This window comes from Dermochelys coriacea, chromosome 20, assembly GCF_009764565.3.
Source record: "Dermochelys coriacea isolate rDerCor1 chromosome 20, rDerCor1.pri.v4, whole genome shotgun sequence".
In the NCBI taxonomy this organism is placed as follows: Eukaryota; Metazoa; Chordata; order Testudines; family Dermochelyidae; genus Dermochelys; species Dermochelys coriacea.
This window is the reverse complement of record NC_050087.2, coordinates 8,210,318-8,281,797: the sequence shown is the minus strand read 5'-3', so window position 1 is coordinate 8,281,797 and position 71,480 is coordinate 8,210,318. Positions and strand designations below refer to the sequence as shown.

The following is a 71,480-nucleotide window of genomic DNA, read 5'->3' as shown; positions in this document are numbered from 1 at the left end:
GGTTGAGGCTCACAGCCACGCACCTGGGCCAGGGCTCGCAGCCACGCATCCCTGTCAGGGTTGGGGCTCACAGCCCAGCCGAGGAGTCAGGGTCGGGACTCACAGCCGCACGCCAGGGTCGGGGCTCACAGCCCGATACAGGGGTCGGGATCGGGACTCACAGCCACACACCGAGGTTGGGGCTCAAAGCTCAGCGCAGGGGTCGGGACTCACAGCCGTGTGCCCAGGTTGGGGTTCGTAGCCCCGCAGCTCCACACAGGGGTCGAGGCTCACAGCCATGCGTTGTGGTCGGGGATCACAGCCTGGCACAGGGGTCGGAGCATGCAACTTACAGCCACGCGCTGGGGTCGGGGCTCGTGACCCCCCCACATAACCGGGTTGTGACCCCCAGAGAGGTCACGACCCCCAGTTTGAGAACCAACGGTTTAATCTACCTGGATGTCAGTGAGGCATTTGATACAATTCCACATGGGAAATTATTAGTTCAAATGGAGAAGATGGGGTTTAATATGAGAATTGAAAGGTGGATAAGGAACTGGTCAAAAGGACCTGCAGAAAAGGACCTGGGGTTACAGCGGATGAGAAGCTGGATATGAGTCAGCAGTGTGCCCATGTTGCCAAAAAGGCTAACAGCATATTGGGCTGCATTAGTAGGAGCATTATCCGCAGATTGAGGGAAGTGATTATTCCCCTCTATTCAGCTCTGGTGAGGCCTCATCTGGAGTATTGCGTCCAGTTTTGGGCCCCCACTACAAAAAGGATGTGGACAAATTGGAGAGAGTCCAGCGGAGGGCAATGAAAATGATTAGGGAGCTGGGGCACATGACTTATGGGGAGAGGCTGAGGGAATTGTGGTTATTTAGTCTGCAGAAGAGAAGAGTGAGGGGGGATTTGATAGCACCCCCCCAACTTGTCTAGGATTTTATCGGTCCTAGGCATGGGGTAGGCATCGGACACGGTGATGGCATTGAACTTCCAATATCCACCCAGAACCGGATCGACCCGTCCTTGGGGACCAGCACCATGGCAGAGGCCCCGGGGCTGGAGAATGGCTGGATCACCCCTAAAACCAGTATGTCTCCAACCTCTCTCTTCAGGTCCTGGGCTGTTTTCCTAGTGACCCTGAATGGGGAACACCTGATGGGAAGGTTGGCTCCCGTCCCCACCCAGTGAACAGCCAGGTTAGCGAGCCCAGGCCAGTTGGAGAACAGCTGCTGGCATGAATGCAGCACCTCTCTGATCTCTGCCTGCTGGGCAGGGGTTAGCTGGTCTGAGAGGAGAATTGATTCCAGCGAGGGGTCAGTCCCCACCTCAGGGAGGAGTCCCACCAGGGGATCCTCTCCCTTCTCCTCCCACTGCCCACACCCAGCCAGCACCAACTTCTCCCTGTCCCAGTATGGCTTCATCATGTTGACATGGTGCACCCGGTGGCTGTGTGCCCGGTTGGACAATTCCACTACATATGTCACCTCATTTACCTGTCTGATGACCTTGAAGGGGCCGTCCCAGGCAGCTTGCAGCTTGTGCTTCCTCATGGGGATGAGAAGCATCCCCTGGTCCCTGGTAGCATAGAAACAGGCACATGCTGAGCGGTTGTACCAGACCTTCTGCTTCCTCTGTGCCCTGGCTAGGTTTCCCCTGGCCAAGCCCATGAGCTCCGCGAGCTTTTCCAGAAAGGTCAGTACATACTCCATCAGGGGAGGCCTTCCCTCCACACTCACCCCTCACTCTCCTCTTATACAACAACTCGAAAGGGGAAAACCCTGTGGATTCCTGGGGTGCTTCCCTGTACGTGAACAGCAGGTGGGGTAAATACTTGTCCCAGTCCTGTGGGTGCTGTCCCATAAAGGTTTTCAGCATCATCTTTAGGGTCCCATAGAACCTCTCCCCCAGCCCATTGGACTGAGAGTGACACGTCGAGGCCCAGGTGTGTCAGACCCCACACTTCTCCCACAAGCACTGGAGCAGGGTTGACATGAAGTTGGACCTCTGGTCTGAAGGACCTCCTTGGGGAACCCCACTCTGCTGAAAATGGTGAGCAGCGTGTCTGCCATGGTGTCTGCCTCAATAGAGGACATGGCCACTGCCTCGGGGTAGCACATAGTGAAATCTACCACCACCAGAATGTATTTCTTCCCCGACCGGGTCACCCTGCTGAGGGGCCCCACTATGTCCATGGCCCCCTTCTGGAAAGGCTCCTCTATGATGGGCAGAGGTCTCAGAGCTGCTTTACACTTATCCTGGGCCTTCCCCCCCTCTGGCCGGAGTCACAGGACCTGCAATACTGTTGGACGGCATCAAAGGCCGCGGGCCAGTAAAAGTTCTGCAGCAGCCTCTGCCAGGTGTGCCAGATCCCCTGATGCCCTGAAAGGGGAATATTGTGGGCCAAGTACAACAGTCTGTGGTGGTACCTCTGGGGGACCACCAATTGCCTCCTGGCTTTCTAAGGTTCAGTTGGCCCTGAACCAGCCCATTCCCGGTACAGCAATCCCTTCTCCCACAGGAATCTCTCCTGGTGGTCCTCCCCCTGGGATCCTGCACCACTGTGGCCTCAGCTTCTCTAAGGAGGGATCCTCCTGCAGCTCAATCTGGAATTCGACTGCTGGGTTTGAGGGTACAGCCCTGGTTGGAAGTGCCTCAGTTTCCCCATCCTGGGACAGAGGCTCTGGCCCAGCACTGTCAAGCCCTACTCTCGGTGCTTCGGTGTCCCCCCGCCCCCAGCATAGCCCTATTGACTGCGGCCCCCTGGACCTGCGGTGCCCCCTCTCGGGGGGCTTCTACCCAGTTGACACCCCGCGGGTTCTACTTAGCTGCCATTTCCTCCATCTTCAGGCACTGAGCCACCTTGTGTCCTTTTTGGCTGTAGTAATTACATTTCAGGTCCCTCAAGTCCCATGGGGGGTCAGCCCACCCTGGCCTTCAGCCATGAGTTGGGCTACCTGGAGTCCCACCCTGGAGAGGTCTCTGTGTGACTCCCCTTCTGAGTCCCTGATGTGGGTCTCCCTCCTGCCCCCTATCTGCTGTTCACAAACTCATCCACTAGTGTCCCTGCACTGCACAGATCTTTAGGCTTCCCCAGTCCACTAACCACATCTTAAGGTCTGGAGGGAAGATGTCATACAGCTGCCCCAACCCCACCAGGTTACACACCTCCTCTGCGGTAGTGGCCTCTGTGCCCTTCCCACACCTACGGAGATATTCCCCCAGCAGATTGGCGACCTCCTTGTAAGTGACTGGGGTCTTGCGTACACCCCGGAATTGTTTCCTGTACGCCTCGGGGGTCAGTTCAAACTTCAGCAGTAAAGCCTGTTTGAACAGGTCATAGTCCCCCATCTCAATACCATCCATTTGGCTGAATGGCTCGATGGCCTTGGGACCCAGCAGGGGGGTCAGACAGTGTCATAACCATACAGCTAAGGGTAGCCTAGAATTCCTCCTTACCTGGTGTTGGCCCATTCCCAGCTTCTGGCAAACAGAGGCTAGGTACACTTCAGAGCTTGGTTTTGCAACCCTGCTCATCCTGACTAATTCATGAACTTAATCTAGTTCTTTTTTAAACTTGTTATAGTCTTGGCCTTCACAACTTCCTCTGGCAAGGAGTTCCACAGGTTGACTGTGCATTGTGTGAAAAATACTTCCTTTTGTTTGTTTTAAACCTGTTGCCTACTAATTTCATTTGGTGATCTCTAGTTCTTGTGTTATAAGAAGCAGAAATAACACTTCCTTATTTACTTTCTCCACACTAGTCATGATTTTATAGACCTCAATCATATCCCCCCTTAGTCGTCTCTTTTCCAAGCTGAAAAGTCCCAGTCTTCTCTCTCCTTATAAGGAAGCTGTTCCATAACCCTAATAATTTTTGTTGCCCCTTTCTGTATCTTTTCCATTTCCAATATATCTTTTTGAGATGGGGTGACCACATCTGCACACAGTATTCAAGATATGGATGTACTGTGGATTTATATAGAGGCAATATGATATTAATTCTGTTACTGTTGCATTTGTTTAATCACTATACAGTGCCTAGCACAACAGATCTTTGTCCATGACTAGGGCTCCTGGGCACTATGCTAATACAAATAAATAATAACAATGATGATGCAAAATAGACCTGAACTCTCCCTCCTGTAGCTGGGCTGGCTCTGCAGAGTTAAGACGAGCAAAATGCAACAAATCCTCCCCCTTCTCATTTTTGTCACAACCGTCACAGCTCTGATTCCAATACACACACACAGAGCAGGCCAGCTAAGGAGATACCATTTTTAGCCAATCACGTTTCAGAGTAAAAGAACATCATGGTACTGAAGTGACATCTTCCAGAGGCCCCAGTATGGGCCGGGCAGCTTAGTCTAAGCAGGGCAGTCCATAGCTCATGAGCATACACCCCTCCCTACTTGACCACACTCCCAGCATACATAGGGTTGCCAGGCGTCTGGTTTTTGACCGGAACGCCCAGTTGAAAAGGGACCCTGAAAAGGGACCCGTTAGAAGTCCAGTTGGCGATGCTGCAGGGCTAAGGCAGGCTAGTCTCTACCTGTCCTGGCAGGTCCAGCTCCTAGGTGGGGGAGCCATGGGGCTCCGTGTGCTGCCCCCACTCTGAGCACCAGCTCCACACTCCCATTGGTTGGGAACTGCAGCAGTTGTTGGCAGTGCTTGCGGGTGAGAGCAGCGCACCGAGCCTCCTGGCCCCCAGCCTAGGAGCTGGACCTGCTACTGGCCATTTCCAGGTCCAGCGCAGAGCCAGGACAGGCAGGGAGCCTGCCTTAGCCCCGCTGACTGGGAGCTGCCTGCGGTAAGCATGTGCCCCAACCCCCTGCTCCAGCCCTGAGCCCCTCCCCCAAACCCAGAGCCCCCTCGTGCATCCCAAACCCCTCATCCCCAGCCCCACCCCAGAGCCTGCACCGCCAGCTGGAGTCCATACCCACTCCTGCACCCCAACCCCCTGCCTCAACCTACAGCCCCCTCCCACACTCTGAATTCCTTGGCCCCAGCCTGGAGCCCCCTCCTGCATCCCAAACCCCTCATCTGGCCCCAGCCCACAGACTTCAGCCCCAGCCCTCACTCTCTCCCACACCCCAACCCCTTGCCTGAACCCGCAGCCTCCTCCCACACTCTGAATCCCTCGGCCCCACTCCCCAGCCTGGAGCCCCCTCCTACAGCCCAAACCCCTCATCCCTAGCTCCACCCCAGAGCCCACACTCCAGCTGGAACCCTCACCTCCTCCCGCACTCCAACTCCCTGCCCCTGCCCAGAGCCCCCTCCTGCCTGAACCCCTCATTTCTGGCCCCACCCCAGAGTCTGTACCCCCCCGTTAGAGCCCTCACCTCCTCCCATAACCCAATCCCTTGCCCCAGCCCAGCAAAAGTGATTGAGGGTGGGGGAGAGCGAGCCACAGAGGGAGGGGAATGTAGTGGGTGGAGACAAGGGGCAGGGGCAGGGCTAGGGTGTTTGTTTTTGTGCAATTAGAAAGTTGGTAACCCTAAGCATACACAGCTCCCAGGCTCTCAAGCTGCACTCCCAGAGTGCACTGCTCCCCCGTCAGCTGCTGTCCCAGCATACACTGCTCCACCTCTTTACCCTGTTCCCAGCATGCACTGCTCCTGCCCCTCAGCTGCTGTCCCAGCATACACTGACCCACCTCTTACCCACGTTCCCAGCATGCACTGCTCCTGCCCCTCACCTGCTGTCCCAGCCTGCACCGCTCCACCTCTTACCCACGTTCCCAGCATGCACTGCTCCTGCCCCTCAGCTGCTGTCTCAGCCTGCACCAGTCCACCTCTTACCCACGTTCCCAGCATGCACTGCTCCTGCCCCTCAGCTGCTGTCTCAGCCTGCACCAGTCCACCTCTTACCCACGTTCCCAGCATGCACTGCTCCTGCCCCTCAGCTGCTGTCTCAGCCTGCACTGACCCACCTCTTACCCACGTTCCCAGCATGCACTGCTCCTGCCCCTCAGCTGCTGTCTCAGCCTGCACCAGTCCACCTCTTACCCACGTTCCCAGCATGCACTGCTCCTGCCCCTCAGCTGCTGTCTCAGCCTGCACTGACCCACCTCTTACCCACGTTCCCAGCATGCACTGCTCCTGCCCCTCACCTGCTGTCCCAGCCTGCACCGCTCCACCTCTTACCCACGTTCCCAGCATGCACTGCTCCTGCCCCTCAGCTGCTGTCTCAGCCTGCACCAGTCCACCTCTTACCCACGTTCCCAGCATGCACTGCTCCTGCCCCTCAGCTGCTGTCTCAGCCTGCACTGACCCACCTCTTACCCACGTTCCCAGCATGCACTGCTCCTGCCCCTCAGCTGCTGTCCCAGCCTGCACCACTCCACCTCTTACCCACCTTCCCAGCATGCACTGCTCCTGCCCCTCAGCTGCTGTCCCAGCCTGCACCACTCCACCTCTTACCCACCTTCCCAGCATGCACTGCTCCTGCCCCTCAGCTGCTGTCCCAGCATACACTGACCCACCTCTTACCCACGTTCCCAGCATGCACTGCTCCTGCCCCTCAGCTGCTGTCCCAGCATAGACTGACCCACCTCTTACCCACGTTCCCAGCATGCACTGCTCCTGCCCCTCAGCTGCTGTCTCAGCCTGTACCACTCCACCTCTTACCCACGTTCCCAGCATGCACTGCTCCTGCCCCTCACCTGCTGTCCCAGACTGCTCCACTCCACCTCTTACCCATCTTCCCAGCATGCACTGCTCCTGCCCCTCAGCTGCTGTCCCAGCATACACTGACCCACCTCTTACCCACCTTCCCAGCATGCACTGCTCCTGCCCCTCAGCTGCTGTCTCAGCCTACACTGACCCACCTCTTACCCACGTTCCCAGCATGCACTGCTCCTGCCCCTCATCTGCTGTCCCAGCCTGCACCAGTCCACCTCTTATCCACCTTCCCAGCATGCACTGCTCCTGCCCCTCAGCTGCTGTCTCAGCCTGCACCAGTCCACCTCTTACCCACGTTCCCAGCATGCACTGCTCCTGTCCCTCAGCTGCTGTCTCAGCCTGCACTGACCGACCTCTTACCCACGTTCCCAGCATGCACTGCTCCTGCCCCTCACCTGCTGTCCCAGCCTGCACTGACCCACCTCTTACCCACGTTCCCAGCATGCACTGCTCCTGCCCCTCACCTGCTGTCCCAGACTGCTCCACTCCACCTCTTACCCACGTTCCCAGCATGCACTGCTCCTGCCCCTCACCTGCTGTCCCAGACTGCTCCACTCCACCTCTTACCCACGTTCCCAGCATGCACTGCTCCTGCCCCTCAGTTGCTGTCCCAGCATACACTGACCCACCTCTTACCCACGTTCCCAGCATGCACTGCTCCTGCCCCTCAGCTGCTGTCTCAGCCTGCACCGCTCCACCTCTTACCCACGTTCCCAGCATGCACTGCTCCTGCCCCTCACCTGCTGTCCCAGCCTGCACCGCTCCACCTCTTACCCACGTTCCCAGCATGCACTGCTCCTGCCCCTCAGCTGCTGTCTCAGCCTGCACCAGTCCACCTCTTACCCACGTTCCCAGCATGCACTGCTCCTGTCCCTCAGCTGCTGTCTCAGCCTGCACTGACCGACCTCTTACCCACGTTCCCAGCATGCACTGCTCCTGCCCCTCACCTGCTGTCCCAGCCTGCACTAGTACACCTCTTACCCACGTTCCCAGCATGCACTGCTCCTGCCCCTCACCTGCTGTCCCAGCCTGCACTGACCCACCTCTTACCCACGTTCCCAGCATGCACTGCTCCTGCCCCTCACCTGCTGTCCCAGCATACACTGACCCACCTCTTACCCACGTTCCCAGCATGCACTGCTCCTGCCCCTCACCTGCTGTCCCAGCATACACTGACCCACCTCTTACCCACGTTCCCAGCATGCACTGCTCCTGCCCCTCATCTGCTGTCCCAGCCTGCACCAGTCCACCTCTTATCCACCTTCCCAGCATGCACTGCTCCTGCCCCTCAGCTGCTGTCCCAGCATACACTGACCCACCTCTTACCCACCTTCCCAGCATGCACTGCTCCTGCCCCTCAGCTGCTGTCTCAGCCTACACTGACCCATCTCTTACCCACGTTCCCAGCATGCACTGCTCCTGCCCCTCACCTGCTGTCCCAGCATACACTGACCCACCTCTTACCCACGTTCCCAGCATGCACTGCTCCTGCCCCTCACCTGCTGTCCCAGCATACACTGACCCACCTCTTACCCACGTTCCCAGCATGCACTGCTCCTGCCCCTCATCTGCTGTCCCAGCCTGCACCAGTCCACCTCTTATCCACCTTCCCAGCATGCACTGCTCCTGCCCCTCAGCTGCTGTCCCAGCATACACTGACCCACCTCTTACCCACCTTCCCAGCATGCACTGCTCCTGCCCCTCAGCTGCTGTCTCAGCCTACACTGACCCACCTCTTACCCACGTTCCCAGCATGCACTGCTCCTGCCCCTCACCTGCTGTCCCAGCATACACTGACCCACCTCTTACCCACGTTCCCAGCATGCACTGCTCCTGCCCCTCATCTGCTGTCCCAGCCTGCACCAGTCCACCTCTTATCCACCTTCCCAGCATGCACTGCTCCTGCCCCTCAGCTGCTGTCCCAGCATACACTGACCCACCTCTTACCCACCTTCCCAGCATGCACTGCTCCTGCCCCTCAGCTGCTGTCTCAGCCTACACTGACCCACCTCTTACCCACGTTCCCAGCATGCACTGCTCCTGCCCCTCAGCTGCTGTCTCAGCCTACACTGACCCACCTCTTACCCACGTTCCCAGCATGCACTGCTCCTGCCCCTCAGCTGCTGTCCCAGCATACACTGACCCACCTCTTACCCACCTTCCCAGCATGCACTGCTCCTGCCCCTCACCTGCTGTCCCAGCCTGCACCAGTCCACCTCTTATCCACCTTCCCAGCATGCACTGCTCCTGCCCCTCAGCTGCTGTCCCAGCATACACTGACCCACCTCTTACCCACGTTCCCAGCATGCACTGCTCCTGCCCCTCATCTGCTGTCCCAGCCTGCACCAGTCCACCTCTTATCCACCTTCCCAGCATGCACTGCTCCTGCCCCTCAGCTGCTGTCCCAGCATACACTGACCCACCTCTTACCCACCTTCCCAGCATGCACTGCTCCTGCCCCTCAGCTGCTGTCTCAGCCTACACTGACCCACCTCTTACCCACGTTCCCAGCATGCACTGCTCCTGCCCCTCAGCTGCTGTCTCAGCCTACACTGACCCACCTCTTACCCACGTTCCCAGCATGCACTGCTCCTGCCCCTCAGCTGCTGTCCCAGCATACACTGACCCACCTCTTACCCACCTTCCCAGCATGCACTGCTCCTGCCCCTCACCTGCTGTCCCAGCCTGCACCAGTCCACCTCTTATCCACCTTCCCAGCATGCACTGCTCTACCATCCCCTGCCACCACTGCGGTCCCAGCCTGCACCATGGCCCTTAGCCACACTCCCACTATTCGCCCCGCCCTCCCAACACGGCCCGCTCCAATCCAAGCCCCACCCTGGGGGGCGCTAACTGACCCCTGCGCCAAGTGCCCAGGCCCCTCCCGCTCTGCGCCGCCCCTTGCACGGGGCGGGCTGACTTGAGCAGCCTCGCTGTGGTGCCCAAGGGGGGGCTAGAGCCTCGCTCTGGTCTCACGCCGCGGTGGGGGGAGCCTCGCAGAGCCCGCTGCGGAGCCGCCTTCGCGCTAAGACCATGTGCTGGTTTGGCGCAAGGTCTGCTGGGTAACGGCTCGCACGGGGTTCCCCTCCCCCCCCCGGCCGGTACCCGACATTATACGGGCGCCACCAAGAATCAGCTTGTGTCCTGCGCATGCGCAGCGTAGATGTAAAGTCTCCCCCTTGCTGCAGTGCGGCTGATCTTTGACACTTAGTAGCTGTTCGGTGAGAAAAGTTCAACATGAAGCAGTTATGCCAACCGAACCAAAGTCAGGCCAAGAGAGGCCGCTGGGAAAGTCTCTGAAAGTAGAGTGACGAAATACAGAGAGTGAGAAAGAGGGGAGGCCTGCTGCATTCCCGCATTATCCTACCCGATGTTCTGAGAATGAGATGGAGACACGCTGTCTCCGCTCCCTGTTTTTGTTTCATGTATGTTTTTAACTCCTCATCTCTGGTTTGACAGCTGGATTGATAAGAAAGTCGGGGAGGCGTAACAACTTGCAAAAAGCTATATACAATAGGAGATAGGCATGCATGCATGCATAAAGGACTTTTAACTAGCAAAGGGGGGGGTTGGGCTATTTCATGAATAATTTGTGACGCGATGGACCTGTCTATAAGAAGCTATTAGTTTTGCCTAGGAGCAGGCTGGTTCTCTTTGGAGATGGGCTGCTCTTTATTGTTGTGTGCACTCTTCAATAAAGAACTTGTATTTGGACTTTGCTGGTGTTGCCTGTGGTCAGACAACGAACCCCGACAAATTTGGTGACTATGAAGGGACCCATCTGACTCTCCGGCGTAGGATCAGACTCTAAAAGCAACGCAGCACACATCCTCCGGCTTCAAGGAGCCTTGCCGATGATCCGATTCCTGCATTGGCGACAAAGTGTGTCCTCAAAAAGAAAAAGAGTACTTGTGGCACCTGTGAACCAGCTGAAGCTCGTAGAAATCCAGCAACGCCCACCTACCCATTGAGTAGGCTCCAGATCCAGGTCTTCAGGGTTCGAGTCCCTGGAGAGGTAAGTGATCACTTGATAATAAGGGTTGTGGGTTTGAGTCCCCTTTTTACCCAGGATGGGACAATTTGGCAGTAAATGCCCGGGGGATGCCCTGTTGTCTCTAATACTCAGAGATTGGAAGGGAATCTCTGGAACCACTGGTTTAACTAAATCCAAAATGAGAAATCTGTGTCAGGTTCAGTAGCCAGCCTTCACCACTCATTTGTCCCCGACTAAAGATTGGCCAGCCTGCGGAACTTTTTCCGCAGACAGGATGGATTCCTTAAAAGATATGTTGGTCAATTTTAGACTGGGACAAATGGATTATTTGTTTGTGTGGTATAACTATAAGCCTTAAGACAGGACTTCCAGGCAGAAAAGGAAGCACTGGCTAGGCAAGTACCAGTCCTTCAGAGACTTGTTAAAATTTAATCATTTGTGCTCAGCATATGCCATAACAGCAGTGTGTCTGCCATAAGAGGAAATTAAATAGTTAAACCACCAATTGGCCGTGTGTTCTGTCCAGGTGACGAGAGGGGGAGGACTTGGGTAGCCCTTGTGAGTGAGAATATTTAAGAGAAGAGACTAGGAGGGCTGGGGGCTAGTTAAGAAGCCCACCCTCCTTGTTAAATTGGTAGTGGGACAAAGCTGGTGCTCATGGAAGGGACAGTTCAGAAAGAAAAACAGGATCGGGCCCAAGTGGGCAGGCAACAGATAGAGAGATTGGAAAACAGGTTGGAAACTTTGAGGGCATAGTGAAAGGAAAGGAGTAAATAATTACAGGAATGGGAAACGTAAGTCCCGGAATAATACTTGGAATGGTAAAATCTGACTTGATTGGATATCGTTTTGGGAGATAAGCAAGTGATTTAAGAAAGGAAAGTGAGAAGTTAACTCTGTAGTTGCTGTAGGGAATTAAGCAGTTGAACTTTGTGAAATAATAGAAAGAAAAAGAATTCTTGGTTTCTTTGCAGCCATTTTGAGGAAAATGGACCTTTTTTCAAAGTAATGCAATTATACAGTGCTACTTAATTAATATTTTATTAGGCTCCAAGGGGCTACAATAGGAGGTGTCTTCCTTTTCAGGTCACTGTGTGTTTGACAGCAGGAGTTAAAAGTAAAAGGCAATCAAAAGTCTGGTAAAGTTTATTGTGCCCTTTTTAAAGTAAGAATCTTTAAGCTGTGGATCCAAAAGCAAGCTGGAAAGCATTTGTTTTAATGTTAATTACCTAACTGATAAGGTAGAAGTCACTGAAACCTGGGCTGCCTATGAAACAAATACAAGAAAATATGGATAATTGCTCTGTTTTGCCTACAATTATCAAGGGTATTTGTATGAAAAGGAAATATTTTAAGCAATGACTGACTGCCCAGAAGGGGTAGGTCTTTGTTCTTTTTGTCTTTCAGAAAATCAGAGAAAAGTGATGCCAGCTGAAAAGCAGTTCAATATATCATGAATTTACTGGCACAATAGGAATCATGTTCTGTGTTCTATGTTCTGTCTTGTGTTCGTCTTGTGGCCAGAATTGCTGTATTTAATTTTTCATAGGACAGTTTAGTTTAAAACTAAATAGAAGGGTTAAATCAAAATGCAGATACTTGTTTTATTCAACTTGGAATACAAAGTGTTTGGATAATATCAGGAAAATGTGATATACTAAAGTTTAATACATTTGCTTAAGAAAGAAAAAGAAATGTCATTGGCCAGATCTTTTAATTGAAAAAAATTGTTAAAATTCGCACACCAATAGTCTTTGGAAGCAAGGACATGAAAGGATAACCCACTCCCCATATTATACATGGTATCCTTCTGGCTACCTCAAATTTCTAGCCAGAGGGCTGGGGAGGGAGGAAAGCTATTGGGCACCAGAGGTTGTACCAAGTGGACTCCTCAAAAGTGGGTGTGCTTGTCCTGGCTTGTTGATCCAAAGCTCCGTAATAAAGTCATTTTACTAGAAGGGCGTATGTGGCATACATTGAACAATACGACTAAAGTGCTGTATAATGGGCAATGTATATGTGTTCATTTTTGAACAAAGGTGTATGAGTGGAAAGTGAAAGTTTCCTTTGCAGGTTAATAGAAGCCAAGAAGGGGAGAAAAAGAAGGGAGGACGAGTTAATTCAACGCTGTAGCTAGCAGGCTCGGTCCAAAGATAAGACTCGGCCTGCCCAAGGACACTACTCACAGCTAGGATTTGGCTGACAGCCAAGAAAGAGGGGGGCTTGAATGTGCCCAAGCAGCTGTGAGATCTGCAAAACACTGCCAGACATTAATGAAATGTGTTAGGTCTCTGTATTTACAGGTGAAAGAAGTCCTGCTCCAAGGATCCTGAGCAAACCTGCCATTTGTTAAAACCAGGTGACTGGGTCTACATAAAGGTCCATCAACAAAAGACTACTCTGGACCCATGCTGGAAAGGTTTTTATTAAGTCCTGCTAATTACCAACACCGCTGTGAAGTGCCAAGGACTGACTGCCTGGACCCATGCTTCTCACTGCAAAAAGACCCCTCCACCTCGAGATGACTTCACTTCGAGCCTGTCCCTCCTTCTGGGTTTTTTCTTTCCTCCTTTTGGACAGCAGGGGAAAGGACAAGGTGAAGTGCTAGTAACCTCTCCCTTGTCCACTGATGGAGCTAACCTGCATTGCACCGCTAGGGAACCTGATGTGGAAAAAGGTTCCCCAGAAGCAGACTGCTTCGGACTTCGAGGGAGCTACGCATGTTCACCCCACCATCAACCGGGTGAATCAGAAGCAGGTGACGTTCGTGTTCAAGACCAATGGACTGCCACCCTTTTGGGCAACCTGAAGCTCCGACTGCAGCTGAACAAACCTTGAGTTGGTGGTGTCCTATCCGAAAAGGATGGCCCCGGGATTTAGCCTGGGTTCTTGTGTTTGTAATCTGTTTATTTGTTATTTTTCTGTTTTGGTGGTACAAGGATGGGAGGGTAATAGCTTTTTGAATTTAACCCACGCCATAAAACAGGGTGTAAATCGAACGCAGTGTTGGATTTGTATTCATACCCCCACATATTTGGGTCAGGGAGTCCCGTTGGTAGGAGTACCTATCCCTCTTAATCGAACATTTCAAACTAAGTTATAGACAAACACTACATTCAACTGGAATGTTACGATCCAAAGATGGTCTATTGATATGGTGGCCCAGGGTCGTTATGCTCTAGGTGTGTCACGACGTAAGGGCAGGGAAAATACAATTTTTGTGGGAAATTTTGTGAGGTGTAAGGACATCACCCGGATCAGCTCTGGTGCAGCAGGCCCCTCCACCTACTCCAGGGCTCCGTGGCCAGTCCCTGAGGGGTCTGACTGGTATTGGTTATGCAATCACACAGCCTATAAGGTTCTCCCGGCAGGATGGTGTGATACATGTACCTTAGGGGCTATAGTACCCACCGTGACAGTACATCAGACCCTGGTCCAGGGAGAGATCCGCAATCTAGTGTGGAGAAGCCGACGAAGCATCCCTTTAAACCCTCTTTCTCAACAGCCTAAAGGCTTTCACTCCTTTGTGCGTTGGTTTCTGCCATGGCTAGGAGTAAGCGAGCTAGAGAAGGCAATAGTTAATATTCAGCGGCTCTGGAGTTAATGGCAAATGCTACTGCAGATGCCTTATCTGCCCTTCAAACCGAAGTAACTCAGCTATCCCAAACTACATTGCAAAATCGTTTAGCACTGGACTACCTCCTTGCAAACCAGGGTGGGGTTTGTGCTCTGGTTAATTCAAGCTGTTGTGTATTTGTAAATCAACACCATAGGGTGGAAACTGACATCACATCCTCATGCAGCAGGCAGCCCTATTTCACCACGTCAGTCTCGACAATACCAGTGCTGGATTCCAGGAAGCCTGGAGCTGGCTCACCTCATGGCTACCGGATGTGGGGATTTGGGTACGGCGTATTTTGTATTCAATTCTTTTTGCTGTTATTGCTTTCGTGTTTGTTTTTTTATGCCTACAATGTTGTGGTATGTGTTGTCGACAACTGCTAACCCTGCATCGTGGTTACTAAGCCCCAATATAGCTAACTGACGTGAAAAAGAAAAGGGGGGAGTTAGCATATGTAACTCGTGGTGGAGCAGTTGTTTAATTGGATTCCAGATATAGGTGGCTGGCTACATAACCTGCTTCGCAGTGCTGTTGTAATCATTTGTGGTTTAATAGTTTTGTATGTTTTATGTTAAGATGTAGCTGTTGGATGGGTACCAAGCTGTGCCCTACTAACCAGTGAATAGCCCTAAGTCACTACCCGCAGTGACCAGTATGTCCCAAGAGTTCCCCTATGGCACTCTGGGGACAAAGGGGGGACTGTTAGGTGAGAAAAGTTCAACATGAAGCAGTTATGCCAACCGAACCAAAGTCAGGCCAAGAAAGGCTGATGGGAAAGTCTCTGAAAGTAGAGTGACGAAATACTTGTTTGAGGTACAGAGAGTGAGAAAGAGGGGAGGCCTGCTGCATTCCTGCATTATCGTACCCGATGTTCTGAGAATGAGATGGAGACACGCTGTCTCCGCTCCCTGTTTTTGTTTCATGTATGTTTTTAACTCCTCATCTCTGGTTTGACAGCTGGATTGATAAGAAAGTCGGGGAGGCATAACAACTTGCAAAAAGCTATATACAATAGGAGATAGGTATGCATGCATGCATGCATAAAGAACTTTTAACTAGCAAAGGGGGGGGTGGGGTTGGGCTATTTCATGAATAATTTGTGACGCGATGGACCTGTCTATAAGAACCTATTAGTTTTGCCTAGGAGCAGGCTGGTTCTCTTTGGAGATGGGCTGCTCTTTATTGTTGTGTGCACTCTTCAATAAAGAACTTCTGCTTGGACCTTGTTGGTGTTGCCTGTCTCTCTGCAGTCAGACAACGAACCGCGCCGTCTGGGGTTCGAGTCCCCGACATAGCTGTGATAGATAAATTGAAATAACTTTAAAGTTATTTCCAGTGCCTGGAAGTTGAAGCTAGAAAAACGCAGAATGGAAATAAGGTTTATTTTTAACAGTGAGGATAATTAACCATTGGAAAAATTACCAACTGTTGTAGATTCTCCATCAAATTTTAGAAAGACATTCAATTTTGATTTCAAAAGATCTGCTCTAGGTCAAATGGGAATTAATTCATGGCAGTCCTATGCCTTGTGTTATACAGAAGGTCAGCCTAGATCAGTAGTTTTCAACTTTTTTTCATTTAGGACTCCTAAAAATTTTTGAATGGAGGTGCAGGACCCCTTTGGAAATCCTAGATATAGTCTGTGGACCCCCAGGGGTTTATCATACACATTCCCATCATGGATCCCTGAATAGATATGTGGACAGAGTTGGCAACGGGCTTTGTTGCAAGGATAGGTTCCTGGATTAGTGGTTCTGTTGTGTGGTGTGTGGTTGCTGGTGAGTATTTGCTTCAGATTGGGGGGCTGTCTGTAAGCAATCTGAAGCAAATACTCACCAGCAACCACACACCACACAACAGAACCACTAACCCAGGAACCTATCCTTGCAACAAAGCCCGTTGCCAACTCTGTCCACATATCTATTCAGGGGATACCATCATAGGGCCTAATCACATCAGCCACACTATCAGAGGCTCGTTCACCTGCGCATCTACCAATGTGATATATGCCATCATGTGCCAGCAATGCCCCTCTGCCATGTACATTGGCCAAACTGGACAGTCTCTACGTAAAAGAATGAATGGACACAAATCAGACGTCAAGAATTATAACATTCAAAAACCAGTTGGAGAACACTTCAATCTCTCTGGTCACTCGATCACAGACCTAAGAGTGGCTATACTTCAACAAAAAAGCTTCAAAAACAGACTCCAACGAGAGATTGCTGAATTGGAATTAATTTGCAAACTGGATACAATTAACTTAGGCTTGAATAGAGACTGGGAATGGATGAGTCATTACACGAAGTAAAACTATTTCCCCATGGTATTTCTCCCTCCCACCCCACCCCCCACTGTTCCTCTGATATTCTTAGGTTTCAGAGTAGCAGCCGTGTTAGTCTGTATTCGCAAAAAGAAAAGGAGTACTTGTGGCACCTTAGAGACTAACAAATTTATTAGAGCATAAGCTTTCGTGAGCTACAGCTCACTTCATCGGATGCATTTGGTGGAAAAAACAGAGGCTGATATTCTTGTTAACTGCTGGAAATAGCCTACCTTGCTTGTCACCATGAAAGGTTTTCCTCCTTTCCCCCCCCTGCTGTTGGTGATGGCTTATCTTAAGTGATCACTCTCCTTACAGTGTGTATGATAAACCCATTGTTTCATGTTCTCTGTGTGTGTGTGTGTATATAAATCTCTCCTCTGTTTTTTCCACCAAATGCATCCGATGAAGTGAGCTGTAGCTCACGAAAGCTTATGCTCTAATAAATTTGTTAGTCTCTAAGGTGCCACCGGTACTCCTTTTCTTTTTGCTAGATACTTGTGCAACACATAGGGAAAACTGAGGCGCGCACAGTATTCATACAAACACTAAGACACTTTCCACTTCGTCACAAGTAGCCATTTGTCCTAAGTACCTGTGTCAATCTTTCTCAATGGCCTGTCCCTCAGATCTCCCTGACACTGTTTAGAAAGGCTGCAAACTTTGGATTCACCAAGGGCAAGTCATGCCTGACTAACCTGATTCCTTTCCATGTTGAGATAACTGGCTCTGTGGATATGGGGAAAGCAGTGCATGTGATATATCTTGACTTTAGCAAAGTTTGATACGGTCTCCCACAGTATTCTTGCCAGCAAGTTAAAGTAGTATGGATTGGATGAATGGACTATAAGGTGGATAGAAAGATGGCTAGATTGTCGGGCTCAACGGGTAGTGATCAATGGCTCTAAGTCTAGTTGGCAGCCGGTATCAAGCAGAGTGCCCCTTGGGGCTGGTTTTGTTCAATATCTTTATTAATGATCTGGATGATGGGATTAATTGCACCCTCAGCAAGTTCGCAGATGACACTAAACTGGGGGGAGAAGTAGATACGCTGGAGGGTAGGGAAGGGTCCAGAGTGACCTAGACAAATTGGAGGATTGGGCCAAAAGAAATCTAATAAGGTTCAACAAGGACAAGTGCAGAGTTCTGCACTTAGGAAGGAAGAAAATCCCATGCACTGCTACAGACTGGGGACCGACTGGCTAAGCAACAGTTCTGCAGAAAAGGACCTAGGGATTATAGTGGATGAGAAGCTGGATATGAGTCAGCAGTGTGCCCTTGTTGCCAAAAAGGCCAATTGGGCTGTATTAGTAGGTGCATTGCCAGCAGATCGAGGGAAGTGGTTATTCCCCTCCATTTGGCACTGGTGAGGCCACACCTGGAGTGTTGCGTCCAGTTTTGGTCCCCCCACTACAGAAGGGACGTGGACAAATTAGAGAGAGTCCAGCGGAGGGCAACAAAAATTATTAAGGAGCTGGGGCACATGACTTACAAGGAGAGGCTGAGAGAACTGGGGTTATTTAGTCTGCAGAAGAGAAGGGTGAGGGGGGATTTGAAAACAGCCTTCAGCTACCTGAAGGGGGATTCCAAAGAGGATGGAGCTAGGCTGTTTTCAGTGGTGGCAGACGTAACAAGAAGCAATGGTCTCAAGTTGCAGTGGGGGAGGTCTAGATTGGATATTAGGAAACACTATTTCACTAGGAGGGTGGTGAAACACTGGGATGGGTTACCTAGGGAGATGATGGAAACTCCATCCTTAGAGGTTTTTAAGGCCCAGCTTGACAAAGCCTTGGCTTGGATGATTTAGTTGGTGTTGGTCTTGCTTTGAGCAGGGGGTTGGACTAGATGACCTCCTGAGGTCCCTTCCAACCCTGATATTCTATGATTCTAAGCTGGTCCCTGGTATCAAAAAGGTTCAAAAACACTGATTTATGTAATCAATCAGGCCCATCCCCCTTACTTCCAGCTATCTAGAAGACCTCCCACAGTCCGTTGGCCCATGTTCCTTTCTGTGCATGCCCTCTGTACACTGATACAAACATGGATAAATAGCATGGAAGGTGTGAGGGGAGACACATTTGTGATGGCAAGAAAGCTGCTGCACGGACACAAACTGAATCCTGAAGAAGAGGTCTATGTATACTTGAAAGCTTGTGTCTCTCGCTATCAGAAGTTGGTCCTCACCTACCTTGTCCTTTCTGTGCAACTGTTAAGTGATTAAGGTGACTCGTGCCTGTCTCTGGGTCATAGTATGGACTAGGAAGGAACATTTTCAAAAAGTGTCTGTGACTTAGGCCCTCACTATGTTCAGTGAGTGTTGGGCTCTTAAGCACCTGCCAACCTCTGCACTTTACAGGGCCAAGAGCACTGTAGTGCAAATTGCATCCTTAACTCCAGACATATTTGTTTTAGTTTGATTTTTTTCTTAATCCAGCAGAGATGGCCTTGGAGTATGAAGGTAAATGCAAAAGGATTTACTTCAGAATGCCGTGCTTCTGCCAGTCCTTAGCATGTCACTACTATACAACTAGCTAATTTGGTAGCTTCAAGGGTTTTTATAGTAATGTGTTTATTTCCAGCTCACTGTTCTGCATAAGTATAGTCATTAACATGTATTGGCCACTCTGCACCACTGATTGCACTTTCCTCATTTTTAATTTAATATTCCACTCCCCAAAAATCCAAAGTGAATTTGGTTGGGTACACACAATGAGTGCCAACTTAGCAATTTAATATTTTTGTCTTGGCTATTAAAAATTGATGGCTTAACCCCATTAGAGGGCAGCTCCAGTACCTTGTATGTTTCCACACTTGTTAATTGTGTTGATGATGAGCTTAGATCTTGTTTTACAGAATGTTTTCTTTTGTCTTTTTATTCCTTCTCTTCCAGTTGATGCTTTGGATCCAGAGAAGTTAATACAATGTCCATATGATAACTATCATCAAATCAGGGTCTGTCGGTTTCCATATCATCTTATAAAGTGCAGGAAGGTAGGATGGGATGTTAAGGTCTCTAATGCACTTGGGAAATCATAATTTTGTAAATGCTAATGCCTGCTGAGCTCAGTATGCTGTGCTGTCTTTTGCTAGAAGGCTGCATTCACTTGCTATTAGGCTGGAAGAAGCCATCTTTATTTCATATTTATCTCTCTCATCTATTTACCACTTAGTAAAAGCATCCAGTTCATATTTAGTAATGCACTTCAGATCAGTGCATTTACCCTGAAGAAAGGTGAAACAGGTTCTTCAGAATACCTAGATCAGTGATGGGATCCTATTCTCTTCCAACAGTTCACTCATGGGACCAGGGTATTTACTTCCCACTTCAGGCCATGGTGCAAATGCAACCAGTGTTATATAGATGCCTTCTGGCTGGCCAAAGCGAAAGTGATCTGAAGTTGCAGTTAATTCTTTACTTTGCAGTCAGAGCAGTACAGCTGCTAAGCCATCTTTTTTTATATTGCTAATAACTCTATTCAGTGTACATCTGTATGAAACTCTCTCTTCTCAGTCTTCTATCCTAGGCAAGAATGCTATATGTTTAACAGGAGAATCAGCGCCTTTCTTTTGTTCTCTCAGTCTAGTATCTTATTTTAACTTCTCCACTGCTAGTGTATATTGTACTGGTATAAGCACACTTATGCCGGTATAACTGCATCCACATGTTAAGATGATGTACTGGTATAATTGTATTAGTTAGGAATCACACCCCTAGCCAACATAGCTATAGTAATATAAAAGCCATGCAGAGCAAGCCTGAGCAGTGGGTTCTTCCTCTTTGTATTCTTGCTCTTCATTCAGTGAGGGACAATAGTGCTCTTTTATGTCCACACTAGTTTACCTATACTGGCAAAATGCTCCCAATATAGATGTGGCTCAGCTGGAACATTGAGTAACTTCCCTCCTTTTTCAGAAGGGTTAAATTAACTGCAAAGACTTAAGTTCTAGTGCAGGTAGAGACTTATCTTAGAATATCAGGGTTGGAAGGGACCTCAGGAGGTGATCTAGTCCAACTCCCTGCTCAAAGCAGGACCAATCCCCAACTAAATCATCCCAGCCGGGGCTTTGTCAAGCTGGGCCTTAAAAACCTTTAAGGAAGGAGATTCCACCACCTCCCTTGGGTAACCCATTCCAGTGCTTCACCATCCTCCTAGTGAAAAAGTTTTTCATAATATCCAACCTAAACCTCCCCCACTGCAACTTGAGACCATTACTCCTCGTTCTGTCATCTGGCACCACTGAGAACAGTCTAGATCCATCTTCTTTGGAACCCCCTTTCAGGTAGTTGAAAGCAGCTATCAAATCCCCCCTCCTTATTCTCTTCCGCAGACTAAACAATCCCAGTTCCCTCAGCCTCTCCTCATAAGTCATGTGTTCCAGTCCCCTAATCACTTTTGTTGCCCTCCGCAGGACGTTTTCCAATTTTTTCACATCCTTCTTGTAGTGTGGGGCCCAAAACTAGACACAGTACTCCAGATGAGGCCTCACCAATGTCGAGTGGAGGGGAATGATCACGTCCCTAGATCTGCTACAATGCCCCTACTTATACATTCTAAAATGCCATTGGCCTTCTTGGCAACAAGGACACACTGTTGACTCATATCCAGCTTCTCGTCCACTGTAACCCCTAAGTCCTTTTCTGCAGAACTGCTGCCTAGCAACTCGGTCCCTAGTCTGTAGCGGTGCATGGGATTCTTCCGTCCTAAGTGCAGGACTCTGCACATGTCCTTGTTGAACCTCATCAGATTTCTTTTGGCACAATCCTCCAACTTGTCTAGGTCCCTCTGTATCCTATCCCTATCCTCCAGCATATCTACCACTCCTCCCAGTTTAGTGTCATCTGCAAACTTGCTGAGGGTGCAATCCACTCCATCCTCCAGATCATTAATGAAAATACTGACCAAAACCAGCCCCAGGACCAACCCTTGGAGCACTCCACTTAATATGGGCTGCCAACTAGAGATGGAGCCATTGATCACTACCCGTTGAGCCCAACAATCTAGCCATCTTTCTATCCACCTTATAGTCCATTCATCCAGCCCATACTTCTTTAACTTGCTGGCAAGAATACTGTGGGACACCGTGTCAAAAGCTTTGCTGAAGTCAAGGAATAACATGTCCACTGCTTTCCCCTCATCCACAGAGCCAGTTATCTCATCATAGAAGGCATTTAGATTAGTCAGGCATGACTTGCCCTTGGTGAATCCATGCTGACTGTTCCTGATCACTTTCCTCTCCTCTAAGTGCTTCAGAATTGATTCCTTGAAGACCTGCTTCATGATTTTTCCAGGGATTGAGGTGAGGCTGACTGGCCTGTAGTTCCCTGGATCCTCCTTCTTTCCTTTTTTTAAAGATGGGCACTACATTAGCCTTTTTCCAATCATCCGGGACCTCCCCCGATCGCCATGAGTTTCCAAAGATAATGGCAAATGGCTCTGCAATCATATCTGCCAACTCGTTTAGCACTCTCGGATGCAGCGCATCCAGCCCCATGGACTTGTGCTTGTCCAGCTTTTCTAAATAGTCCCGAACCACTTCTTTTTCCACAGAGGGCTGGTCACCTCCTCCCCATGCTGTGCTGCCCAGTGCAGTAGTCTGGGAGCTGACCTTGTTCATGAAGACAGAGGCAAAAAAAGGACATTAGCTTTTTCCACATCCTCTGTCCCTTGGTTGCCTCCATCATTCAGTAAGGGGCCCACACTTTCCTTGGCTTTCTTCTTGTTCTCTAATTTGTCGCTTACTTAATTTAAAAATAAAGTGGCTGAATTATTTAGGGTTTCAAAGCACTTATTCCCCATGTAGGCTTTTTAGGGCAATTTCATCTGTGCATTGAACCATGCCAGTGATGACACTGCAACAGTTTCACTGTGCTTGTTCTGGGGCTGATCTTCAAGCAGATAAATTCAGGGTGTAGTTTAAATGTAAAAATAAACAAACATAGGCTGTATCATAAAGGATGCGTATGCTTTGTTGTTTTTCCACTGCTTTTGTGCTCAGGACCTGAACTAAGTTTGGCTTTCCTTGTTTTAATTTTTTCAACCTATTTCAGGATGCAGATTGCACAAACCCTTCACTAGTGATTAGAACACACAAGGGTTTGGGTGAATTTAGTGAGATAGCATGTGCTTTTTCTGTTTCTCTAGAGCCACCCTGAAATTGCAAAGCAGCTAGCCACATGCCCCTCATCAGATTCCCAGAGCTGAGATCAGCCATCATATATCAAGCTGTGATGACAAAAGCTGCATTGAGGAAGACATTGGTGAGAAAATATTAGACTCCTTTGGCTCTGTAAACTCACTTTGGGAACTCTTGGGCTAACAGAGTTCTAATGTAACTGTTCCTGTTAATGTTAGATTGTTTTAATGCTCTATTATTCCATAAGCAACCCTTTACCTGTACTGCTTTGTGATCCCGAAGCAGCAGGAGAACTTGAAGACTTGAGTTTCATTCATTCTGTGTCCATGCAAATTCTCCTAAGCATCTGAGAGGCAACTGGCTTGCATTACATGTGTTATCTGCCAGAGATTTTAGCATTCAAATGGGAACTGTGCATTGTGCCATAAACTGTGCGTGTTGAATGAGATCTAGTTGGGAATCTGGATGGCTTAGAGAGGAAAGATAGTGGCCATGAGAGAGGTGGGTCTCCAGTGCAGATCTGACATGATGGTGACCAAAAATCTTTATAGCCTGTCTAGTGGCATATGTGAAATAAATTGTCTCAGTCCAGTTCTTAATGGACAAGTTTCTTGATCATAACAATCCTCACTTCTGTTACATCCTACTTGACTATCTTAGCAGAAAAGCCATGACTAAGCCAGGGAGGCTGAATAACTTTCTCAACAGGAGTTGGGTTCCTCAAGTTCAGAGTGGGGCAAGTTGGGGAGGGGATTATGGAGAAGCTTCCCTACTACTGCCCATGCTGTCTGCTCTGTGATGAGGAGTTCACTATCCAGGTGTGTCAGCCCAGCACCTAAATCACTTGGTTATGTGGGTCGTGTTCCAATCCCCCCCCCCCCCACTGATATCTATATGGCTATCACTGCACTGGAAAAAGTACCTATTCTCTGGCAGAAGTAGAGCATTCTCTGGATGCATCCGATGAAGTGAGCTGTAGCTCACGAAAGCTTATGCTCTAATAAATTTGTTAGTCTCTAAGGTGCCACAAGTACTCCTTTTCTTTTTGCGAATCATTTTATTGTTTGTGTAATCACAGTGCAGGTTTGGAAAATGAAGCATAATGTGTCTGGTCATTATCTCTGTCTCACCCCTGAACACCCAAATCATTATACTGTGTCTAACTGTCTAATCAGAGGTCATCAATATATGGCCTTCTACAGCCTGTAACAGTGACCTAGAATTGTAGGACTGAAGGGACCTCAAGAGGTCATCTAGTCCAGTCCCATGCACTCATGGCAGGACTAAGTATTATCTAGACCAGTGGTTTTCAAACCGCGGGTCGTGACGCAGAACTGGGTTGCGGAATGAAAGGCACTGGGTCGTGGCGGCTCTCGTCAGCACTGCTGACTGAGCCATTAAAAGTACCGTCGGTGGTGCTGCCTAGCTAAGGCAGGCTAATTCCTAGCTGTTCCGACACCACACTGCGCCCTGGAAGCGGCCAGGAGCAGGTCCAGCTCCTAGGTGGGGGGTGAGCCCCGGGGCTCCATGCACTGCCCCCGCCCCGAGCACCAGCTCTGCACTCCCATTGGCCAGTTTCCGGCCACTGGGAGCTAGGTGGGACAATACCTGTGGGCGAGAGCCATGCGGAGCCACTTGCACGCGTCCGCCTAGGAGCCGGACCTGCTGCTGGCCACTTCCGGGGCGCAGCATGGTCCGTGGTGCCAGGAAAGGCAGGAAGCCTGCCTCTGCACCCCAGCTGCACCGCTGACCAGGAGCCTCCTGAGGTAACACCATGCCCCTGCCCCGAGCCCCCCAAACCCAGAGCCTCCTCCTGCACCCCAAACCCTTTATCCTCGGCCCCATCCCAGAGCCCTGACCCCCTCCCTCACTCCAACTCCTTCCCCCTGCCCAGAGCCCCCTCCCACACTCTGAACCCCTCATTCCTGGCCGCAGCCCTCACCCCTGCACCCCAACTCTCTGCCCTAGCCCTGAGCCCCGCCCACACCCCAGACTCCTCATCCCCAGCTCCTTTGGATCGCGGGCATCAAAAATTTTTTTCAACTGGGTCACCAGAAAAAAAGTTTGAAAACCACTGATCTAGACCATCCCTCACAGCTGTCTGTCTAACCTGCTCTTAAAAATCTCCAGTGATGGAGTTTCTGCAACCTCCCTAAGCAATTTATTCCAGTGTTCAACCACTTGGACAAAAGGAAAAACTCCCTGTCAAACCTAAACTGCCCTTGCTGAAATTTAAGCCCATTGTTTCTTGTCCTATTCTCAGTGGTTAAAGAGAACAGTTTTTCTCCCTTTTCCTTGTAGCAACCTTTTATCTACTTGGAAACAGTTATCATATCCCTTCTCAGTCTTCTCTTCTCCAGGCTAAACAAATGCAATTTTTTTCAATCTTCTCCCATAGGTTATGTTTTCTAGACCTTTAATCGGTTGTGTTGCTCTTCTCTGAACTTTCTTCAATTTGTCCACATCTTTCCTGAAATGTGGCACCAATCATTCAACACAATACTCCAGTTGACATTTAATCAGCATGGAGTAGAGCAGAAGAATTACTTCTCGTGTCTTGCTTACAACTCACCTGCTAATGCATCTCAGAATGATGTTGACTCATATTTAGCTTGTGATCCAGTATGACCCTCGGATCCTTTTCTTCAGTACTCCATCCTAGGCAGTCGTTTCCCATTTTGTATGTGTGCAACTGATAGTGGAGTACTCTGAATTTGTTCTTATTGAATTTCATCCTGCGATGGGTTCTCCCAGAGGTGCCACCTAGGACTGGGGTTCCACTGAGCCCTCTGACTCACCAGCCTGGGCTCCCTCTCAGCACTGTGCTGCTGTGACAGGCTATAGACTGCTCCTGGTCCTACACTCCCACCAGCATTCACTCAGGCAGGGACACACCCAGCTGCAGTTTCATGCAGGCTTTGGACAGCCACTGCATGATCCAGCAATAGAGAGGCTACAGCCAAAATAACCCCCAGTCGGGGACCCCAGAGCTGTACCATCCTGCCCTGATCAAAACCCCAACCAGTATGAATTTATTACCCAGTTCGTCATTCCCTCAATGTGGAGAGGACAATGCATACTTGTGTTAACCAGGCTGAGATTTTCCCCCAGATACTTTAGTCACAGGCATACCAGTTTAGACAAAGCAAAAAAGTTTATTAACTACAAAAGAGAGATTTTAAGTGATATAAAACAGACCAAAGCAGATTACCTAGTAAATAAACAGAACTTCAAACTATAAGCCTAAAATACTAGAAAGTTTGGATCTGAATTAGCAAATTCTCACCCTGGCTCATGATACAGTCAGGCTTGCAGATTCTTAAGGGACAAGCTGCATTTGTTTTGCAGCTTGGGATCTCCTACCCTGTTCCAAGACTTTTTCTTTTGGAGCTTCTCTCTGTTGAGTTGTGGGGAAGTGAAGAACAACCAGCGATGTCACTCCTTGCCTTATATAGCTTTTTCATATGGCAGGAGCCCTTTTTCAAACTTGGTTCCAGACCAGTTTGTGGAAAAATTCAGATACCCCAAATGGAGTCTAGAAGCGTGGTCTGGTCACACGCCCTTGCAGAGTCATAGCAGCCATAACTTACAGACTGGCCTTCCACAGGAAGGCTAAGCTATTCCACAGCCCATTGTCTTTGTTGATGAGCCATTAGCACTGTTTGGCTTCTTCATTGTTGTACCTGAAAGGCTGGCTGTGGGTGTTTTCCAGAGTAAGCCCATTTGAAATACAGATACCTAGTCAATATTCATAACTTCAGATACAAAAATGATACATGCATATAAATAGGATAATCATATTTGGCAAATCATAATTTTTCCAATGACGCCTTACGTGACCTATCTTGTACAAAACATCATAATTATGCCATAATCATCGTAATAATAATACTATGACGAATATGGAGTGTTGCACATCCTATTTACTTCAGACCATTTCTCCAGTTTGTCCAGATCATTTTGAATTTTAATCCTATCCTCTAAAGTACTTGTAACCCCTTGCAGCTTGGTATTGTCTGCAAACTTTAGAAATGTGCTCTCTATGCCATTATCTAAATTGCTGATGAAGATACGGACCCAGAACTGATCCCTGTGGGACCCCACTCCAATATGCCTTTCCAGCTTGACTGTGAACCACCTACTCTCTGGGAATGATTTTCCAACCAGTTATTCACCCACCTTATAGGAGCTCCATCTAGGTTGTAGTTCCCTAGTTTGTTTATGAGGAGGTCATGCGAGACTGTATCAAAAGCCTTATTAAACTTAAGATACACCACATCTACCATTATCCTCCCCCATCCACAAGGCTTGTTACACTGTCAAAGAAAGCTATTAGGTAGGTTTTGCCACGATTTGTTCTTGACAAATACTCAGTCAGCATCTTGAGTATTTTAGGATGTATTTCCTCAGGCCCTGCTGACTTGAAGACATCTAATTTGTCTCAGTAATTTGTCTTGTTCTTTCCCTATTTTAGCCTCTGATCCTATCTCATTTTCACTGGCATTCACTGTTAGACGTCTGCATGAAGTCTGCATGTATAGAGACGCTAGAGCATGTGTGCTGAGATGCCATTTACAGTTGAGGGCAGTGCAATACTGATAATCAAGCTTTAACTCTGATTTTTCTTGTTGTCTTTGGCTTATTTCTTTCTTGTCTGGATGACTGATTCTGGGGATTTTAGCCAAAAAGTAGATGGCATCAACATGTTGTATACTTTTCTCTAGCCTTTGTGAGGAAAAGTAACTGTTCTGATTGCATGAAGGGTTTGTTTAAATTAACATACTCTGTTGTCTTCAGTTTTAGAAAAATACTTGAATATTTATAGTAAAAGGTACTTGGCTAAAAGAAGTACACATGTGTAGGATAATTCGTATTTGATCTCTTTCAGCCCTGGGTCCAGCGTAGTAATGGAACAAAAGAGTAACCTAATGTCAGTCATGAGAGCACCCAAGTCCTTGCCATATAGCCTATCCTGGAAAGCAGTAAATACAAAGGCTGGGGTTTCCTCAAGCTGTTAAGCTGGGACCTACATGTTAGCGCAAAGTGGAACGGGATAACTTTTTTCTGTATTTTTATTCCATGTGTCAGCATTCTCCTACATAAACTGAAATGCTTTTATTACCACCATCAGCAAATGGAGATGGAGAGCTCTGTAACACAATCCTCCCTAGAAGCAGCTGCATTTCTGTAGTGGATGGAGTGTCTTCTGTATCCAGGTTTTATTTTGTGGTAGGCAGCATTATGTCAAAGTTTGTCAGGCTCCATGTATTGGCCGATTTACTATAGCATCTGACATCTAAATTATTCACTGCTATTGGTTGAACAAAAGTCGAGGCTTACAAACAGGTCTGAGTTTGGCACAGTGCAGCTCAACACAGTTGTAGCTCTTCGGGCATAGCTCCTACTGAAGTCAGTGGAAGCTGTACACGTGTGTAGCAGCTGTAGCATTTGGTTTGGTTTTGCAAAACTTGATTGAAATCTCATAGCTAGGGTGTGTCTATCCAGGGAAACCTACCAGTATTATTTCCAAGGGGATGTAATCTAAACTGAAAAGGCCCTTGTTGTTTGGAATAAGTGTTCACGTAGGAAGTCACCCACATAGTGGTGTGGTAATGTGTACTGAGGGAATTCTGCACTAAAAAATTAAACATTCTGCACACATTTTAAAATTCTGCATATTTGTCAAAATAACAATATAATCACACCAGTTTCAATTATTTTCGTATCTTATTTCAAAATACCTGTCAGCCAGTATGTCCGTAACAATACAAAAAGAAAAGGAGTACTTATGGCACCTTAGAGACTAACAAATTAATTAGAGCATAAGCTTTCGTTAGCTACAGCTCACTTCATCGGATGCATTTTCATGAGTAAGGAGAGTGATCACTTAAGATAAGCCATCACCAGCAGCAGGGGGGGGGGAAAGGAGGAAAACCTTTCATGGTGACAAGCAAGGTAGGCTATTTCCAGCAGTTAACAAGAATATCTGAGGAACAGTGGGGGGTGGGGTGGGGTGGGGGGGAGAAATAACATGGGGAAATAGTTTTACTTTGTGTAATGACTCATCCATTCCCAGTCTCTATTCAAGCCTAAATTAATTGTATCCAGTTTGCAAATTAATTCTAATTCAGCAGTCTCTGGTTGGAGTCTGTTTTTGAAGCTTTTTTGGTGAAGGATAGCCACTCTTAGGTCTGTGATCGAGTGACCAGAGAGATTGAAGTGTTCTCCAACTGGTTTTTGAATGTTATAATTCTTGACATCTGATTTGTGTCCATTCTTTTACGTAGAGACTGTCCAGTTTGACCAATGTACATGGCAGAGGGGCATTGCTGGCACATGATGGCATATATCACATTGGTAGATGCGCAGGTGAACGAGCCTCTGATAGTGTGGCTGATGTGATTAGGCCCTATGATGGTATCCCCTGAATAGATATGTGGACAGAGTTGGCAACGGGCTTTGTTGCAAGGATAGGTTCCTGGGTTAGTGGTTCTGTTGTGTGGTGTGTGGTTGCTGGTGAGTATTTGCTTCAGATTGGGGGGCTGTATGTAAGCAAGGACTGGCCTGTCTCCCAAGATCTGTGAGAGTGATGGGTCGTCCTTCAGGATAGGTTGTAGATCCTTGATGATGCTTTGGAGAGGTTTTAGTTGGGGGTTGAAGGTGATGGCTAGTGGCGTTCTGTTATTTTCTTTGTTGGGCCTGTCCTGTAGTAGGTGACTTCTGGGTACCCTTCTGGCTCTGTCAATCTGTTTCTTCACTTCAGCAGGTGGGTATTGTAGTTGTAGGAATGCATGATGGAGATCTTGTAGGTGTTTGTCTCTGTCTGAGGGGTTGGAGCAAATGCGGTTATATCGTAGAGCTTGGCTGTAGACAGTGGATCGTGTGGTATGATCTGGATGAAAGCTAGAGGCATGTAGGTAGGAATAGCGGTCAGTAGGTTTCCGATATAGGGTGGTGTTTATGTGACCATCGCTTATTAGCACCGTAGTGTCCAGGAAGTGGATCTCTTGTGTGGACTGGTCCAGGCTGAGGTTGATGGTGGGATGGAAATTGTTGAAATCCTGGTGGAATTCCTCAAGGGCTTCTTTTCCATGGGTCCAGATGATGAAGATGTCATCAATGTAGCGCAAGTAGAGTAGGGGCATTAGGAGACAAGAGCTGAGCAAACGTTGTTCTAAGTCAGCCATAAAAATGTTGGCATACTGTGGGGCCATGTGGTTACCCACCGCAGTGCTGCTGATTTGAAGGTATACATTGTTCCCAAATGTGAAATAGTTATGGGTGAGGACAAAGTCACAAAGTTCAGCCACCAGGTTAGCCGTGACATTATCGGGGATACTGTTCCTGACGGCTTGTAGTCCATTTTTGTGTGGAATGTTGGTGTAGAGGGCTTCTATATCCATAGTGGCTAGGATGGTGTTTTTAGGAAGATCACCAATGGACTGTAGTTTCCTCAGGAAGTCATTGGTGTCTCGAAGATAGCTGGGAGTGCTGGTAACATAGGACCTGAGGAGGGAGTCTACATAGCCAGACAATCCTGCTGTCAGGTTGCCAATGCCTGAGATGCAATATGCAAACAGATGGACATCATACCGAAAGGACTGAAGGTAAAAAATCCATTACAATCTACATACCACACAGACTATGCTGACAGCTTGTGCCACACACTCTCAAAGAAACTGCGGAACCACCTGATCAACATCCTCTACAGCAAACAGGGAAAGATTAAGAATGAGCTCTCAAAACTGGATACTCTCATAAAGAACCAACCTTCCACACAAACTTCCTCGTGGCTGGACTTTACAAAAACTAGACAAGCCATTTACAACACACACTTTGCTTCTCTACAAAAGAAAAAGGACACTAAGCTATCTAAACTACTACATGCCACAAGGGGCCACAACAGTGGTTCCCGTAACCCACCCAGCAATATTGTTAATCTATCCAACTATACTCTTAGCCCAGCAGAAGAATCTGTCCTATCTCGGGGCCTCTCCTTTTGCCCCTCCACCCCCACGAACATGATACAGTTCTGTGGTGACCTAGAATCCTATTTTCAACGTCTCCGACTCAAGGAATATTTCCAACACACCTCTGACCAACATATTAACCCACAGAGACCTTCCTACCAACACTACAAAAAGAAGGATTCTGGGTGGACTCCTCCTGAAGGTCGAAACAGCAGCCTGGACTTCTACATAGAGTGCTTCCGCCAACGTGCACGAGCTGAAATTGTGGAAAAGCAGCATCACTTGCCCCATAACCTCAGCCATGGAGAACACAATGCCAGCCACAGCCTCAGAAACAACTCTGACATCATAATCAAAAAGGCTGACAAAGGAGGTGCTGTCATCATCATGAATAGGTCAGAGTATGAACAAGAGGCTACTAGGCAGCTCTCCAACACCACTTTCTACAAGCCGTTACCTTCTGACCCACTGAGAGTTACCAAAAGAAACTACAGCATTTGCTCAAGAAACTCCCTGAAAAAGCACAAGAACAAATCCGCCCAGCACACCCCTAGAACCCCGACCTGGGGTATTCTATCTGCTACCCAAGATCCATAAACCTGGAAATCCTGGACGCCCCATCATCTCAGGCATTGGCACCCTGACACCAGGATTGTCTGGCTATGTAGACTCCCTCCTCAGGCCCTATGTTACCAGCACTCCCAGCTATCTTCGAGACACCAATGACTTCCTGAGGAAACTACAGTCCATTGGTGATCTTCCTAAAAACACCATCCTAGCCACTATGGATGTAGAAGCCCTCTACACCAACATTCCACACAAAAATGGACTACAAGCCGTCAGGAACAGTATCCCCGATAATGTCACGGCTAACCTGGTGGCTGAACTTTGTGACTTTGTCCTCACCCATAACTATTTCACATTTGGGGACAATGTATACCTTCAAATCAGCGGCACTGCGATGGGTACCCGCATGGCCCCACAGTATGCCAACATTTTTATGGCTGACTTAGAACAACGTTTGCTCAGCTCTTGTCTCCTAATGCCCCTACTCTACTTGCGCTACATTGATGACATCTTCATCATCTGGACCCATGGAAAAGAAGCCCTTGAGGAATTCCACCAGGATTTCAACAATTTCCATCCCACCATCAACTTCAGCCTGGATCAGTCCACACAAGAGATCTACTTCCTGGACACTACGGTGCTAATAAGCGATGGTCACATAAACACCACCCTATATCGGAAACCTACTGACCGCTATTCCTACCTACATGCCTCTAGCTTTCATCCAGATCATACCACACGATCCATTGTCTACAGCCAAGCTCTACGATATAACCGCATTTTCTCTAACCCCTCAGACAGAGACAAACACCTACAAGATCTCTATCATGCATTCCTACAACTACCATACCCACCTGCTGAAGTGAAGAAACAGATTGACAGAGCCAGAAGAGTACCCAGAAGTCACCTACTACAGGACAGGCCCAACAAAGAAAATAACAGAACGCCACTAGCCATCACCTTCAACCCCCAACTAAAACCTCTCCAACGCATCATCAAGGATCTACAACCTATCCTGAAGGACGACCCATCACTCTCACAGATCTTGGGAGACAGGCCAGTCCTTGCTTACAGACAGCCCCCCTATCTGAAGCAAATACTCACCAGCAACCACACAACAGAACCACTAACCCAGGAACCTATCCTTGCAACAAAGCCCGTTGCCAACTCTGTCCACATATCTATTCAGGGGATACCATCGTAGGGCCTAATCATATCAGCCACACTATCAGAAGCTCGTTCACCTGCGCATCTACCAATGTGATATATGCCATCATGTGCCAGCAATGCCCCTCTGCCATGTACATTGGTCAAACTGGACAGTCTCTATGTAAAAGAATGAATGGACACAAATCAGACGTCAAGAATTATAAAATTCAAAAACCAGTTGGAGAACACTTCAATCTCTCTGGTCACTCGATTACAGACCTAAGAGTGGCTATCCTTCAACAAAAAAGCTTCAAAAACAGACTCCAACGAGAGACTGCTGAATTGGAATTAATTTGAAAACTGGATACAATTAACTTAGGCTTGAATAGAGACTGGGAATGGATGAGTCATTACACAAAGTAAAACTATTAACCCATGTTATTTCTCCCCCCCACCCCACCCCACCCCCCACTGTTCCTCAGATATTCTTTTAGAGTAGCAGCTGTGTTAGTCTGTATTCGCAAAAAGAAAAGGAGTACTCGTGGCACCTTAGAGACTAACAAATTTATTAGAGCATAAGCTTTCGTGAGCTACAGCTCACTTCATTGGATGCATTTGGTGGAAATTTTGTTTCATGTTCTGTGTGTGTATATCAATCTCCCCTCTGTATTTTCCACCAAATGCATCCGATAAAGTGAGCTGTAGCTCACGAAAGCTTATGCTCTAATAAATTTGTTAGTCTCTAAGGTGCCACAAGTACTCCTTTTCTTTTTGCGAATACAGACTAACACGGCTGCTACTCTGAAAGCTGTAACAATACAGACAGCAAAAAAGATTCCCCCAGGAGCAGAGAGTCAAAGAAACTCCTACAACAATCCAGTTCCTGTTTCTCTGTTATGCTTTTGTTGGGTACCTGTCTGAGTGTGTTACACACATCAGCTGGGCCCATCTTGGGAGAAATCTCTGTCCCTCCAGTCTTAGACACCCCCTATGCACCCCCTATGCTCCCAGAGTCCAGCTGTGGGGCACCCCCTTAATCCCCCAGACACCTGCATCCCCTACCACCCAGAACCCAGGGATCCAGGCGGAGAAACAGCCTGATGCTGGGTCCCAGGCTTGTAAAGAGTTTCCTGCATGCCTCTTCCTTCAGGACATGCTGGGAACTGCATCTGCATGGAAAAGTCCAGCTCCCCCTCCCCCTGGCAGTGTCATGTATTTGCAAGCTGGAGAGCCAGGCTCTGCTAGGGCCCGCATCTGCTACTGCAGCCAGCAGCTTTGCAGCACTAATTCTGCTCTGGGGAGAGGGGGAGGAAATGAAATTGTGCAAATTCTGCACAGTGTTGTGGCACAAAACTCCCCTGGAGTAAATGTTGGTAAATTTCCCCTATATATAAACCTGGGTCTGTTCCCAACAGTATCTATGGATGAGTCTATTGTAGTTGCTGGGGAGTGTGGGCTCAAGACTTGGCATTTTTCTCAGTCATCTGAGTCCATCCCTGATGTGCTGAAATGGCTGTTATCCCTCCCAGAGTCTGATTCTGAGCTTCAGCTCCATGCCTTACTCTGAATGCCCTATCTCATCCCTTTGCTGCATGGCTGTCCTGCTTTCCTGTCAGCTACATGTCATGCTAGTGGAGGGGATGAGGGTCTCTGAAACTGATGTCAGGCTGTGGGGACTGGAAAAGGTTCAGAAAAGAGAAGCAAAAATTATCAAGGGTCTGGAATGGCTTCCATACAAGGAGAGACTAAAAAGATGACTAAGCGGGATATGATAGAGGCCTATAAAATCATGATTGTTGTAGAAAAAATGAATAGAGAAGCATTATTCACCATTTCACACAATACAAAAACCAGAGGGTCACCTGATAAAATGAATAGGCAGCAGGTTTAATACAAACAAAAGAAAATACTTTTTCACACAGTGCACAACTAACCTGTTGAATTCATTGACATGGGATGTTGTGGTGACCAAAAGCGTAACTGGGTTTAAGCAAGAATTGGATAAGTTCATGGAGGATAGCTCCATCAATAGCTATTAGCCAAGATGATCAGGGATGTTACCCCATGCTTTAAGTGACTCTAAATCTGTAACTGCTAGAAGCTAGGAGTGGAAGAGAAGGGTGGATCACTCCAAATTGCTCTGTTGTGTTTACTCCCCTTGAAGCTCTGATAGGGGCCACTGTTGGAGACAGGATACTGAGCAAGATGGAATATGATCTGACCCAGTATTGCAGCTCTTATGTTCTTATGAGCTCTTGCCACATATGATTCTTCTCAAGGTTTTGTTCTTTAAAAACTGATTCAGTTGCCCAGTGTCCCAAGAGCCCGATCCCCAAAGCATTGAGTTCAGGGTAACTATTATTAAACAGCCTGGTGGTATTCCATGCCATTTGGATGTTAGGGAGGGAGTTTCATGTACTTACACTATACTTAATTGAAAATCTTTTACCCCTTAAACAGCAACAAGCACTAACTGGAAGGAGGTGTGACCCATTGAGCGTTTTTTTTTTGGTCCCCTTGTCAAACTGTAGCTGTGACGGACTGGCCATAAAGTTGTCCTGTTCTGGGGATGCCTGTAGCTTGAAAGAAAGCAAGATTTTGCAAGAGAATTCCTTTGAAGTAGCCATTAGTTTAAACATTAGGGAGGATTATGGTCTTTTACTTCTGAATATATGACCGAGGTTCTGTGATCTGAGCATCTGTTCCCAGTGTGAGCCCCACTTGCTACAGAGACTGTCTCCTTGATCTTGGGCAAGTTACTTAAGCTCCCCGTGCCTCAGTTTCCCCATCTACAGAATGGAGGGATAGTAATACTTACCCTGCAAGTTTAGTATTACTAGTTATCTGATTTCAGAGTAACAGCCATGTTAGTCTGTATTCGCAAAAAAGAAAAGGAGTACTTGTGTCACCTTAGAGACTAACAAGTTTATTTGAGCATAAGCTTTCGTGAGCTACAGCTCACGTCATCAGATGCATCCAATGAAGTGAGCTGTAGCTCATGAAAGCTTATGCTCAAATAAATTTGTTAGTCTCTAAGGTGCCACAAGTACTCCTTTTCTTTTTTGCTAGTTATCTGAGAAGATAAACATGTGACTTATAAAGCATCCTCAGATGAAAGGTGATGGAGAAGCACAAAATAGCATTATTAGGGTTTACACTTTGGGTAGGAATTTGCCAGTTAAAAAAAACAGGCCTCCACTTTTGCAGAAGATCCCCATTGAAGTACACTTGACGCCTGCTGTAAATTGCCAGGTGAAAGCATGAATGAACTGAGAATGCAGCATCATGGACACAGTTATTTGCGGTGCAAAATACACTCCACATAAATGGGGCTTGGTGTGAAGCTTATTTATGTAGTTTATTTTTATCACTGTATTTTGAGCTAGCAGGTCAGGATTCACGTAACTGTAACTCTGAGGTGCTGAGTGATGAATATGTTTCAAAAGCATAACGTCTAATAGTCTGGTTGTAATCTGATTTAAGAAAAATCTGAAAATTGCAATACACTATGCTAATCGACTCCTTCTTTGCACCAAGCAGTGTATTTTTTTTACCCTTTAAGTGCAGTTCTCCTGTCAAAAGCAGCCTTACATAAAACACATGGGCGGGGGGCCAAGAGAGAGATGATTAATTCCCAAGTTTTCCTCAGGTGTTAGGCCAGAAAATTCATGATGATATTATTTATATTGTTGTTACAACCAGGATCTCATGGTGCTAAGGGCTGTACAAACAGAGAACAAAAAGACAGTCCCTTCCCCAAAGAGCTTAGAATCCAAGTAAGAATCTGAAAGTCACGCTGGCTTGTGCATTGCCAAGAATTAGAGATTCTGCAGCTGGAACTCAGTTTGACTATTCTGGCTATACACAAGCCAGCTCTCCCTCTCAGCTGTGCTGGCTTTGCAGTGCTAGCAGAAGTAGTTTGATCAGTAAAGTAAGCAGAAAGATGCACAAATGCACATAAGTAGCAGGTGAGAGTAAAGGGAACTGTCTAATATCCTCGCTTTTCAAGCCATAACTAAACTTTAAAAATGCCCCAGTACTTAGAGCAGAGCAGCAGTGAAGCTTGCATTTTGCCTTCAAAACACCTCTCTTTTGGACTCCTTTTTAACCAGACCTGTTAGGTAAAACCAGATGCTTAATCACCTTCCACAATTAAAAAGCCAGCCAGCCCAGGATATTGTACCAATTTCACAATAAAACCTGCTGGATGCATGTGTCTAGGGAGTACAGAGTGCGTTATCGGCAGCCCTCTGCTTTTTTTTATGCCGAGGTGCATGGATGGGAAATTGGTACTTGCAAAACAACTGCTCATCAGCTTTTGCTACGGTCATCACTATGGGCTGCCTGGCTGTGGTATGGAATAGTCGACCATTTCCAGATGCTGGACAGGAGGTGTCCTGATTCCAGGTGGAGAGTCCACATGTATCATTGGACAGGTACTGGAACGGTTCACAGACAAAACCTGCAATCAGTCTTGTCACTGTATGGGCAGGCCACCTTGGGATGGTGTGCACCTGTATCTGATTAGATTTTCTAGTACATTAATCTTGTGAGATGAGGTTTTCTAAGGAAGATACTTGGGTGAAAGGGGGAATGGCTTAGCTCAGTGCCTGAAGGTCAAAGCATTGATAAACACACACTGGAGATGCATTCAGATATGTCTGTGTACATTTGGATTGGTTGAGAGTGAGCTAAAGCAGAAGGACTTAATCCAAGTGTGTGGTAACGACCCTTAATGTGCCCAAATAGAGCAGCTGGTCATATAAAGCTTTAGCCAGCTTTCTAGCCAAGGTGTGGTGAGGATCCAGTCTAGCAGGGCTTCGTGGAGACCTACAGAACGTACCTGTGCTTCATATTTGATCTTTCTTAATGAATCATTGCACTATGGGCTGATGCACGGGATCCGCCTTGTTCTCCTGGGTCAGCTCCCAAAGTCACAGCAGTGAGGACGGTTGCTTGGTTTTCATTCCACTGAAGGTGTTGGAGCTCCAGCCAGACAGGCTGGGTCTATTTTTGGGAAGGAACTAATGCTGAGCTCTGGGCTCAGGTTGGGCACTAGTCCTGATCTTGCATGAGCACAGCCAAAGGGGCAGGAATAACAGCACCACCACCATACATTGGGACTCTATATAGAGCAGTGAGACATCTGCTTCCTCCAGTTAAGGAGTTTTTCCTGCATGTTGCTTGTAAACAGAACAGTTTGTCTAATAAACTCCCCCCTTCTCTGTGTATATGAAAAGGCCCCTAAGCCCTTATCCAGACCTCCAGTCCCATTCCCCTACTCCCTGGTATGCTAGCTCCCCTGTGCTAGTACAAGTGTTGCTTGTGCTCTGGTGGTGGTAGCATGAGGAGTGCTGCTTCGTTGCTTTGGTGAGACCGCAAACTGCCTGGTTCTGAGCACGAGTGTGGAAGAACAGTCCAGGTGTCTCAGAGTTTCAACACAGTGATTGACTTTGGTGAGGGGGTAGCTTGTGGACCTAGACTGAGTCCAAAGCAGCTTGTCTGATGCTTACAACTGGGGGATGATGTTAGAGCTACTATTGTTGATTATCTAAAATGTCTTGCTTTTTAATCTAATTGCAGGAACTGGTAACTGAAGACCAGAGAAGAGGCTGCTATTGAGTGCTCATCATCTGTTTCCTTTAGAAATGTGAGGTGCTGGTTAGGAGACTCAGACTTATAAATTCCCTCTGTGTTGGCTAAGTACTCGCAGCCCTAACCTTCCTTCAGAACTGTCCTTCACATATCAGCTGCTGTCCCGAAATTATCCCGACCAAGGTAATTAGGCAGAATGCTGTTAACCCTTGATATCAGAAATCAAACCCTCAAAAACTAACTCCACCCACGCTGATGCCAAGGAACTAGCAGAGTTCAAACTGTCTGGATCAGCATGCTCTACAAGTTACCTCCTGTAGGGTGTTTGCGTAAATCACTGCTCAAGCACTGCATGTCTTTGGATTTAAATGTGTTGCAGCTGTTTACCACTGCATAGTGCTGATGGTACGTCCCTCTCATAGGGATTGCTGTGCCAGGTCAGACCATTGGTCCATGTGAGCCCACACTGTGGGTAAGCTCTCAGTGGTACATCTCTCCCTGATGGGAAGTTAGGCACCTGAATGTTTGGTTCCCTCTAAGTTTTCCTCCAGAGACCTTGAATGTGTGCTAGTCCTTGTGTGTCCCAGGGTCAGATCAGCTGCAGCTCTAAGGCCTGCCTGTTATGTCCACCCACCTAGATGTGAAAAAGGAGCTGCCATTCAGACTGTAGATGGTGTATGGGGGAGTCAAAGCAAAAAGCCTTTAAAACAAAATATTCTCATTGCTGTTTGATTAGGCCTAAAAGTTCATCTGTAAGGGAGCTGGGATGGGGGATTCTGCTGAAAAGTGGCTGCCTTATCAATAAAATAGTTGCACTGTGCCCTCCCACCATGGCAGCCCTAACACCACACTTCACATATGTGATGCCCAGTGCATGCTGCTGCTTGAGCATCTCTGGTCTGGTGCCCCTCTCTAGTCTCGCTTAGACTCTCTTGGTCTGTGGGGACTTGCAAATGATTTTTATACTCCGTCATAGGGAGTGCCATTTAGTTCTGAGCAGGGGCATGTGTGGATGTCCTTGTGCTTCATGGAGAAGGTGAGGGAATGTTAATTGTTGTAAGGACAGGGTGGGGTGACAGGAACATTAAACATGCTGGAACATCTCCTGGTCTAACACCTGGTGTCATGTGATCTGAATAACATTAAAGCATGAGAATATCCAGCCAGATCCTGGTCTGTAGCTCTGTCCCATCTGTGTCTGTCCAGCAAAGCAAAGGGAACAGAGGGCAACCAGGAATTTCCCTGACATCAAGCTGGCATAACAAGTTTCATGCTACCTGCTCCCTTCTTCTGGGGCAGAGAAGTGCTGGAGTGGCCCTCCCTAAAGCATCATACTCTCCAACCATTCTTGGCCCAAAGAGCAGTCTCGGTAGAACTGTGGTAGTCAGCATAGTTTCAAGTAGTCCTTAGCCTGCATTAATTACACTAGAAGATATTTCCGTCCCCGGCTGGCTCCAGCATCGGCATGTCAGCCAGACATAGGATCTGGCCCATCATATTCTAGTCAAACCTGTCTTGTCATGTTCCCCTCCACCGCGCAAAAGAGAAGATTTGATCTTCTGAGTAAAGAGCAAAGGCTCTCCTCGCTCTTAGCCTAGCATCACTGCTTGATCTTGCACAGGAAGAATAATCCTGCGCTTGACATCCGCTTGTCACCATGGAAACAACTATAGGGCTGGCCCTTTGAGGGAGTGAAGTGTGTTTGGTCAGAAGGCAAGTGTAGCAAAATCCCTTTTTTCCACCCTGCCATTCTGACAAGAAATAAATATGTGCTCTGGTTAGTGAACTCTTCATATACCCATTGTTGCATCCACGAGATACTCTCTTGGGAGGGATTTCAGTGTTCCACTCCTGGCATTGTGGTTTAGTAGGTCCCATTTGCAAACCCGATGAGAGAAATGTCTAAAAACTTGTGATAACGGGTAAGTAGCACCTTCCCCTCCATTAGCATCAGCTCTGTTATAAAACTTGTTGTGTAGTTTTTTTAAAGTCTTTGCAACTTGAACATATTTCTCTTGAGGGCAGAGTTAAGTAGTCAGCTTCTTAGCAGCAAAACAAACTATACATCTTTAATTTGGCCATTAAAACTAGTCTGTGAAAATCCCAGTGCATGCAGAATAACTCTTCCTAACAATTGTACATAGTGGCAGCATGTCACTAACCTCCACACTCCAGATTGGCACATTTTGTAACGCCGCCATAGAATGCATTCTGCGTGTCCTGTTAGGTCAGCATGTTCACCTCCAGAGGACAGATGTCATGGACTTCTTTTAGGCAAGCTGTTCTGATGCATTGCCTCAAAGATTTGTGGAGGCAGGAAGGTGCACAAACCTCAGACACTGAGCATGCCCATCAGCACCAGGGCAGGAATTGAAACAGCGTTGCCTAGAGCTACCTCTGGCATTTCCCTAAGGGCTTGGTGTTGGCCTTCAAGCTTGTCTACAGTGGGAAAGTTATTGACATAGCTGTTCTAGAGTAACTCCCTGTGTGGACATTTACTGCTGAATAAGAGTATCCTTTTCTAATTTAGTTTAAAACTTAATCCACCTCCAAAGTGGATTAAGCTAAATGAGAAAAAGGCACTCGTATTCTAGAACAGTATGTCTACATGGGGCCTGAGACAGATGTCGCTATTCTGGGAGACTTCCATGTGTAGAGACCCTGACTGTTCCTGGTGATGCTAGTGGAAGGCGCTGGCTTCAGTGGAGCAGTTAGGCCAAAGCTGCATGTGTCTCAGACTCCCACTCTCTGGTATTAAAGGGCTAGAAAATTCTCAGCTGGGTTTAGGGCAAAGTACCCCTTCCCCCACTATGTGATCATGGAAATAATCCCCTGTTGTCAGTCAATGCTGTGTCTTATCCCAGCCTGTCACCCGCAGCACTCATAGTGACAGGCTCTGACCTTACCCTGCCTGCCCCACCTTAGGGCGTTAACAACATGTACATGTGACCTTACAGCTAACTTGTTATCAGAAGCTGCGTTGAGTTTTGATCTAAAAGATCCATGCAATAAATAACCAACATACACACACACACCCCTTTCAAAGCATACCCAAAAGGGGTCTGGCTGCTGGGGGAGCCTAACTGAAATAGAAGCAAGCTGTTTATAACCTTTTATCTAGTAGGTTGCCGATAAGGTACTGCAACTGCAAGGATGTTTTCATTCTTAATCCTCTGAAAGATAAGACCTTAACTTGAAAGGGGACATCTTAGAGAAGAGGAGACCTACTCTGATGTCCCCTCCGCTCTGGCAGAGTTAGGCAAAGCGCTCCTGAATTCTGCACTCAGCTGCTCTTGTCTCTTGAGGTTACAAACTCTCTGCTGCTCTAATACCCACAGGTTTTTCATTTGTGGGTTTGGATTGTGAGGAATCAATCCTGTTGATTCTTTTCAACCCTCTCTCCATGTTAGTTATCCTTAGTTTGTGAGCAGTCAGTTCATTTGGTCTGTCACCCCCACCAAGTACAGCAGTGCTGGAGGGATCCATCTCTGCTAAAATAGAGTTTGTGTGTATTGTACACAGGACAGTGGCATATACCTGAGCTGTGCTGAAGCCTGGCCCTGTTCCAGGCTTTGGAGTCACTTACAGGAATGGGTAAGGGCCCATCTGTGCTCCAGAATGAAACCAGGCCGTAATCCTCTCTAGCAGTGCTGGTGTGGAAAGCAGCCCTAAGATACATGTCACTCCCCTATGAGGTCTCAATCTCATGTGAACTCAGAGAAAAATTATAGCTGCTTTGCTTAGAAAAGCTGTTCTGTTGTATGTCTTCAGAAGCCCCATGGGCATTGGCTGAGGTTGTAGACCAGTGATCCCCAACCTTTCTATGGGAATAGAACATTCCTATTCCCAGAAGACTGGCGGGCGCCAGACACCCTGCAGCCGATAAGCGGCAGCGGAAAGAAGCATCGCCGCCGAGAAACGGCAACGCTTCTCGGCGGCATTTTGGCGGGCGCTTCTCCCATTGCCTTGCTCGGTGGCGGCATTTTGGTGGTGCGGTGTCCTGCGGGCGCACACAACTGCCCCGGCAGATGCCATTGCACCCGCGGGCACCCCGTTGGGGACCCCGTTGTAGACTAATGGCCTGTGAAATGTCCTAATGAACAGGAGAATCACTTCAAAAAGTGTGGAGAAGTATCTGGTGCTCTTTTGTTTGTCACCCTCAAACTGGCAGCTGGGAAGGTGCTTGCCTGTGACCAAGTTTCAGCCTGGACCAAAACTGTGACTGAATCTTAATCCCTTGAAAATAATGGTTCCTGTTGGCACCCAGATACAGCTGTAACTAGTATGCACAGGAACTGTGTTCAATGGGCCAGACTCTCTTCTAGTGTGAATTGGCTTCAGTGGAGCCATGCCTCTCTACACCGGCTGAGGATCTGGTCCAGAATATGTAACTCTAAAATGCTGTGTTCTTGTTGAAATGGACCCACCAAAGGCACTTGTACCTGAGCTGGAAACCAGGGCTATGTTGTCAGAGGCTGTCCAGCACCATCTGCCTTGTGTAGAAATATAGCCCTTTTCCAAAATCGGAGCCAGATCTGGTGTTTGGACAGTGCCTCCTGCAGAGAGAGACGGGGCCCAGTTCCTTGGTGCCCTTGCACTTGTGGTAGCATGTTGCAGCAGCTTTGCGGTGGTGGGAGTGACTGTCTCAAGGCACAGGACAACAGTGAGCTGGGGCAGAATGTCTGTATGCATGATAAATCAGTGGTGATCTTCCTTACAAGAAAGCTTCACCTGACCACCCAGCAACTTGCTGCTCCTCCAGGATTAGAAACAAGGGGAAGTTTGAGAAGCCCGTTGGCAAAAGTTACTCTCTGGTTTCCTTTAAAAAAAAAAAAGTGCATTGAGCTAAAGTTTTATTTGTGAAAGTGTTCAGGATGGGCTGAAAACCTACAACTTGCTATTCTGACTATGGGTACACAGAGCCATTAGCATCAGTGGTACTAGCTAATAGCCATTGGGCCACCATTCCTGTACTAGTTAGGTGCACTTCTGAAAACGGGGTCCCACAACGTGGTAGCAGTTTTTCAAGATTATCCGGGAGCTCCCCTGAAGAAGAATGGAGGCTACTGGGAAACCTGGCCAAACGCACTCAGACGAGCATTGTGGAGGGAGCTGCTTTGGTTGCACTTTAAGTGCTTTTGGGGACACTGCTGTGCCTTTGTGTTTGCGTTGTGCAGGGCAGTAATGTTACACTGCATAAAGCTAAAACAATGAGCCATGCAGAGAAGAGACACAGTTAAGAGTTTAGTTCATTTCTCAGGGGTGAAAATAACCCAAGTTTGAGCTTTTGTTTTGTTTCCTATGTTTTGGAAATGCTGTTCCTAAAAGCTGTCCATGGCTGTAATTTTGTTCGTATTTCAATAAAACCTGCTTTTTGGGTTGCTCACACTGCCTTGTCATCTTACACCACTTTAGCAGGCCATTTTATTTCCTTTTCCTTTGTCTTCCGAGAAAAATAACCTTTTTATAGCATTTCGCTAATCCTATAAGCAGCCCTGTCTGCTCTCAAGAATTCCATCATCTCAGAATAGTAGATTACATTACCTCCAGCACCGACTGGTGAATTCTAGATTATGGTGAGATTGGTGTGATTGAGCTGTGTATGCCTTTAACAAGGCTGTGTATTGAAGAATAAATTTGATTTAAGGAGGCAATTGATCCAGTCTAGCAAGAGGAAAATGAGCCCCCAGTAGTGGCAACCTAGAACAGCACAAATAGATTTTAGGCTGTAGGTAACATTTCCAATGCTTAAATTACTTAAGAGCCTTTGGCCTTGTTGATGTGTGAAAATATTTTTGGTTTAAGTGAATGGTTAAAATTCAGACTTTCTAGCTTCATGGGTCTGATGCTTGTGGACATTGAGTTCAGTATCCAAAGGGCCTTAGTTTGGTTTATATCAATTGAGGAAGGGGTTAAAGCTAAACCACCCCCAGTAAACCACTCTTCTACTGGAATAAGAGTACTCCTTAATGTGGGTTACACCACTGGCATCACTATTCCCAAAAAGCTGCATTGACCTGAGTTCCAGTCATGCTGATCACTCATTTCTCAGTTTCCAATGCAGACAATATTAGGAAATACAAAATTAAGATTTAAACATAAATTCCATTGTCTCGTAAAGCCACAAGACTCCTAATTTATTCTGTAACAAAACCAACTCCACCCCCAGCCTTAGCGTGAACCAAATTACCAATTCTAATGAACCTAATTTTGAGTCTGAAGTGCACTAGCTACTGCATCTGTCAGTATCTTCCTCAGTTTGTATAACTTATGGTAAAGTAATAACACGGGCACTGACCTTACATGTAAACAAATACCAATCACAATGACTAACCTAATCTTCAGCCTTGGCAGTCTGCAAAACATATCAGTCAGTTTCATAGTATTCCCTTGATAGCCAAGACCTAAATCCCATTTTCAAAAGTGAATGAGAAACGTGAGTCTAAGCTCAGTGAAAATCAAAGGATTTCACCATCCTAAGTCAGTTATTGAAAATATGAACCTGTTACCAGTTTAATGTAAACAGAGATTGTGATGATCCAAAGTACTGTTCCTTGAACACTTGTCTGTAATTCTTCACATTTTTATTTTGGAAGCTATTACTAAAATCTTTCATGAATGAAAGAAAAAATTCCCATAATTTTGAAGCCTGTGACACAAAATTTAAAACAGAAGGACATCATCAGCTAGGGGAAATTGTCAGAACTCTACATTGGAGCGATGGCAATCTATGCCAGCAGCCAGCTCTGGCCCAGAGCTAACAAAGAAGGTGACTTAAATACATGTTCGCAGGACCTAGGCTTACAAGTCAGTCGTGCATGTCACACGAGTTTGGCTTTCAGAAGCAGAGAACTTTTATGTTGGGATAGGTTTGTTCTGTTGCTGTTTGGTGCTGTGCCCTTATAACTTGAGCTGAAGCGAGAGCTCACACTTTGAATGGGCCCTAGGACGATTCCACTTTGGGAAGGTTCTTTAAGAAAGTGTTAAGTTCCCTGGTGCTGCGGTGCATTACTTCTGCTGCCTTTGCTTTGATCACATTTTTTAAACTGTCAGTTTAAAATAGTCTCAAAATTGTGTTTTGGGTATTGCAAAGGGAAACAAACACTTCAAGCACCTGCCAGAATTAATTCAGGTAAAAATGTCTGATTTGGGGAGGTGGGGGAATAAACTTTTAAATAACCCCTCCCAGGTCCCTGCAGTCCTGGGGTTCTCATAGCGCATGTGAGTCCTTGTTTATCTTTGCTGTCAGTGACTAAATTTTTTAAAGCACAAACGGTTCCAAGGCCTGCAGCTGTGCTTGTCAGACAGGAGTTTGAAATCCCCTTTATTTATGTGCGGAGCATTTAGAGCAGCCTGAAAGCTGAGCATCCTTCCCACCAGGCTGGAGAAGCATCTCAAACACTGTTGACCCCTTTATAGCACCTTAAGAAGCAGCATATTTCTGTTAATAGCTTCAGCAAATTGTCTATTTCATGTTGGCTGTGAAATACAGACCGCCTGATGGAAACCTTATTTCAGAATGTCAACGCTGGGAGCTTTGAAGGGCAGGGAGCATTTGCAGCCCTTGCATTCACTCCTTTCACATGCGGCAGGCACCCCACAGGGCCGAGAGTTGCTTTTCTTTCTTTTCACGCTTTCCGAGGCGCTTTGTGGCTGGAAAGCTGCAATTGAAGCTTTGGCTGTGCAATCTCCTTCTGGGTTTTGCTTCCAGACTTGTTTAAATTGGGTTCTTTGCAGACCTGCTTTTCTCAGCCTCATGTTTGTGTTTCAGCCTGAGAGGATAAAAGCATTTAGCCACTACCCGCTCCACTGTGGAGTGAATAATCGCCACAAAGCCGTGCATTCTGCAGGTGGGGGAGAGTGGCAGGTATGCTTCTTAATTGCAAAAATAAAATATCAACCCAACTGTTAATTTGGCATTTTATCTGTAATCAGCGAGCGCTAGGGCAGGCCTGTTCCTGAGGTAAGCTGCAGCTGATGGTGGAAGGGCAAGCTAGAGGCCTTATCCTTTTACTGCAGATACAAGGAGCCGGGGGGAACAAAGTTGAGCTCTGGGGTGGATGTTGCCCAGTGAGCTGAGCCGAGGTCGGATTCCAAGGTGGGGTGGCTGGCTAAAGTCACTAGGTTTGGGGATGGCAGGATGAGTTTTGGAGTGCCTGGTTTGTTTCTGGGGCCCTGGGGGACTCCCCATTCGCTTTGGCTTGGGAGGGTGGCAAGGTGGCAATTACCCCTCAAGATGCTGTCCTGGTAGGACATTGTGGGAGACAGGACAGGAGTGATCTTTGGAGGGAGGGTTTGAGCCTGCCCCTTACACCAGCAACCCCTCCCCAGCCACGGCAGAGTGCAGCCCACCCTGTGGGCATGAGGGGGAGCTGGGATCTGTGTGCCCCTGCGCAGCAGCCTCCCTCAGGGCAAAGCACCCCGGCTCCTGATGAAATGGCCTGGCTCCTCGGCCTCAGGCACTGTGCAGCCTGTCCCACCCCAGCCCTTTAACACCAGCCCTGGCTATTGGCCATGGTCCTTGCCCCAAGGACAGCACAGTCTGGCATGGCCAGGAGAGGGGAGAAGAGGAAGAGCCCCCTGCCCTTCCTGCCCCCTCCCAGTCTCAGGGCTAGTCTACACTGGCACTGCTGTGGCAGCGCTTTCACGTGGCTTGTGTGGTCACGGCACAGCGCTGGGACTCACAGCGCTCCAAAAAAACCACCTCCACGAGGGGAATAGCTCCCAGTGCTGGGGCATTGGCTACACGGGCACTTTGCAGCACTGAAACTTGTTGTGCTCAGGGGGGTGGTTTTTTTACACCCCTGAATGAGCAAGTTGCTGCGCTGTAAAGTGCCCATGTAGACCAGCCCTTACCCTCTTCTGCCAAGCGGCAGGGCCCCGCTCCGGCTGAGCCTTTCTGGAAACCAGGAGGATGGTGGCATAGTTCATCTTAACCTCTGAGGATGGGACAAAAAGCCATGGGCTTAAATTGCAGCAAGGGAGGTTTAGGTTGGACGTTAGGAAAAACTTCCTACCTGTCAGGGTAGTGAAGCACTGGAATAAATTGCCTAGGGAGGTGGTGGAATCTCCATCATTGAGGATTTTTAAGAACAGGTTGGACAAACCCCTGTCAGGGATGGTCTAGATAATACTTAGTCTTGCCTTGAGTGCAAGGGACTGGACTAGACAACCTCTCGAGATGCCTTCCAGTCCTACGATTTTATGCTGTTCATCAAAATAAGAGACTCAAACATTTTACCTCCAAAAAAGGCTATGCTAAGTTATAATGCCATTTGTTTTGCAGAATCACTCTGTTTTAATATAAACACTTGTTTTGATTTTGTTCTTGTGTTTAATCAAAAAATTTTCATCTTGAAAATAAATGCTTAAGCCAGGGCCTCTGTAAAACAAACCGGGCTGCTGGGGCAGCAGATGGCGCTGGAGAGCTGGTATAGGGAATCCCTTTGTCAAGTCTTCCTTGCCTTCTTCACGATGGGAGGGCAGGTGGTCAAGTGGTTAGAGCAGAGGGACAGTGAATCAGTTCTCCAGGACTGTGTTCCCAACTCAGGGGTGGAAGTGGGGTCTAGTGATTACAGCAGGAAGGGGGAGGGGCTGAGAGCCAGGACTCCTGGGTTCTATTTCCTGGCTCTGTTGCCTGGGGAGGTGAACACAGCTTCCCACATCAATAACAGCATGGCTCTACAGAGTGCACTGAGCACCTCACCACCACCACCCTGGGATGGGTGCCCGAGGGATTGTCTGCCAGATCAGGGGGGTCCATTCCCCAGTGCCCCACCACCACCAAACCTGCATTTCCAGGTGCCAGGCATGCCTGGAAACCTAACTCTCCCTGGGCCATGAGCCTCGGAAACTCCAGCAAGTGATGGTGCCCAGGCCAGCTGAGAGAGGCTGGAAAAACTGGCTGACTCAGAGAGGAGATGGATGAAATGGGACCTGCACTGCCCCAGCCCCTGCCTTGTTCTTCCCCCACTGCCATCCTGCCTTAGCAGGGCAGCACAGGGAATGGGGCGGGCAGTGCAAGGGGGAAGCAGTGGGTTGGGGGTAGCAGTAGCAGCATGGAGAGGCTTTAGTGCAGCAGTGACTCCGGGACCAGCCCACGTCCTGGGCTGGCTCCCGATGGAGGCAGTTCTAAGGAGTTCTCTCCAGGCTGCAGGCCATGGGGCTGGGCATCCTGCTGGAGAGGGAGAGGGGGGTTCCCTTGTCATTGCTCAGGGTCTCTCCCAGCCCTTCAGGTCTGGGCCATTGTGAGGCAGGCAGCCCAGGGGTTGGTGTGGCTCTGAAGCGTCTCTCTCTGCAGCAGAAGTTGGTCCAATGAAAGAGATTCGCCTCCCCTCCCCCTGCATATGCTGGGACCCACTTGGCTACAGCTACACTGCAAACACTAAGACCCCCGGGCATAGACAGCTGCTCCTTGCCCATTGGCTGTCTGTGAGGGCGCCATGGGGGGAGAGGTAGTCTCCTCCCACCCATTGGGTTCCACTGCACCATGCACCTATCTGGCCTGGACTGGGGACATCAGCTATAAGTTCAGCCCTGTGCTTCCCTAGCCAAGCTGGTTGCAGCACCATGGAGGCAGGTAGCTTGGAACTGCCAACCCAGTCACCTCTACTGCCCACCTCATTCTTCCACACAAGCCCACAACACCAACTGGCTACAAGACAATCCTTGAGCAACACTGTGAAGACAACCTCTCTCCTCTACTACAACCCCTAGCTTTGTAGCTCCGCTACAACCGAGAATCCCTCCCAGCTCAGCCCAGCCCGACCTTCCATCACCCCCCCACCATCCCTCCCAGCTCAGCCCAGCCCAACCCTCCATCACCCTCCCACCACCCCTCCCAGCTCAGCCCAGCCCTCCATCACCCTCCCAGTTCAGCCCAGCCCTCCATCACCCTCCCAGCTCAGCCCAGCCCGACCCTCCGTCAACCCCCCACCATCCCTCCCAGCCCAACCGTCCATCACCCCCCCACCATCCCGCCCACCCCGACCCTCCATCACCCTCCCAGCATCCTCCTAGCTCAGCCCAGTCTGACCGTCCACCACCCTCCCAGCATCCTCCCAGCTCAGCCGAGCCCGACCCTCCGTCACGCCCCAGCATCCTCCCAGCTCAGCCCAGGATGACGCTCTGTAGCACCCCCAGCATCCCTCCCAGGCTGACCCCTCCACAGCCTGCCTACAAGCCCCAATCACAGGGCACCTGAGTGCAGGAGGTGGCATGAGAGCAGAGTGGTGCCTCCCCACTGGCACAGGTGCTGATTGCCCCAGGGCTGCCCCCCCAGCCCAGTGCCCCTGGGGCCGAGGTGTCACTCAAAGTTGAGCAAAGCGCCAGGCTCAGATTCAGATTGTGACCCCCCCGACCCAAACAGCTTGGCCTAGCCCCACGGGGAAGGGCAGAGGGGCGACTCTGCTCCAGTGGAGAGTGACCCTGTTCCCCACAATCTGCTATCATGGCCACAGGCTGTGGCTCCTTCTCCCCATGGCTGTGACTCTTCCCTTCTTGCCGTGACCCCGGGCTCCCTGCTAGTGCAGGGTCCTGGGGTGTCTGTCATAGGAAAGGGGTACACAGGCCTTTCTGCGCTGGCAGTTTCAGGCCTCAGGAGCCCAGTGGCGCTGGTGCTCCAGCACAGACAGGCAGAGCTGCCCCAAGTTGCAGTTGACACTGGGCCACGCCCTGGTGGCTGCAAAGGGCAGGTCCCTGCAGCACACCTAGCTCAGCTGTGCACCAGGGAGTGGGCGGGTTGTTTTGCTGCATGATGATGCCAGGATGGTGCATTGAACTGTATAAAACCCACAGCGACAACAGTCAGCTTGTGGGCTCTGGGGAGGAAGACAGAGGTGGCTCTTTGAGCCCTGCTGTAGGGCGCACCAAAACCCAACACCACTCCCATCCTGCCAGCTCTGGGTAAGGCAGCCCCCATACCTCCAGTGCCTGGGCCCCTCAGGGGCTTCAGTGCCTTTATCCTCACAATCCTCCCCCAGCTGTAGGGCCACTACCCTCATCATGACAGGTTTCAGAGTAGCAGCCATGTTAGTCTGTATTCGCAAAAAGAAAAGGAGTACTTGTGGCACCTTAGAGACTAACAAATTTATTAGAGCTTAAGCTTTTGTGAGCTACAGCTCACTTCATCGGATGCATTCCCTCATCATGTGAGGGAAAATGAGGCACGGGAAACTAAGGGCTGGATTTAGGCACCAAACTCCCACTGAACCCCAGGAGTTAGGCACCTACATACCTGTGGAAGCCTGGCCTGAAGGGCAGTACCAGGGCACGGCTCCCCAGGGCCTGCACAGAGCTCAGCAGGGACAAGTTTCTCCCTGTCCCGTGGACTCACCAGCAAAGCTTTGGGGCAGGTTCTTGTATCTGCACTGGCCAGGCAAGCTCCATGGCTCCCTGAACGGGCAGGACCCCCGTGCAGCCAGCAGGAGGCAGTGCAGCACCAGAGGGCTGCACGTGGCTCTGTGGGCAGGGCCTGTGCCCTCCATGGGGGAACAATCCCCTCTGCAGCCAGCCAGGGCAGCCCAGCGGCCTGGGCAGGGGGGATTCTGCATCCCTGGGGGCGGAGGGGCAGCTTATGGAGAGGGGGTAATCGGGGGAAGGAGGGGCTCTGGAGCCATGTTTGGCCCAAACAATGCCTCAGTAAGGAGATGAACTTGAGGGTTCCTCGGGCTAAACCGAGCCCCGCCATAGCTGTAACCTGTGCCCCCCATCCCTCCTGCCCCTCCCCCACCTGCAGATGGGGCTGACTGATGCAGAGGGGCAATCTCTCCTGGAGGGTGACACAGCATCAGTGGTCTCCAGCGGCTGCTTCTCAGGGCCCCAGCACGATGCCTGCTGCTCCCCTCCCATCCCAGCCAGCTCCTGACAGCTGTCTGAATCACACCCTGAGTCTGCAGCCAGTGGAAGTGACTCTGAGGAAACAGAACAGCGGCCTCCAGCTTCCAGCCCATCAGCTCCCCACTCCCCCAGGCCATGTGCCCCACGTCCAGGCTGACACAGGCCCCATGGCCACGCTGCCCATGCTGGTGCCAAGGGGTCAACCCACCCCACCAGTTCTGTCCCACCAGCCCCAGCCAGCCCTGACAGACAGGGTACAGGGGCATGGCGCTCTTTGGCCTGAAACCAGAGCTAACCCTGTGGAGGGCCAGAGCTCAGGCCTGGTGCTATTCAGCCGCCTGGGCTGGCTCTAAGTGCTTTCACTAACCTGTGCCTCAGTTTCCCCTGTTGTTAAATGGGGGTGACAATCCTGACTCCAGTCCTGTGTGAGAAGGACTGTTACGCACACAATTCTCCGTTACTCACACACTCTAGGGGCACCAACCTATACCCAGTTCCTAGGGCTCAGGCGTAAACTTGTGCTTTAGGGCACCCACCGTTACCCTTCCATGGGCTCAGGGCATAACCTTACACTCTGCAGGTTTGTGGGGTCTTTTACCAATGAAAGAGCCTTACACAGTAATAGTCTTAACCTCTATTTATTGACAATCACCAAAACAGAATGCACACACTACACATACAATGCTCACCACTCACAAAAAGGCAGCTGAACTTTTCTTGATTGCCAGTCAGGGTCAGGTCATCTGGGGACTCCAGCTTCCGCATGGTGTAATTGGCAGGTTATGAGGTCTGGCAATTCTGACCTTGGGGCTGTGTCCTGGAGTTGGTTCCAAAGAACTTCCTTTTGGCCCCACCTTTACATTGTGAAACTTGAGTCTTGCTTAGCTCTACCTTAACCACCATTTTACTAAAATATTACAAAACAATTTTCTAACTAATCCTAGCACACTGTAAAACAATTCTTTAACCAGTCATACCCCAGCACCTTAATTGATTTACACCATCGCTCGCTCTCCCCCACCCTTATTCACTTTCACCAGGACGGGGCAGGGGGTTGGGGGGCGGGGGTGAGGGCTCCGGTTGGGGGGGCGGCCTTTGGGGTGGGACTGGGGATGAGGGGTTCAGGGTGCAGGATGGGGCTCTGGGCTGGGGCTAAGGGGTTCAGAGGATGGGATGGGGCTCAGGGCTAGGGCAGAGGGTTGGGGTGCGGGGTGTGTGTGCGGGCAGTGCGTACCTCAGGCAGCTCCTGGAAGTGGCCAGCATGTTCCTGCGGCTCCTAGATGGAAGTGTGGCCATCCAGCTCTGCGCACTGTCCCCAGCCGCAGGCTCCATCCCCACAGCTCCTACTGGCCACCGTTCCTGGCCAATGGGAGCTATGGAGCTGACGCTCGGGGTGGGGGCAGTGCACAGAGACCCCTTGGCTGCCCTTGTGCCTAGGAGCTGGATGTGCCAGCCACTTCCTGGGATCCACGTGGAGCCAGGGCAGGTAGGGAGCCTGCCTTAGCCCTGCTGTGCTGCTGACCGGACTTTTAGTGGCACAGTCAGCAGTGCTGACCGGTGCCACCAGAGTCCCTTTTCGACCGGGAGTTCAGGTCGCAAACCGGACGCCTGGCAACCCTAGTTCTATCCTGGATCTGGGTGGGGAGCAGGGTTTGGGGGCTAGAGCAGGGGGGCTGGGCATCAAGACTCCTGGGTTCTCTCACCAGCTCTGCCCTCCCCCAGCTGACTCGCTCAGCTTCCGGGGGCGGGGGCATCTGAGGTGTGGCCCAGAAGACGCAGAGGCGAGCTGGTCTCAGCCCCGTTCCCCACAGCACAGGGCTAACAGCACAGACATCCCCCACCCCCAGCAGAGCCGGAGAGCCCAGAAACACAGCCAGAGCAGAGCTTCGAGCTTCTCCCTCGCCCTGGCATCTGACGCCCCTGCGCCAGCTGGGGCACTCACTGGCTCCTCTTGCAGCTTGTTCAATGGCCTGGTCACCTGGCGGGGGGGGGGTCCTCGATAGGGATGCAATACACAGGGGCAGGGGGGAATGATTCACTGACTGACATGGAACAACCGACCCACACCGCCTCCTCCCTGCACCCACCCCACTGATCCACTGCACTGACCCACACGCTTCCTCCTTCTTGACCCGCTTGCCTCCTCCCTGCCCCACCCCACTGACCAACGCACCTCTTTGCCCCAACCACAGCCCCACTCCCCCCTTACTCCTCATGCCTTCCACCCACAACCTCACCCCTCATTTCCCCCACCCCACCTCCTCACCCCCCCGCCCCATCCCACTCCCTCACCCTGCCCCCCACCTCTTCCAGTTTCTCAAGTCAGGCTAAAATGAAAAGCACACGATGGAAAAAGGGAGATAACTGACGGGTGTGACTCCCTGGAGCTGGGGGGACGGGCCTGGGGTAGGGGGCTGATGCAGGGGGCAGACAGAGAAGGCAAACAGAGGACTCTTTACTGAGCTGTTACCAGGAGCTTCTCGGGGGCGCTCCAGGCTGGGCACTCCAGGAGGGAGCTGCTGGTGCTGGGAGGGGCCTTTGTTTTGGGGGTTGGGGTCTGGTGAAAGGTGCTGGGGTTGTAGCCTGTTCGAACTAGGGGCTGCAGCTGTCCTGCCGCAGCCCCTTTGCCAGCCCGCCCAGCAAGTGCCAAGGGAGTGGATGTTTGTCTAAACACAGGTCTGGGAGCCAGGAGCACCGAACACTGGCTCAGGCACCCACTGGGCCAGCCCCTCACCTGCTCTGTGCCTCAATTTCCCGCTCTGTGAAATGGGGGTGATGACACCCATCACATGGGGGTGCCCTGTGCTAAGCATCATCTGGGTGACCCAGCTACATCAGCCTAGTGGGCAGAAGCCTGGGAGTCAGGACACCTGGGTTCTATGCCTGGCTCTGACCTACTGCTGGGGGGGAGGGCTGAGGGGTTCGTAGTGTGGGAGGGGTCTTCAGGCTGGGGCAGGGGGTGAGGGCTCTGGCTGGGGGGGGTGCGGGCTCTGGGGTGGGGCTGGTGATGAGGGGCTTGGGGTGCGGGCAGGGGCTCTGGGCTCAGGCCAAAGGGCTCAAAGTGCTGGGCTGGGGCAGGGGGTGGGGTTCGGAAGGAGGGGGAGCAGTCACTCCCCTTCCCTGTGCCTGTTTCCCTCCCCCTTGGTCTAGGAGCTCGCCTCTGCAGTGGCACCTGAAGAAGGATGATGAGACCCACCCAGCTCATATCAGCCAGTGCACTGTCGCTGATCGCTCCTAGCCAGGGCTGGCTTTGATGCAGCAGCCTGGGGACGGTGCCCCATCCTAGCTGGGCAGGGCTCATGCCCTCCTTGCCTGGCCAGTCCCATCGGGCTGCCCTTGAATATGTCCAGGACGCAATGGCTGCAGCCCCGCAGCCACTGTACAGTCATGGGCACAGTAGGCCTGTGTGTGGGTGTTTGTCTGGCTCCAGGGCTGGGGAGGGAGGAGGAGTCCTGGGAAAGAGCAGCAGCAAGCCGTTCGCTGAGTAGACAGGTCTGGGCTGGCAGCTCCAGGCGTGCTCCCAGCTCCGCGGACAGGGAAGTCAAGGCTGGCTGGACTGGGTCTGCTCTTCCCTCCGAGCCAGGCTCCAGGCAAAGCGCTGGTGACTGGGAGACCCAGCGTGTGTATGATTATCCCAAAGCTTCCTGCAGGCGCCAGGGGACTGGGTGGCACCTGGAAAGAATGGGGAGGTGTTTCTTTTGGGCCAGCTCCAGCCTGGCCAGGCTCCAAGCTCAGCGCTCCCCTGCCAGCCTCCTGAAGGGTCCTGGAGGAGCCAGAAAAGGGCAGGGGAGGAGAACGTAACCTTGCAGTGGGGCTGGGGCTGCTTTGCAGCTGAGGGTGGTGGGGGCTGCGTGTGTGCTCCCCCAGAGGCACTGCTGCCCTCTAGGGGACGGAATGCTGGACCTGCACAGGGTGCCTGTGTTTATACCTGGAGCAGACACAAGCGCTAGCACCGCACAGCAGCTAGTGAGGATCTGACAGGCTCCATCCCCAGCTGAGCCCTGACGTTGCCCATCTCTGTGCCTCAGTTTCCCCCTCTGTAGAACAGGAGGATAGAGCTACCAACCCTCCTGCTGTCCCATTGCAGGACTGGGCCCTTTGTGGCATGGTTCTGGAGGAATAGCTTCATGCAGCCAGGGAAGGCTGGCATCAAGCTGTCTGTGTTTTCAAAGGCCCTCCAGCTCCCTCCCCTCCCCCTGCACTCTGGTGCTGATTACAGGGATCCCAGCGCTGTTTTTTATTGGGAACACTTCCCAGCCTCTGCTCCAGGCCCAGAACATGGTGTGTTAGCTTTAAAACCTCGCACTACATATGTTAGCCTTTTACAAGGCCAAGACAAGAGCTGGGGATGCAGCCAGGGCTGGAGCTCTTCTCCATGTTCCTTTCCTGGTGTGCAAACCAGATGGCTGCACCGTGCCACAGCCAGCAAGTTCCTTTCCCTTAACGCTCAGTGGAAATCCTTCCTGCTGCCACTTGTCAGCCATGTCAGTGTAACAACGACAGACCCCAGTCGTCGGTGGGTGGGGATCAAACCTGGGGCCTCTGGAGCTTAGTGCATGAGCCTCTATTGCATGAGCTAAAAGCCAACTGGCTGTTAGCGAAGGCTGTAGAACAGACTCATTTTATCACTCTCTCTAATGGTCTCGGTGCCACTAGATGGGACACAACACCACACCCAGAAGGTGCATGGGTTACATCAGCTTGCGGAGGATTAACTTCATGTCGAGCTTCAGATCCCCGTCTTGGGCTTTGATTGATTGGGGAGGAGAGTCCCCAGGCATGCTGGGGTGGCTGGGAGGAAATCGAGAGGAGCTGTTTGTGCTGAATTGCCCCCCCATCACCTCACATTCTCCATCAGAAACCCAGGGGCAGCAGCAGCTTCCAGTACACTGGGCTCCCCACAGCTCCCATCAGGGCAGACCTCAGCTGGGGCAGTTTGTCCCAGCCCTGTTCAGGGGCACAGCACATTCTCCAGCCCCATTCATGGAGCCATGGTCACTTACACGAGCAGTGGATCTGCCCCAGTGACTTCAGTGCAGCTGTGGGACTCAGCGCTGCAGAAAAGGAGGCCCTAGGTAACTAGCAGCTGAAGCGCCAGGATGAGAACCCTGGGCCCGCCCTGCATGCCGTCCCCAACCGCTGCCCAGAGGAGAGCGCTTGCCCTGGCTCCTGGGACTAGGTCTTTTAATCTGCTCCGGGTGGCTCCATTCCCCAGCGGTGCAGGCTCGTTCCTACCAGAGGGGTTTATTGCAGTCTCTGTTTCCCTCCCGTTAACAGCAGGCGGAGGGAGGGAGAAGCTAGGAATTGCACACCCGCCCCACAAGGCAGGTCAATCTTTCCCAGGGGCTTGGGGAGTGGCTCTGCTTTCAGTTTGGCCTGCTCGCTCCATCTGATGCTGTTCTGGGCCGGATGTTAAACAAGCTGGCTGGGTTTCAGCCCAACGCTCATTGCAGGGCCTCTTGGCGAGGCACCGAGTCCCAGGGTTAAACAGGGCGCCCTGGGGCTCCCAGCTCCCTGCACAAACAGCAAAATCTCATACACACCAGTGGTAGACATATTTGGGCAGAACAATGGGTTCCAGCAGATCATGACTTTTCAAATCATACCTTACATGGCAAGCTTTGTATGAAATATCACAACTATGATGGCTCTGAGAGTTACAGGGTGCTCTTTGGAGGGACAGTGTCACACCTTTGCTAAGGACAGAGCTGGTTGCCAACAGCTGTTTGCGCAGCGCTGTGGTTTGGAACATGTGCTAATAATACGATGCTGTGCAATCTTATAACTTCAGCAATGTTGCCACCCACATTTACCAAGACAACAGCGACCAGCAAATGATGAGTTTTCAGAGGAGCCCTCCCCAGGCATCCTTGTACAAAGATTATGACAATAGCGCACAAGGGGTGAATCCATGGGTACAGTCAGTCACAGTGACTCCTGTGCCCAGAGAGGAGGACTGACAACGGGGGTACCTCGCTCCCGAACCCTCCCACAGGCTGGAACAAAAGCATCCTCATTGCGCAGGCAACAGAGGTGAAATGGCTGCAAAGCAGCAGCAGGGCCTCAACAGTCGTTGTCTGAGTGCTGCCTTCTGTGCCGGAGACCGACAGGAAACCGCACAATGACCGGACCCAGCGCAGGTGAGAGCACTGCCTCTTACAGTGCCAATGCCCACACTGCAGAACCCAGCTCGGACCACAGCCCGCGCCTGAGCGCCCTCCCCTCCCTGCAGCGGGCGCCTGAGCGCCCTCCCCTACCTGCAGCCGGTGTCTGACCACCCGTCCCTTCCCCTGAGTGCCTGTCCCCTCCCTGCAGCCTGAGCGCCCTCCCCTCCCTGCAGCTGGCGCCTGAGCGCCCGTCCCCTCCCTGCAGCCTGCCTCTGAGTGCCCATCCCTTGCCCTTAACGCCCGTCCCCTCCCTTCAGCCCGCATCTGAGCGCCCGTCCCTTCCCTGCAGCCTGCCTCTGAGTGCCCATCCCATCCCCAGAGCCCGCACCTGAGCGCCCATCCCTTCCCCACAGTCCGCGCCGGAGCGCCCGTCCCTTCCTGGCAGCCTGCATCTGAGCGCCCGTCCCTTCCCGGCAGCCCGAGCCCGAGCACCCGTCCCTTTCCTGCAGCCTGTGTCTGAGCGCCCGTCTCCTCCCTGCAGCCCGCGTCTGAGCGCCCGTTGCCTCCCTGCAGCCTGCATCTGAGCGCCCATCCCCTCCCTGCAGCATCTGAGCGCCCGTCCCCTCCCTGCAGCCTGCGTCTGAGCGCCCATCCCCTCCCTGCAGCCTGCATCTGAGCACCCATCCCCTCCCTGCAATCTGAGCGCCCGTCCTCTCCCTGCAGCCTGCATCTGAGCACCCATCCCCTCCCTGCAATCTGAGCGCCCGTCCTCTCCCGGCAGCCTGCGTCTGAGCGCCTGGCGCCTCCCTGCAGCCTACGTCTGAGCGCCCGTCGCCTCCCTGCAATCTGAGCGCCTGTCCTCTCCCTGCAGCCCGCATCTGAGTGCCAGTTCCCTCCCTGCAGCCCGCGTCTGAGCACCCGTCCCTTCCCTGCAGCCCGCAGCCCGCGTCTGAATGCCCATCCCCTCTCTGCAGCCCTCACCCAAGCACCCGTCCCCTCCCTGCAGCCTGCATCTGAGCGCCCATCCCCTCCCTGCAACCTGACCACCTGTCCCCTCCCTGCAGCCTGCCTCTGAGCATCTGTCCCTTCCCTGCAGCCTGTGTCTGAGTGCCCATCCCTTCCCCTTAACGCCTGTCCCCTCCCTTCAGCCGGCACCCAAGCATCCGTCCCTTCCCTGCAACCTGCGTCTGAGCACCCATCCCTTCCCCAGAGCCTGCCTCTGAGCACCCATTCCCAGGGCGAGGCTGGGAAGGGGGGGCAGGTCCTGGGGGGAGGTTGGGAAGGGGCTGGTGGGGCTCACTGCACACAGTTCTACAGAAGCAGGTCCATGGTCTCCCCCAGAGGAGATGGCCCTCAGGTGCTAGCAATCCCTGACTCTCAGTGTAATGAGCTTCCCTGTGGGAGGCTTGTTCTGTTGCTCTCTGGAGTATCTGCAGGAGCAAGGCAGCTTCTGAAAACACGATCATTGTCTGAAGCTGCTGGACCCGCATTAGCACAGAGAAGCAAATGGTTACACAGCATTAGGACTGGCCAGTGCCATTGCTCCCTTCAGCCAGGCTGCAGCAGGAGCCATCTCTGGGACTCTCTGTATCTGTTTCTTTTCAGTCCTAGGCCAGAGCCTTGTGGGCCTGTCTACACTGCAAAACAAAACCCGCTGCTGGCCTAGCTCAGCCAACTCGGTCTCATGGGCTTACGCTGCGGGGCTTAGGCTGCGGGGCATGAAAGTTGCTGGCACCCAGGCCCTGGCCCTCACGATGGGGGAGGATCTCAGAGCCCAGGCTCCAGCCAACATGGGAACATCTGCACTGCAATTTTAGCCCCGCAGCCCAAGCCCCGCAACCCAAATCAGCTGAGCTGGGTTCTGAGGCTCAATGCCACAGGTTTTATTTCAGTGTAGATGGACCCTGGGAGATGCCACAGGGCTGAGACAGGCAGTAGAGACAGGGAGCTGCTGGCCAGGCGTGTGTGTTGGAGGAGGGCCCTGTAGCAGTCCCTCCATGACCCCTAACTGGGTGTGACATACCAGGATACAATCCAGACTAATGAGTAGCTGTGCCACACCTGCCCTCTTACCCGGGATGCCCTTTACAATGCTTGCTGCTGTAGCCTCCAGCTTGGACTGTTCACAAACAGTCTCCAGCGTACAAATCACTCCCAGCTATGCCTGTGTGTGGGCTGTAGCCACGCCTTTGCTCTTACCAGCCTGGGTTAGACTGCAGAGTGACCCCAACACAGCCCCAGTCCCAGATTTCCCCCCAGAAATCTCCACTACTGCCCAGCCCTCTTCTGACAACACAAGTTTCTATGAAGGCCGTTATTTTCCTAATAGAAACAATATGCACATAACTTGCCATCCCAAATGCAGTTTCCCAAACACTTCAGTTTAAGCACACTGGGTCAGATAAAACAATAAAACAAGGTCATTAACTACAAAGTGGGGTTTTTAAGTGAGTACAAGTAATGAGGCATAAAAGCCAGAAACAGTTGCAAGAAAAATAAAGATAAAACGCAACTGGTGCCTAACTTAAACTATGTTAAGCTCAATACAAAGTTTTATCCTCAGGTGCTCCAGCACTGTCCCTGACCAAACTTCTTCAGTCAGGACCCCTTCTCCCAGAACCCAATAAATGCTTCCTTTGTCTTGTTGCTTCAGGTACCATGAATGTGATAGGCAGGGAAAGAAAGTGTCTTGGGCTGTTTGTCCCCCCTTGAAAAACATTTCCAGTTGAGATTCAGGAGACAAAGAGTCTATGTGGAAGGATGTTCCCTGCTGCTTTTTCCTCATCTGTTTCAGCTTCCTTTGTTTCCCTTCCTGCTTCATGACTCTGCTTAGTGCTTAAATGTAAATCAAGCAGAGTATGCATTCCTCTATTTGGGGCAGATGGGTTTGCCAACCTCAGGCATGTGTTGATAACACCATACAGGGGAATTTATAACTTCCCATACAATGTTGCCACACATATTTTACCAGGACAATAATGATCAACAAGTTACGATTTTTCAGCTGATACCTCACAAAGCATACGTTGTACACAGACTTGTATAATAGCGTGTAGGGTGTGGGCACAGAAGTACATTCTGTCAAACTGGGTCCCTGCGTCTGCCCTCTAGTGACCGGTCTTGATGTCACCCTCATTCCACTGAGCTGGTGTGAAGGCCTAGATTCAGAGAATCCCCTCTGCAGAGAGGATCTCCCCACTGGACTGGAGCCAGCCAGGCCAACTCCTATGCCTGACACACACATCCCAGTGCAGGGAGCAGCAGGAGGTGGTGATGGAGATGTGGGGGCCCCCATGGGGATGCGGTGCCCACAACACTGGGGCCAGGAGGAACAGAGTCAGGGTGGGAGCCCATTGCAAAATCCCAATCTCTGCATTCAGTCCTGGCATCAGGGGCTGATGGGATTTTCTCTGGTGCTGTCTGAAGTGCAGCCCTGGTAGCCATCAGGGAAAGGAGGAGGAGCATGATCCCCATGGCACCCCCAAATCCACCCCCACTGGCTCTCAAAAGGTTAATGTGAACAGGCTGAGCTGCAGCTCCTGACCGTATAAAGCAGCCCCCTAGCCAAGCTGGGAGTGTTGGCACAATGCCCAGCAGCTGACTGAGTCCCCTGTCACCTTCTATGGGTGTTCTCTCCACACAGGGCTGGGAGGGGAAATCTTACTGGCAGGTCCCATGGGGGGGGTGGGAGTGGCGGTGGAGAATAGTAACCTGCCTGGAGATCCTAGGAGATCCCATTCTTGGTTCCTATTGGTCTCTGTTTGTACTGGAGGCCCAGACACCAGCGGAGCCCCAGAGGCAATGGGTCTGGGGGAACATGTCCCACTGGGGTTGCCGCTCTGGCCTGTCCACACTTCGCTTGTAGGAATGGGATGGGGGTTGGGCCCCATTCTTGGCCAGTCTGTACCTAGGACCGTGGTGCCGGGTGCCCTGGGGTTTTGCTTGGCCCTAGTGTCCCAGCTGGGGGAAGGAGTCCTGGGGGTCAGGAACTGACATCCCCACACAGCTGAGTAGGGAGTTGCCATGGTGCTCAGCCCCCTGAATGCTCTGTACCCCACAGTCCGTGTGGCGGGGGGGGAGCTGGGGCTCAGCACAGCTCTCACGTGTTTGAGAGGCAGGATGGATAGTGCTCACAGCAGAGAAGCCAGGGCTCTTGGGTCCTGCACCCACTGTGTGCCCATGGGCAAGGCCCTGCCCCAGCTTCCCCCCTGCACTGGGGGGATAGTCAGATGCACCCCCTTTGTACAGCAATTTCAGCTCTTCTGGGGAATGTGCTGCTGAAGCGCAGAGCATCATTCCAGCAGGGAGTGACGGCTGGGACTGATGGGCGTCAGAGCCAGACTGGGAGCCAGGTGCAAAACCCGGGAGGGGGATTCCCCCAGAAAACTTCTCAGTGGGGACACGGGGGATTCGCCTTGACACTGGGCATCTCCGTCTGAACTGGCGTGCCACAGCAATGGGCTGGGCTCTCTGATCAGAATGGGCCCTCTGGCCATGAATCCATGACTCGCTGCCAGACACCCATGGTGCTGCCTAGCTTAGCCCTGGCACCTGGTGGGTGAGCAGCAAGTTCTCCACAGACTCAGGGCTCCCCAGCTCTGCAATGACTCCTGTCGGCCCCAGCAGCCCACACAGAGAGAGCCAGGGGTGTCCCAGAGCAGATGTTGGCTGGCAGACCCCATTCCCCAGCCAATGGGAAGTGGCTACAATTTGCATCATGGGCCCGTCCCTCTGCCCACCGGTTCCTGGATCTTCATCAGCTCCTCTATTTCCAGAGCTGTGGGCAACTGGGTGCTAGTCACTGCATGGTCTAGCAGTGAGAGCAAAAGGTCACAGACTCACTGAGTCACCTCAGGCGAGTGAGGGGAATCACCCGCGGGACCATCCACAGGGTCCTGGTGGCTCCTCCATCACTAACCATTGTTAAATGGAGACTGAGTGTTTTTCTCACAGGTCTGCTCTAGGTCCACATGAATTAACTCAGGGCACTGGTAGGGCCTGTGCTGTGCAGGAGGTCAGGCTAGGTAACCACACCGGTCCCTTTTAGCCTTGGACTCTGGGAATCTCTAAGTGCCCCACCCCAACTCAGCCCAGAGGACTCTCCTCCGCTTCCTGCCCTGAGCTCCTATCTTGCTGAGTGTCATTAAACAGCTGCCGCATCCCATCCCAGAGGTAGCTGCATCATGGCGGTGGGTTAAAGGAGACAGACGCGGGGGGGGGGTGCTTGTGCCCCTGCCATGGAGGAGTGGGAGTCATGGGGGCTGCTTAAGCATGGCCTGGTGATTCTATAAAGAGCTGTGCTGCCCTGTGCAGTGAGGCTGGGCCCTTGGAATTCAAAGAAATGCCCTGAGCTTCCCTATGCACTGGGGAGCAAGGGCTGGCTGTTTGAGCACAGTCCTGGGAGCCCGGACACCTGGGTCCTAATTCCTCATGCGCTCTGCAGCCTTGAGCACTTCACACCCAATCAGACTTTCCAAAGTGGCTCCCATCTCCCGTTGCCACCAGGATCAAGGGACATCGGCCTCATTGTCCACGGGCCTCAGTTTCCACTGGTAAAAGGAGGCAGTAATGTTCATTCCCTGGCCTCTTTGGGGGGCAGCAGCTAGTGTTTGTACAGTGCTGGGGCATGGGAGTGCTGAGCACTGGGGCCCATCCCACTGGCATTGGGAGCCCCACCTTCACCATGGCTTCAAACTCCCCAGCTCCCTGGAGGGCTCAGACCCCCTGGCAATGGGGGGGTCAAAGAACCTAGAGGGTTCTTTGGATGGTTAATGATGGAGCTGCCTGGAGCACCAGGCATCCAGCACCTGGCTGGGGGAGGGGCTCCTCTCCTCAGCAGCTCCGGTGGGCTTGGGCCGGGCTGGGCCAGGGGAAGGGCTCCTCTCCCTGGCAGCTCCAGTGGGGCTGGGCTAAGCCAGGGGAGGGGCTCCTCTCTCTGCCTGCGTGTCCCTTGAGAGTCTGCTGCGTGGGCCAAGCAGCTTACAGGGAACTTAGGCTGCAGATCACTTGCTCTTTGGGGCAGGGACCTGGAAGATTGGGGGCACCGCAGGAGACAATAATAGAGCAATAACGCCCCTGGCCACACCAGGCCATTGTTCTGCGCTGGTGCCGCAGGGGCTAGACGCACTATTCACCTGTGCAGGGGCCACATGCTGCCATGCTTCTATATGCAGCATGTGTGCAGGACAGAGTCAGTGCACGGGGACCGTCAGGTCACCGGGGATCATTGTCACCTTGCTGGTCTGCGAAGGGGGGACAAGCCAGGGAGTCTGGCGGCACCGGCTGTGAGTGCTGTGGGTGATTATGAACTCTGGATGGCCACATCAGGCTGTGATGGCTAGTTTGGGTGTGAGGCTCAGCTTGATCTTTCCAAAGTCCCCGGACCTCCAGCCTGAGCTAGAATTCGGGAGCTAACGAAAGACAGTTGTTGGCTTCCCGAGCTCTCCCATTGAGAGGGAATATCTCTGGACCAGGGACAGCCAAACGGGTCTACTGGGGTGAGGTTGCTTGGCAAGGCAGTCACCTGGCGGGGGCCTGTGATGACTTGGGGAGGCTGAGTGGCTGACACCATGGGCGGGGGGTGGGGGTGGGGGGTCAGGTTGCCAATCGGTTATTCTCGGTGCTATTACAGAGTACAACTGTGTCAGAGGGTGGATGTGTTTTCAGCAGGCCTGCCCCTGGGGGTGGAGTTCTGGGAGAGGGTCTGTTTAAGCTCTGGGCATGCCTGAAGGGTCAGCGCTGTGCCATGGGGCTCGGCAGCTGGACAGCGGGTGCCAGCTCTCAGCAGACGGCGCTAGACAGAGGGTCTGTGTCCTCAGCGTGGGCCTGAGCACCCCAACACTGGGGCAGTGGCTGGGCTCTGTTCAGGGTCTGGAGGCTTAAAATACCCAGAGACCCAGCACTGGGTTTTCTCCCAGCAGTCCAGTGGGCGACCAGCAGCGGGAGCTCAACTGGGACCTGAGACAAAAGGGTCTGGCTTAGCAACTTCTGCCCTGGCCAGGAGCCCTCCTAGCCAGTGCTAAGGTGAGAGATTGCTGTTCGCTGCACCTCTGGGAACTCATCCTCCCCCTCTCAGGATGTGGGTCTGGAGCTCAGACAGACAGCTGGGGGGCCCAGTGGTGCTGGAACACTTTTAATAGTGAGGGTGCTGCAAGCCCACCCACTCCCCCCAGTTGGGGCCGGAGCAGGGCCGTGTCTTCTGAGAGGGGGGGACCTGGACAGGGGTAAGGGGGCCAAGGCTGGAACCAGAGCTGGGGACAGGCATGGAGCCAGGAACGGAGCCACAGGTGCAGGGCCAGCAGCAGAGCCCTGGGCATGGGGCCAGCAACCGGGACCCTGGGCGGGGGGCTGGCAGCCGGGATCCTGGATGCAGGGTGGCAACCAGGACCCCAGGCGCTGAGTGGCAGCCAGGACCCCAGGCATAGGGCCAGTAGCCTATGTACAGGACCAGGAGCAGAGCCCTGTGTAAACCTGGGGGTGCTGCAGCACCCCCAGCACCCTTAGTTCCCACACTTGTGCATGCAAATAAGCATGCTCTCCCCTTCAGGAGCCCCATCTCCCATGGGGCCTTCTCCTGTGGCAAGGGCTCAGCCCTGGGCACCTGTTCTCCTCAACATCTGATACCACCCACTACTCAGGGAGGAAGGACCCACCTGCATGGAGTTCTGCCACAGCAGCCTGCCCAACCCAGCTGGGTTGGGGCAAATGAAACCCAGGAACTGACAGTGGCCCTTGGAGATGGGGATTCCTGAAGGGGTTGTTCCAAAGGCATCGGCCGATAGAGGGAGTGCCCAGTTGTCCCGGCTATTTTACTAGTGCTCTGGGTGCTGACCTTGTGCCGATCCGTGTTGGAGCCACAGCCGTGAACCAGCATGGAGCCTCCACTGGGCCTGCTGCCTGCCTGCCTTTCTTTGTTCCTGTAATGCTCCATTAGGCCCAGGACATCTTCCCCTGCAGTGGTTATATGGGGAATATCTGGATGTCTTTCCCAAGCCCACATCCCGTTCCCCTACTAGAGGCATGTCGCCAGAAGTAGTGGAGGGCACAGACCCCTGCTGCTCCACAGCCTTGTCCAGCAGCCTTGCCCTACCTTCACGGTCCCTTCCTGCTGCAGCTGGTCCAGGAATGGGGTCAATGGGTTCCACGAAACCTTTTTCTGGGCTCTGCATCAGGCAGAAGCAGATAGAGTGAGGCCAGAAGGCTCCTTGCTGCTCCTTGCTCTGGTTCTGCATCACCAACAGGAGCTTCTGGTTCCTTGGACTCCCTCAACACAGCAGCTGGGCTTGCTTAGCATCCAGCACACTACAGGCTTCCCGCTCAGGGTGGTCCAGATGGGACAGCTGGGGATGGGGGTGTCACGGAGTGTGGGGGAGTCCGGGGCCTGCACCCCTCTTCCTGGGATTCACTGTAACTGTCAGCCATCCAGTAAAATGGAAGGTTTATTGGACAATAGGAACACAGTCTAAAACAGAGCTTGGGGGTACAACCAGGACCCCTCAGTCAAGTCCTTCTGGGGGAGCAGGGAGCTTAGATCCTGGCCCTGGGGTTCCCTGCGTTCCACCACCCAGCACCAAACTGAAACTAACCTCCTCTCCCCAGCAGGCTCTCTCCAGCAGCCTTTTGTCCACATTCCCAGGGCAGAGGTGTTACCTCCCCCTCATCCTCCTGGATCAGGTTACAGGCTCCCAGGTATCCCATCCACAGAGAGTGAAACTCCCCTGCCACATTACCAGGTCAACACTCCCCCCTCCCTGCTGTGTCACATCTCTCCCCCCTTCGAAACTGAACTGAGCGGGGTCACTCTGACCAGTGACCTAGGGAAGTTCAGGGCCCCCTCTCTGAGACAACGCATCCGCTATCATGTTGGCACTTCCCTTCACGTGGCCACGTCCATGTCATAATCCTGCAGGAGCAGGCTCCACCTCAGGAGTTTGGCGTTGGCTCCTTTCATCTGGTGCAGCCAGGTCAGGGGAGAGTGGTTGGTATACACGGTGAAGTGTCGCCCAAAGAGATATAGCTCTAGTTTCTTGAAGGCCCACACCATGGCCAGGCACTCCTTCTTGATGGCCGCGTAGTGTTGCTCCCAGAGAAGCAACTTGCTGCTCAGGTACATGATGGGGTGTCTCTCCCCCTTTTCATCCTCCTGCATTAACACCGCCCCCAGTCCCGTGTCTGAGGCATCTGTGAACACCATAAAGGGCTTGTCAAAGTCTGGGTTTGCCAAAACTGGGCCACTGGCCAGAGCCTCCTTCAGTGCCCGGAAAGCCTCCTGGCACTGCTCGGTTCAGACCACCTTGTCTGGCTTCCCCTTCTTGCATAGCTCGGTGATGGGGGTGGCTATGGTGCTAAAGCGGGACACAAACCTTCGGTAGTATCCTGCCTACCCAATAAAGGCTTGGACCTGCTTTTTGGTGTGGGGAGCGGGCCAGTCTCTGATCACTTCCACCTTAGCTGATTCCGGCTTTAGGCGGCCGTTCCCCACCTGATGGCCCAGGTAAGATACTTCAGCCATCCCCACCTTGCACTTCTCCGCTTTTACAGTCAGCCCAGCCTCCTGGAGTCGGTCCAGCACTTGTCTAACCTGGGACACCTGGTCCTCCCAGGTCTGGCTAAAGACACAGATGTCATCAATATACGCCACGGCAAAACTCTCCATCACCCTCAGTAGCTGATCCACCAGGTGCTGGAAAGTGGCCGGCGCTCCCTTGAGGCCAAAAGGCAGGGTCAGGAACTCATAGAGCCCCAGAGGGGTGATAAAGGCCGATTTCAGCTAGGCATCTGCATCCAGCGGCACTTGCCAGTAGCCCTTTGTAAGGTCCCTGGTGGTGAGGTATCGAGTTCCTCCCAGTTTGTCTAGGAGCTCATCAGGCCTGGGCATGGGGTAGGCATTGGATACAGTGAGGGCATTGAGCTTCTGATAGTCCACACAGAACCGGATCAACCCATCCTTTTTGGGGACCAGCACCACCAGCGAGGCCCAAGGGCTGGCAGATGGTTGGATCACCCCCAAAGCCAGCATGTCCCTGACCTCTCTTTTCAGGTCCTGAACAGTTTTCCCTGTGACTCGGAAGGGGGAAGCATCTTATTGGCAGGTGTGACCCTGCCTGCACCCGGTGGACAGTCAGATTAGTGCATCCAGGCTGGTGGAAAACAGCTGTCAGTACGGATGCAGCACCCCTCTGATCTCAGCTTGCTGGGCAGGGGTTAGCTGATCCGAGAGGGGAATTGTTTCCAGGGGTGAACCAGCTCTGGTCCCAGGGAATAGATCTACTAAAGGGTCATCGCCCTGCTCCTCCCAATGTCCACACATGGCCAACACCACATTCCCCCTGGCAAAATATGGCTTCATCATATTCACATGGTACACCCGGCGGTGGTGCACCCGGTTCGACAGCTCCACCACATAGTTTATCTCATTTAGCTGCTTGACAACTTTGAAAGGGCCCTCCCAGGCAGCCTGTAATTTGTTCTTTCTCACGGTGATGGGAACCATCACCTGATCCCCGGTGGCGGGCCCGCGCCGTGCGGTCATACCAGACCTTCTGCTTCTTCTGGGTTCTGGCCAGATTCTGCACCCGGTGTCCCCTCCTGTAAACCGAGAACCCTGAGTCCCCAGAGCCTCCAGCCCTCTGGCGGAGCTGGCCTGGGGTACTCTTCCCTCCTGAGCAGGTGGTAAGCTGGCAGCCCCCCTTGCCTGGGTCGTCTGTCCCTCATCCAGCTGGGTCCCTACCCAGTTAACCCTGGGTAGGTTGGGTCTGCTCAGTCTGTCCCTGAGCCTGGGGCACCGGGTCCGTATGTGGCCTCTCTGGCCACAGTGATAGGAGCTCAGGTCACGTTGGCCCCCTCTAGCGGGTTGGAGGGTCCTGACGCCAGGCGTTTCCCTTGGGAGGGGGTTCTCCATATTTCCCCACTGAGAGGTCCCATGGTGACTCTCTCTCTGCATCGTGGGGGGCCTGTTCTTTTGGGACTCCTCCCTGCTATCCCCGGACCGATTGTTCACAAACTTGTCAGCCAGCTGCCCTGCATGCTGTGGGTTCTCCAGCTTTTTGTCCACCAACCATAGCCTCAGGTCGGAAGGGCACTATTCATACAGTTGCTCCAGTACAATTAGGTCAAGCAGGTCCTCTTTAGCTTCGGCCCCAGCTGTCCACTTGTGGGCATATCCCTGCATTCGGTTGACCAGTTGTAGGTATGTGACCTCAGGTGTTTTATGCTGACTCCGGAACCTTTTCCGGTACATCTCGGGGGTCAGCCCAAACTCACGGAGCAGGGCCTTTTTGAACAGTTCATAGTCCCCTGCCCCGCCCCTTTCATTCGGCTTTGTTAGTCTCTAAGGTGCCACAAGTACTCCTTTTCTCTTTTGCGAATACAGACTAACATGGCTGCGACTCTGAAACCTTTCATTCGGCTGTACATCTCCACAGCTTTGGGGTCCAGTAATGGGGTGAGAAACTGGAGCCTGTCTGCAGGGTCAACTCTGTGCATCTCGCAGGCATTCTCAAAGGCTATCAGGAAGTTATCTATGTCCTCCCCCTCCTTACACTGGGCCAGGAAGCACTTATCAAAGCTCCTTGCAGTCTTGGGTCCCCCCTCACTCACCGCAGCCGGGGCCCCACTGCTCCTCAGCCTGGCCAGTTCCAGTTCATGCTGCCTCTGTTTCTCTTTCTCTTCCCGCTCATGCTGATGCTGTTTTTCATGATCCTCCAGCTCCCTAATTTTCATCTCCCTCTCCCATTCCAGCCGCCTCCACTCCAGGGATGGGGAGTTCCGCCGGGAGGATCCCCTGCTGGCTGCCGGGGTCAGGGTGCCCTCAGTATTCGCTGAGCTTCCCCCAATCCCTCCCCCAAGGCATAGGTAGGAAGGGTCTCGGGATGTCCTCAGCAGCAATCTGACCTCTCCCAGCCCGGTCAGGCCCCAGGGCCCACGCTGCATCCACCAGGCGACTTCCCTCAGGGACAGGGATCGAGTCATCCAAGCGATCCCTCTCCTCCAACTGGGCAATCAGCTGTTCCTTGGTGGACCTCCCAATGCACAGCCCCCTCTGCCTGCACAGCTCCACCAGGTCGCTCTTTAGGCGTTTAACATACATCTCCCTGCTGGCCACTGGCAGGCCTGGGCAGCTTTCCACAGTTTCCAGGAAGAACCCCTAGGGTGCCAGTCCTTCTTGAGGTTACCACCTCTTTGCCAGGGTCGAGCTGCAGATTCCTCCGCCCCCAGACCGCTCGCTGCAATCCCCCGGGGGACCCTGTTACTGCAAAAGTCCTTCTCTCTGGTCACACACTCCCAGGGGTTAACCACCCCCTGAAACCGTCTCTCTCTGAATCTTCAGCACGCCTGGTCCCCATCAATCCCCCTTCGTTTTACTGTTCCCCAGTCACTTACTGCAGGAAGCGCCGTTCACAGGGTGCAGTAGATCCCACCTCTGCCACCAGTTGTCACGGAGTATGGGGGAGTCTGGGGCCTGCACCCCTCTTCCTGGGATTCACTGTGACTGTCAGCCAGCCAGTAAAATGGAAGGTTTATTGGACAATAGGAATACAGTCTAAAACAGAGCTTGGGGGTACAACCAGGACCCCTCAGTCAAGTCCTTCTGGGGGAGCAGGGAGCTTAGATCCCAGCCCTGAGGTTCCCTGTGTTCCACCACCCAGCACCAAACTGAAACTAACCCCCCCACCCCCTAGCAGGCTCTCTCCTGCAGCCTTTTGTCCACATTCCCAGGGCAGAGGTGTTACCTCCCCCTCCTAGGTCAGGTTACAGGCTCTTAGGTATCCCGTCCACAGGGAGTGAAACTCCCCTGCCACATTCCCAGGTCAACACTCCCCCCTCCCTGGCTTGCTTAGCATCCAGCACACTACAGGCTTCCCGCTCAGGGTGATCCAGGTGGGACAGCTGGGGATGGGGGATCTGGCTTGGATCAAATGAAAACCAATATGAACCTATGGCCAGACCCCAGGGCTGTTCTGGAGAGCCTCTGGTCAGAGTTTTTGAGTCCGCTTCTCCTTTCTGGGCTTCCTTCCAGGGCCAAACACTTCAGGGGCCGAGGGATGCTCTTCTCAGAGATGCCAACACTAGACGGGCCATTCGGATCATCTAGTCTGGCCTCCTGCGCTGCTCAGGCCAAAGACCCTCCCCCAGGGGTTCCTGCATCCGGCCCAGAGACATGTGGGAAATTAGAGCAGATGTTGGAGGAAGATCCAGTCTTGGTGCCAAGAATCAAAGTGGAGAGTCTGGGGAAGTTGGTCCCCTGGTTGGTTCCCCTGGATGTGAAACACGTGGGCTTTATTCCCAGTTTGGACCTGTCAAGGTTCAGCTTCCAGCCATCAGATCTTGCTCTGCCTTTGACTGCTCGATTAGAGCGTGCTCTGCTCACAGAAATCTGCCCCCACACAGGTGCTTTTATACCAGTCACTTCTTCACCACCTCTTGGGCAAAATGCTTCAGTCTCTGCCATCAGGCTGGTTTTCCAGACCTCAGATCATTCTTGTAGCTCTTTTCTGAACCTTCTCCAATTTTCCAACCACCTTCTTACAGTGTGGATCCCAGGCTTGCACGCAGAATTCTAGGCGCTTCTTCCTTGGATCCTTCTGAGGAAGCAGCAGTCTGATGAGAGCCGGATCTGGTGAGGCATGCAGCCCAGCTTCCAGACCAAAGGGTAAAACCCATGATAAATCCACACAGCAATTCAACACCCGTGGCTGGCCCGGCTCAGCTGACTTGGGCTTGTGCTGCAGGGCTAAAAATTCCTACGCAGACATTCAGGCTGGAGGGAGGGAGGGATCCAGAGCCTGGGCTCCAGCATGAGCCCAAATGTCTGCACGGCAACTTTTAGTCCTGAAGCCATAGCCCGAGTCAGCCAAGCCGGCCTGCTGCAGCTGTGCCCAGGTCTGTTATTCCAGTGACTGACCCTGCAGGCTAGATTCACAAAGGATTTAGGTGCCCAACTGCCACTTTACGCATCTAAACTGCAGAATCGGGCCCCACTGGGATTCACAAAGGCCCTGGTCAGCTGCGGCTGAGCCCGGGAGGTGGCTGAATTCACTCAGTACCCACCTTTCTGCAGTAAGAGTTCCCAAAGTGCCCATGTGCTGCCGCTGGGCGCATGCCCTGCAGCCTCATGCCCTGCAGAGCCCTTCTGGCAAGTGGGGCTCAGAGCTCACCTGCTGGATCGGTCCCCTGCAGAAAAGCCTAACGCCAGGAGAGGGCTCACAGCTGAGAACGCCAAGCAGAGGGAGGCACCTCCCTGCAGCCAGGACTTAAGCACCTGGCCTGGGAGAGGGGCAGGACTTAACTCACGCCCCTTGACTCAGCACCCCACATGAGGGACCTCAGTGAGGAGCTGCCCAGCCTCCTGGCTTTCGGGATTCCCATTCAGAGGCCTGTCATTGCACAGGAGCCTAGACGCCAAATTCCAGCTTTGTGAATCCCAGTGATTTGCTAGGCATTGTGACGCTGACCCATCACCCTCTGGGGATGCAGCCCTGGGGTAGCAACCCCAGCCGTGGCAAGTGCGGAGCCAT

General features: G+C 51.4%; 1 protein-coding gene across 1 annotated transcript; it reads left to right on the top strand.

Moving 5' to 3' along the window:
- The first annotated feature begins 18,421 nt into the window (after positions 1 to 18,421).
- On the top strand, positions 18,422 to 38,313 carry LOC119846048 (gametocyte-specific factor 1-like). Its single transcript, XM_043506392.1, is given in 6 exon segments — positions 18,422 to 19,595; positions 22,748 to 22,785; positions 22,787 to 22,863; positions 24,315 to 24,432; positions 27,628 to 27,721; positions 38,009 to 38,313. Coding segments are annotated over 6 exon segments (558 nt in total). The 5' UTR covers positions 18,422 to 19,403; the 3' UTR covers positions 38,048 to 38,313.
- The last annotated feature ends 33,167 nt before the right edge of the window (positions 38,314 to 71,480 follow it).